At 38.0% G+C, this 72,089-nt stretch overlaps 1 protein-coding gene across 1 annotated transcript; it reads left to right on the forward strand.

Moving 5' to 3' along the window:
• The first annotated feature begins 23,451 nt into the window (after positions 1-23,451).
• On the forward strand, positions 23,452-39,037 carry INHBA (inhibin subunit beta A). Its single transcript, XM_016213245.2, has 2 exons — positions 23,452-24,109; positions 33,601-39,037. The coding sequence occupies exons 1-2, from the start codon at positions 23,722-23,724 to the stop codon at positions 34,491-34,493; spliced, it is 1,281 nt and encodes a 426-aa protein (XP_016068731.2). The 5' UTR covers positions 23,452-23,721; the 3' UTR covers positions 34,494-39,037.
• Positions 39,038-72,089: the final 33,052 nt, after the last annotated feature.

The raw sequence follows: 72,089 nt of genomic DNA on the forward strand, positions 1-72,089 counted from the left end.
AGGCTCCAGAGACCATTATCACCCAACTCCAACTAAAGATTTAACAGTAAGATTTCAGTGGTGTTCGGTGAAGTAAAAGGGAAGACAAACAAGCACTCATCTACTATTTGGGAGCAAGTAGAAGTTCTGAGTTGCCTTATCCCATTCAAAAGCAAGTTAAAATAATAAAACAGTGATACAGAGCTTATACATAACTTCTGCAAGTAACAAGAAGGAAACAAACAAAAAAATAGTACAGAGAGCTAAAGGGCACACTCCAAAGTTAAAGACTTGTTAAATCAATAATTTACCTACACATTAAAGAAAATTTTAGAAACAAAGGAATTTGACAAAAACTATTGTCAAAAATTAAAAATTTTCTTGAGATGAAGAAAGATCTCTCTATTTCTGGAGGAACATAAACCACAATTTTGTTTCTGGTTTTCTTTGAATGAATAAATTTCAGGGGACCTTTCTTTACTGCTTCTCTTCCTTCCCTCTCTCCCTCCTTTTTGTACCCCTACCCCATGGTGTTTGCATTTTTTAAGTGAACATCTATTATTTTTATAATTATAAAAACCTATTTTAATTAAAAATAAATACTTTTGCCCAGCTGGCTTGGCTCAGTGATTGAGCATTGACCCATGATCCAGGAGATCTAGGTTTGGTTACCTGTCAGGGCACATGCCCTGGATACAGGCTCAATTCCCAGCATGGGGCATGCAGGAGGCAGCCAATCAATGATTCTCTCTCATCGATGTTTCTACCTCTATCTCTCCCTCTCCCTTCCTCTCTCTGAAATCAATAATAAAAAAAATACTTTTTTGCCCTAGGCTGGCTGGCTCAGTGATTAGGAGGTCAGGTTTGATTCTGGTCAAGGGCACGAAACTTGGTTGCAGGCTCGATCCCCCAGCCCCGGCCTCATGCAGGACACCACCAATCAATGTGTCTCTCTCACATTGATGTTTCTCTCTCTCTCTCTCACCCTCCTACTCTCTCACAAAAGCAATGGAAAAAATATCCTTAGGTGAAGATTAAAAGATAATAAATAAATAAATACTTTTGAATAATATGCTATATTAAATGACAAACTTTGAGTAACTACAGGTAGAGAAACGTAGGATTACTTACAGTTATCCTAAAGCCCTGACACAATGAAATGATATTTTAATCAAGATAACTACTGGGTATGGACTTGAGTCAAATACATTAAAGGACCAGGGATACGATGGAACTACAGTTATTTTTTTAAATTATTGACTCTATTTCAGATGTCCTCTATTTCTCCAGTCCTTTGCCTCTCTCCACCCTGCCCGGACCCCTCCTAGGCTTTGACCATATACTATTGTCTGTGTCCATGGGCTATGTATATATGCATATATATTCTTTGGTTGATCTCTTCCAGTTCTGTTCACCATCTTCCCCTCTGAGATCTGTCAGTTTGTTCCATTTTTCCATGTCACTGGTCCTCTTTTGTTCATCAGTCTGTTGGTTCTTTAGATTCCACATACAAGTAAGATTATGTGATTTTTGTGTTTCTCTTACTGGCTTATTTCGCTTGACATAATAGTCTCCAGGTCAATCCATACTTTCTCAAAGGGTAAGAGTTCCTTCTTTTTTTATAGCCTCATAGTATTCCATTGTGTAAATGTACCACAGCTTTTTTACCCATTCATCTACTGATGGGCATTTGGGCCATTTTCAGATCTTGATTATTGTAAATAATGCTGCTATAAAATAGGGGTGCATATGTTCTTTCTGATTTTGGGGGGAGATTCTCAGAAGTGGGATCATTGGGTCAAAAGGCAGTTCCATTTTTAATATTTTGAGAAAACGCCATACTGTTTTCTAAGTGGCTGCACCAGTCTGCATTCCCACCAATAGTGCACTAAGGTTTCCCTTTTCTCCAAGTCCTTGCCAGCACTTGTAGTTTGTTGACTTATTGATAGTTGCCATTCTGATCAGTATGAGGTGATACCTCATTGTATATTTAATTTGCATCTCTCTGATGATTAGTGACCTTGAGCATTTTTTCATATGTCTATTGGCTATCTGTATGTCCTCTTTAGAGAGGTGACTATTCAGGTCCTTTTCCCATTTTTTTATAAGATTGTTTGTCTTCCTGGTGTTGTGTTGTATAAATTCTTTATATATTTTGGAGATTAACCCTTATCTGATGAATCATTGGAGAATATATTCTCCCATATGGTGGATTTCCTTTTCATTTTGTTGATGGGTTCTTTTGCTGTGCAGAAGCTTTTTAGTCTGATGTAGTCCTATTTGTTTATTTTTTTCCTGTGTTTCTCTTTCCTTTGGAGACATATCGGCAAACATATTGCTCCAAGAGATGTCTGAGATTTTGCTGCCTGTTTTCTTTGAGAATTTTTATGGTTTTGAGACTTACATTTAAGTCGTTTATCCGTTTTGAGTTTATTCTTGTGTATGGTGTAAGTTGGTGATCTAGTTGCACTTTTTTGCATGTTTCTGTCCAATTTTACCAAGATCATTCATTGAAGAGACTATTTTTACTGTGTTGTACCTTGTGGACCAGCTATTTAGAGCCAGAACTTGCTGATGGGGTCAGCTACTTTTCTGCACTTGAATACTCGTGACCAGTCAGCAAGGTGTTTAAAATTATTTAAATTAATGTAAGTGCAGACACGAGTTAACTCTTGACTGGTGAGCAAGGTTAATTGATCATAAAGGTGTGGATTGATTTCTGGGCTCTCTGTTATATTCCACTGTTGTATACGCTTGTTGTATACCAGTACCAGGATGTTTTGATTCCAATGCCTTTGTAGCATAGTTTGATATCCAGTGTTGTGACCCCTCCAACTTTGTTCTTCTTTCTCAAGATTGCTAAGGCTATTCATTATCTTTTTTGGTTCCATAAAATTTTTTGGAATATTTGTTCTAGATCTGTAAAATATGCCATTGGTATTTTAATAGGGATTGCGTTGAATCTATAGATTGCTTTGGGTAATATGGACATTTTAGTGTATTAATTCTTCTAATCCAGGAACACAGTATATGCTTCCACTGTTTGTGTCTTCCTTTATTTCTTTTTACAGTGACCTATAGATTTGTGAGTTATAGGTCTTTTACCTCTTTGGTTAAGTTTATTCCTAGGTACCATATTTGTTGTTGTTGCAATGGTAAATGGGATTGTTTTCTGGTTTCTATTTCTGAGAGTTTATTATTGTATAAAAATGCCACCAATTTCTGGATATTGATTTTGTATCCTGTTTATTTGCCAAATTCATTTATTAAGTATAGTTCTTTTTTGGTGGATTACTTATGATTCCCTTTTTTTAACTTTTTTTTAACTTTATTTTTTTTCTCCATCCCCTTTTATCCCCTCTATGCCCTCATCCACTCCACTTATCCCCCTCCACCCCTGCAGGGACAACCACACTGTTGTCCATGTCCATAGTTCTCTCTCTTTGTTTTCTCTTTTTGCTCAATCCCTCCATGCCCCTTCATCTCTCCCCTCCAGAGCTGTTTGCCTACTCTTTATAAGATCTAAATAGACACTTCTCCAAAGAGGATTTACAGATAGCCAACAGATATATGAAAAGATGCTCACTGTCACTAATCATCAGAGAAATGCAAATTAAACCACAATGTGATACCACCTCACACCTGTCATAATGGCTATCATCAATAAATCAACAAACAACAAGTGTTGGCCAGGATGTGAAGAAAAGGGAACCCTTTTCACTGTTGGTGGGAATACAGATTGGTGGAAAGCAGTATGGAGTTATCTTAAAAAAATTAAGAATGGAACTGCCTTATGACCTAGTGATTTCTCTTCTGGGAATATATCTGAAGAAACCCAAAAGACTAATTTGAAAGACAGTATGTATGTCGGTTCATTGCAGCATTATTTACAATAGCCAAGATCTGGAAATAACCCAAGTGTCCATCAGTAGATGAGTGGATAAAAAAGATGTGGCATAGTTACACAATGGAATACTATGCAGCTGTAAAAAAGAAGGAAATCTTACCCTTTGAGACAGCATGGAGGGACCTGGAGAGTATTATGCTAAACAAAATAAGCCATTCAGAGAAAGACAAGTATCACATGATCACATGTTCATTATTTAATGAACAAAATAAACTGATGAACAAAATAACTTCAGAGATATTGAAGAATGCAACAGACTGATGAATTTGAGAGAAAGGGGGGGGGGAGGAGATTAACCAAAAAATTTATATAATTATATATATAACCCATGGACATACAATGATGCATTGAAGGCCTGGGGATAATGTGTAAGAGTGGTGGAGGGGGTCAATGGGGAAAAAAGGGGGATGTCTGTAATACTTTCAACAATAAAGATAAATTAAAAATCATAAATAAATAAATAAATTGTTTTCCTAAAGACACACAAAAAAACTGTGGTATGTTTACACAATGGACTACTACTCTGGGGTAAAAAAGAAGAAAATTTGCCCTTCGCAATAGCATGGATGGGCCTGGATAATATTATTCTAAATGAAATAAACCCAGTCATAGAAAGATAAGTACCATATGATTCCACTCATATGTGGAATTAATTGAACTACCAAGCAAAGTAAGGTTTTCTATATACATTATTATATCATCTTCGAATAATAACAGTTTTACTTCCTCCTTTCTAATTTGGATGCTTTTTATTTCTTCTTCTTGTCTAATTACTGTGACTAGGATTTCCAGTACTATGTTGAATAAGAGTGGTGAAAGTGGACATCCCTATCTTATTCGTGATCTTAAGGGAAAAGCTTTTAGTTTTTGCCCTTTGATTATGATATTGGCTGTAGGTTTGTCATATATGGCTTTTATTATGTTGAGGTATGATCCTTCTATTCCCATTTTGCTGAGAGTTTTTATAAAAAATAGACGCTGGATTTTGTTGAATGCTTTTTCTGAATCTATTGATATAATCATGTGACTTTTATCCTTCATTTTGTTTATGTGATGTATCACATTTATTGATTTGTGAATATTGTACCAATCTTGCATCCCTGGAATAAATCTCACTTGGTCCTGGTATATGATATTTTTAATGTATTGCTGAATCCAATTTGCAAATATTTTTTTGAGGATTGTAGCATGTGTGTTCATCAGGGATATTGGTCTATAACTTTATTTTTGAGTAGTGTCTTTGTAAAGTTAAAAATTTAACAATATATTAAAAGGATCATGTACCATGATCAAGTGGTATTTATTCCAGGAATGCAAAAATGATTCAACATCTGTGATTCAATCAATGAGATACACCACAATAACAGAATGGAGGATGAAAATCATATGCTCATTTCAATAGATATAGAAAAATATTTGACACAATTTAACATGCATTCATAATACAAACTCTCAACACACTGGGTATGGAGGGAACACACCTCAACATAATAAAGGCCATATATGACAAGCCGACATCTAATACAATACTCAGGTGAAAAGCTAAAAGATTTTCCTCTAAAATCTAGAACAAGACAAAGATGCCCACTGTCTCCACTTTTATTTGATATAATGGAAGTTCTAGGTAGAGCAGTCAAGATAAAGAAAATAGGCATCCAAATTGAAAGGAAGAAGTAAAATGGTCTCTACTGGCAGATAACATTATAATATACAGGGTGGGGCAAATGTAGGTTTAGAGTTGTTCATATGGCAAATGATACAATGATTAATAAATAATAATCCAAGAATAAACTGTTTCACATACTCACATCTGTAAACCTACTTTTGCCACATCCTGTAAATTTGCAGGATATAAAATCAATACATAAAAATCAGTTGCATTTCTATACACTAATAAAAAACTTTCAGAAGGAGAAAGTAAAACCCCAATTTTTATAATTGCATTAAAAGAATAAAACACCTAGGGATAAATTTAAAGAATGAGCTGAAAGATACTGCACTGATGCTGTAAGAGATTAATGAAAAATTTTGACAACACAAATAAGTACTCATGGATTAGAAGAATTAATACTGTTAAGGTGTTCATACTATCCAAAGCAACCTACAGATTTGATGCAATCTGTATCTAAAATCCAATGGAATTTTTCACAGAAATAAATAAAACAACCCTAAAATTTGTATGAAATTACAAAAGACCTAAAGAGCCAAAGCAATAATGAGAAAAAAGATCAAAGTTGGAAGAATCAAACTTACTGATTTCAAACTATATTACAAAGCTATAGTAATCAAACCAGTATGGTGTTAGCTCAAAAAAGAGATACATAGATCAATGGAAACAGAACAGAAAGCTCAGAAATAAACCCACACATATATGGTAAATTAACTTATGACAAAGGAACCAAGAAATACAGTGGAAAAGAACAGTCTTTTTTTGTTTAGTTTTTTTGTTTGTTTTTGTTTTTTTATACTGCAAACTAATATAGTGTTTTATTTTTTTAATTTATCTTTTTGTTAAAATTATTACAGATGTCTCCCTTTTTCCCCCTTGATCTTCTCCACCCCACACCCACCCCTCCAAGCCTACTGCACTATTGTATGTGGCCTATGCATATATGCATATAAGTTCTTTGGTTAATCCCCCCCCCCCACACACACACACATTTCCCTCTGAGATTCCTCAGTTTGAATAATAGTCTTTTAAATAAATAGTATTGGAAAAAGTGGACAGCCACATGCAAAAAATGAAACTGAACTCCTATCTTACACCATAAACAAAAATCAATACAAAATGGATTAAAGATTTAACATAACACCAGAATCTGTAAAACTCCTAGAAGAAAATAGGGGATAAGCTCCTTGGCAAAGATTTTTTTGATTTGACAGTAAAAGCAAAGGCAACAAAAACAAAAATTTACAAGTGGGACTATATCAAACTAAAATGTTCTTAAAAAATGGGAAAAATATTTGCAAATCACATATCTGATGAGGGATTATAATATTCATAATATGTAATAAACTCATACAATTCAATAACAATAAAAGTTTAATTAAAAATGGACAGAGGAACTGAATAAACATTTTCCCAAAGAAGACATACAGATAGCCAACAGGTACATGAAAAGGTGTTAAACATCACTAATTATCAGGGAAATGTAAATAAAAAACAACGATTGAGGTAGATACGCAGAAAGGGGTTGCTGTGTCACATGGTAACTCTATTCTTAATTTTTTTGAGGAACTGCCATACTGTTTTCTATAGTGGCTGTATCAGTTTATATTCCTACCAGCAGTGAATGAGGGTTCTTTTTTCTCCACAACCTCTCCAACACTTTTTATTGTCTTTTTGTTAATAGCCGTTCTAACAGGTGTGAGGTGGTATCTCATTGTAGTTTTTATTTGCATTTCCCTTATAGTTAGTGAAGTTGAGCATCTTTTCATGTATCTGTCATTTGATTGTCTTCTTGGGAGGAGTGTCTTCTTGGGAGGAGTGTCTGCCCACTTTTTAATTGAATTATTTGTTTGTTTGGTGATGAGTTGTATGAGTTCTTTATATATTTTGGATATTAACCCATAATATGGTTTGCCAATTCCTTCTTTCATTTGGTTGGTTGCTTTTTTTATCTGTTGGTTTCTTTGCTGTGCAGGTTTTTAGCTTGATATAGTCCCAATAATTTATTTTTGCCTTTTTTCCCTTGCTTTTGGGCTCAAATTCAGAAAATCCTCTCTAAGACCAAAGTCTATAAGTTTAGTACCTTACCTATATTTTCTTTACTAAGTGTCTTTCAATAGATGATTAGATAAAGAACATATACACAAGGACTATTAGTCATAAGAAAAGATAAAATACTGTCATTTGCAACAACATGGATGGATCTTGGAAGCATTATGCTAAGCAAAATAATTCAGATAGATAAAGTCAAGAACCATATGATTTCACTCATATGTGGGATATAAAACTGAGAGCAATAAATGAACAAACTAGAGAAACAAACAAAAACTCATAGACACAGGCAATTGTATGGTGGTTGCAAGAGAGAAGAGGGTGGGGGCAGTAAAAGGTACAGAGGGTCAAATATATGGCGATGGAAGAAAACTTGACTTTACTGATGGGCACACAATATGATATACAGATGATGTATCATAGAATTGTAAACTTGAAACCTATATTATTTATTTACTTATTTATTTAAATTTATCTTAATTGTTGAAAGTATTACAGATGTCCCCTTTTCCCCTCCTTGGTCACCTACTGGCCACAGCCTTATACTCCCCAGGGCTTCACAGCATTATTGTCTGTGTACATGGGTTTTGCATATAGGCATATTAATTCTTTGGTTAATCTCTTCCTGAAACTTATATCATTTAATTGGCTAATGTCACCCCAATAAATTTAATTTTTTCAAAAACCACAATGAGATATCTCCTCACACTTGTTAGAACGGCTATTCTAAAAAAAAAAAAAGTAAAAAAGATATAATAGATATTGTCAAGAATGTGAAGAAAAGGGAACACTTGTGCACTGTTAATGGGAATATGAACTGGTATACCACTATGAAAAATAGTATGGGAGTTTCTCAAAAAATTAAAAATAAAACTACCATTTAATCCAGCAATTCCACTTCTGGGTATATATTTAAAAGAAACAAAAATCACTAACTCAAAAAGACATCTACATCACCATGCTCATTGCAACATTATTTACAATAATTAAGATATGGAAACAACAGAAATGTCTGTTGATGGATGAATGTATAAAAAATGTGTTGTGCCCAGCCAGCATGGCTCAGTGGTTGAACATCAACCTCTGATCCAAGAGATTACTGGTTCGATTCCTGGTCAGGGCACATGCCCAGGTTGCAGGCTCAATCCCCAGTAGGGAGTGTGCAAGAGGCAACCAACCTCTGTCTCTCTCATCAGTGATGTTTTTGTTTCTCTCTCTCCCTCTCCCTTCCTCTCTAAAATCAATAAAGATAACAGTTTTTAAAAATGTGTTGTATATACACAATGGAATAATACTCAGACATAAAAAAGGAACTTCTGCCATTTGCAACAACATAAATAGAACTTAAGGTCATTATGCTAAGTGAAATATCAGACAGAGTAAGACAAAAACTGTACGATCTCACGTACCTATAAAATCTAATAAATCAAAAACCCCAACTTATTGATACTAAGAACAAGTTGGTTGTTTGGCAGAGGCAGGGAATAGGGGCAGGTTTACTGAGCGAAGGTGGTTGAAAGGTGCAAACTTCCAGTTATAAGTTCTAGGAATACAGAGCATAAATTTTAAAAATATTTATGCTCTATATCCAAAAATTTATGCTCTATATCCCAGAACTTAATAACTGGAAGTTTGTATCCCAGAAATTGACCCACGCCATTATGGTCAATTAATATTTGACAAAGAAGGCAAGAGCATACACTGGAGGAAAGACAGTCTCTTCAATAAATGGTACTGGAAAAATTGGTCAGATACATGCAAAAAAATAAAACTAGACCACTAACACCATACACAAGAATAAATTCAAAATGGATAAAATACTTAAATGTAAGTGGTGAAACAACAAAAATCCTAGAAGAAAACATAGGCAGTAAAATCACAGACATCTCCTGTAGTGAAATTTTCCCTGATACATCTCCTAGGGTAAGAGAAACAAACAAAAAAATAAATGGGACTGCATCAAACTAAAAAGCTTCTGCACAGCAAAAGAAACCATCCTCAGAATCCAAAGAGAACTCAAGGTTTGGGGGAACATATTTGCCAATGATACATCTGATAAGGGGTTAATTTCCAAAATATACAAAGAACTCATACAACTCAACAAGGGGAAGATAAAGAATCCAATTAAAAATGGTCAAAGGACCTGGATAGACACTTCTCCAAATAGGACATACAGATAGCCAACAGACAAATGAAAAAATGCTCAACCTCGCTACTAATCAGAAAGGTGCAAATTAAAACCACAATGAGGTACCACTTCACACCTGTCAGAATGGCTGCCATCAACAAATCAACAAACAACAAGTACTGGTGAGTCTATGGAGAAAAGAGAACCCTAGTACACTGTTGGTGGGAATGCAGACTGGTGCAGCCACTGTGGAAAACAGTACGGAGGTTCCTTAAAAAATTAAAAATGAAACTGCCACTTGACCCAGTGATTCCACTTCTAGGAATATATCCTAAGAATCCTGAAACACTAATCAGAAAGAACATATGCACACCTATGTTCACAGGAGCATTATTTATAATAGCTAAAATCTGGAAACAGCCCAAGTGCCCATAATAGATGAGTGGATAAAAAAAGCTGTGGTACATTTACACTATGGAATACTATGCAGCTGTAAAAATGAAGGACCTCTTACCCTTTGGGACATCATGGAGGGGACTGGAGAGTACTATGCTAAGCGAAATAAGCCAGTCAGAGAAAGACAAATATCATGATTCTCACTTATATGTGGAATCTAAGGAAAAAAATAAATTGACATACATGGTAGTACCATGGTCATGGAAGGATGAAATAGACTTCAGAGGGAAGGCGGGAAGGAGGGTAGGAAGAGATTGATCAAAGAACTTATAAGCATATACGCAAAGCCCATGGACTCAGACAATAGACAGGTGAAGACCTGGAGTGGGGTGGGAGGTGGGTGGAGGGGAGTAAAGGGGCGAAAATAGGGAACATCTATAATACTCTCAACAATATAATAAATTTGAGAATTTTTTAAAGTAACAATATTAAAATTTGGGGGAAAAAAATGAATGAAATAGAATAGAAAGCTCAGCAACAGATTACAGGTTAATGAAATGAAGTACAATGCTTATCTTTGTACTTATTCAATCAATGATAAAAAATGGCATTCCAAAAGGGGAAATCAATAAATGATGCTAATTAAATCCATTAAAAAGCTTTTAAAGTCATAGTTCTTCCTTGTTCTGTATGCCCAAATATATTACAGATATTTTGGAATAAAGAATAACATGCCAGGGACTTCCACTTAAGATGGTGGCATAGGTAAACTCAGTACTTGCGTTCTCCAACAACCATATCAAAATTACAACTAAACTACAGAACAACCATCATTCATAATTACCTGAAATCTAGCTGAATGGAAGTCCTACAACTAGGGATTTAAAGAAGAAGCCACATGGAGACTGGTAGGAAGGGCAGAGACACACCCACATATGTCAGATAAAAATTGGGAGGGATATCTCAGCCCTGGAGGTCTCCCCTGAGGAGCAAGGGGTGCCAATCACATACCAGTTCCTGAAACCCAGGGTTCCAGCACTGTCGAGGGAAGTTCCCATTACTTCTGGCTGTAAAAATAAGTGGGAATTAAGGCTGATGTGATGGAGGCTGCTGGAGTTCCAGGCAGTTCTTCTTAAAGGGTGCACACATGGACTTACTTGGACTCACTCTGAGCTCCAGCACTGGGACAGCAGCTTGAACGGTGCCAGGACATATGGGGAGGAACTGAATTGCCTGGCTTCAGGGCAAGAGCTGAGGGGACAGCTTTCTCCCAGACAAAAGTGCTGGTAGAGGCCACTGTTCCTTTGATGAGCCCTTCTGGAGCAGAGCTGGCAGGCAGGCACCATATCTGAGTCTCCATCAACCTGGCTAACAGACAGCAGGGCCCTGGTTATTCCCTGAGACCCTGCCCATTAAACTTGTGGGTCCACCCAAGCCGTTTTCAGTGGCTTTTCTATACAAATGGCCTGTCTTGGTTCATGCTTTACTTTCGTAAAACCTCTCAAACAAGTGGCATCTGGCTTCAGCGTGCCCTATACCTCTTGATATGTGGCCCATAAATATAAATTCTTGTGAAAAATATCATAATAAAAAGTTATATTTATGGTCTGATTTCAATTTTGTTTGACACATACTCATCATATATATACTGTACTAAAATTTTAATAATGCCTATTTCTGGGAGAGATGATTATATATGATTTACAATTTTTGGAAATAACTGCTTTATTTTCTAATTTGCAATTTGCAACAATACTGTACAAGTCAAAATTACAATCTTTTCAAAATAAATTCATCCTATTGCCAATTTTTATTTATAAATAAAAATAGCCATTTTTATTTAGAAAATCCTTTTTTTCTTATATATATTTTTAATTAAATTTATTGGAGTGACATTGGCCAATTAAATTACATAGGTTTTTCAGTGACACATCATCTGTATATTGTATTTTGTGTCCACCACCCAAAGTCAAATCTTCTCCTGTCACCATATATTTGACTCCCTTTACCTTTTACTACCTCCCACCTCCCTTCCCTCTGATAACCACCATACTACTGTCTGTGTCTATGAGGTTTTTTGTTTTGTTTTTCTTATTTGTTCACTTGTTGCTTTCAGTTTTATATCCCACATGAGTGAAATCATATGGTTTTTTACTTTTTCTGTCTGACTTATTTTGCTTAGTATAGTATTCTCAAGATCCATCCATGTTGTTGCAAATGGCAGTATTTTACCTTTTTATGGGTGAGTAGTATTCCACTGTATATATGTACCACATCTTCTTTATTCAATCATCTATCAAAGCACATTTTAGTTTACCACCATGAATAATGCTGCAGTTAACATAGTGGTGCATATATCTGTGAATAAATGTTTTCAAATTTTTCCTGTAGATGACCAGAAGACAGGTTGCTTGATCATATGTTAACTATATTATTAATTTTTTGAGAAGCTTTCATACTGTTTTCCATAGTGGCTATACCAGTTTACTATTCATTTATACTTTCCACATTTCATTCACAGACTGTGTGTTACTTTTAAAATTAGGATGGATGCCATTTAGAAAGCGACAATTTTGGTAGGGGGAGAAGGTGCCCCTTATTGCTATCTTAATAAGCTTTCTTTCTGTACTGATGCACCAGAACAAAGCTTCAGCCTCTTCCTACTTGCATAATAGCTTGTTCACCTAGGTTACAGATGCTACATAAGTCAATAAGATTCTAACTTGAGGTGTCTCACTTTCTCTAGTGGTCATATTACTTTTCTGAGTCTCCCAGAAATTTGTATAGAAGTAGGATATGTAGTTTTAAATGCCCAAGTATGGATTTCCCTTGGTCACATTCTTAACAAACACCTAGTGCTTGGTGATTCCTTTGCCTTGGTTTTACCCAGGCAGCTGCTAGATATCAGGACTCATCCTTCACTGGAGAATAGTGGGGCAAAACATCACTCAATTTAATAGCTTGGCTTTATTGGCCACAAACAGGTTGATGGAAGTGGTCAAATTTATACCTACAACCTAACACAGCCACCAACTCTATCTGAACCCCTACTTTGCTTCTTTAAAGTACATGCTATTCTTCATGGCATCAGTTAGGGGGCAGCAGATATCCTGGCATCTTTATAAGCTTCCAGCTTGGAGATCCTGAAGTTACTATGTATTGTACTAATATTTTACTTACCATGCGACATAGTCTGGCAGTTCCTTCCTGCACTGGCTGATCATTTTGGGGAGCCAAGCCACTCACCTACTAGAGTGCTTATAATTCAATAATGAGCAAAAGTGAACCCAAGTAATAAACTATCCTGTGTAATTACTGCATTGCACCTTAGCTGAGCCAGTTTCATTGCTATCTAAATATTACAAAGTCCAGCCTTCTCTTTTGGTCTGCCATTCAGTCTCCTACACATGCCCAAGTAAGCTTTATTTTGACTCCTTAAAATACCCTCACGATGGGACTGCCCATAAAAGGATGAGTGAAGACATCTATAAAATTGCTTTTGCAAGGGTTGCAAGATAGTAATTTAAGAGGATGAAGGATAGCTTGGCCTGTCAGGTGAAAACATTTTTTTTCCCCTGATACATATACATTATGGAGATGCTATTTTTTCAGCTGTTTATCAGATAAAGAAAAGTGGTAAATGCTGAATTTGAACCTAAGCAGCCTAACTGCAGAACCACATGGTTAACCACTACCTTTAAGCACATCTTCAAATGGACTTCTTCACATTTCAGACCCCTGTGGTGCAGAGCCTTCACCCTTGGTAACCATGAGGCCATAGGTAGCTGTGTCCATCCATATTATTTGGGTTGTCTTCACGATGGATTGTCCTCTTCAGTTAGATGCCACCAGGACCAGAGTAAACCAGGAGTCATTTGGGATGATATAGTTCTAAAGACTATGTCCATCTTAAGTCCAGGAAGAAGGTGTTCTGCAGAGGACCTGCCTTCTTGGGACAAGAACCCTTGGTGAAATTTGGCCTTTGTATACCTCCATCTGAAAACTTAGCTTCTCTATGAGAATTTGGATTGAAGGCTAGAGATGATTGCTCAGCGGGGGAAAGTGTGAAATGGTAATCGCTTTCATATGACACTTGAGAAATGTAATAATAAAGCTGAGTAAATTGGAGCATGAGTTAGCCAGTCCTTTGCCTAATGATGTCACCCACTTTCTGCTTCCTCCAGTCTATGATTAATGAAAGAGGGATTATTACAGTAACTCACTCCAAGTGGGTAGTAGTGACATCAGCAGCAGCTGAGCAAACTGACTACATTTAGTCGTGCATGTGTATGTGGGTTTTTTGTTTTTTTTTTCCTGTGACTAACATGATGCTAACAGCATCTAATGAAACAAAAACTCCTTGAAATTTTGGGAACTTATTGGCTGGACTTTTTTCTACAGGGAGCACTATTTTAATTATTCTCATTTTATAGTTAAATGATACTAGAATTGGACAAAATTACATGATTGGCTTTCTGCCCTTCTCCATTTAGTCATTACAAATTAACTCCTGATCTTTGGGAAAGAGGTTTTCTGAAACTTTTTCTTTCTAATAGAATGGCTCTTCCTTCATTCATCATTCTATCTCATTTTTATAAGGGAATCAATGTGTATTAAGAAAAGGGACTGTGGCCATAAGTGGGTTTTTATGAAAGTTCAAGACTAGTTGTAGAATCCAGAACTTAGAGTTAAACGCTTAGAATATTGTGCTTAATTTACTTTTCAAGCTGATAAAAATGAACAGAAGTCCTGCTTGCTATTTTACCTTTGCAAACTTGACCTTCCTAAAATTAGAGTGGGGCAATTGGAAATATTTACTAACTGAGTTGAGCCACTGCCAGAGCACACTGTCATTGTACATGAAAGTACACAGAGCCCTCCATGGTACAGGCCTGGGCATGCCTCAGAGGTGCTTCGACACAGGGCAGAACCTTTGGACTCTTTCTATCAGCTCACAAGGGAGACAGCAATTCACTGATTAAAACAAAAAACAAAAAAACTACATAGATACTGTCCCCGGACTATTTTGTCTTCTCTGAAGCTACAATTTGGGAATAGGTTGTGGGATATTTTTGTGGATAGGAAAAACTGGATTTCTGCTCTTATCTAAGTCCAATGAAATCTAGATGTTAAAAGTATATGTCCTCAAGTGAGCAACATGGAACTTCTTACCCAAGAGGATCCAGGTGAGAAAAATGCTTGCAAAAGCTGTTATATGTTCTTTTGTGAGTACCTTTCATAACCTTCTGGGACAATAGGAAGATCAACTGTTGTGGCAGGTGTTTTCTGATTGGATCAGAATTGAGCTGTGATAATCAATTTTGAGATGTATGTTGGTCAGAAAAAACTTTGAGGACATATAGCTATCCATTTGAGTTAGAGTTTGCATTGTTTATTTTTTCAATATATGTTCTTTTATAGAGGTTATTAGTGATTATTTCTCTCTACATATTGAGTTTTTCACAAGTACCAAATAGTTTTTGGGAAGAAATCCAGGTGTTTCTGAATCATTTGGAAGTCGATTGAGGTGTTTGATTCCAAAATGACCACTTACCTGAGGAGACTGATTCATATGTTAGAGTTAATGAGATGACGTTGGAGTGTCTAATACATTTCCCTCATGGCTCTTTTCATCTTGTAACAGTCTCTGACTGACCCGCTCCTTTTGGATAATCCAAGTCACTCAGGGACTGAGTGATGAGTCAGGGATGCATGGCCTAATCATGTAGGGGATGGCATTTCACATCTAAGCTAGTCTGATCCAGAAAAATTCCCTTTTGTGTGTTTCATCAACCTTTTTTGATTATTAATATTATTTCCCATGATATGGGATCCTTCAAAATAGTTTCCCCAGTACTCACAGGAGAGCAACACCTGAAAGGGCATGACCTTCCTTCAACAGTCATACCACTTTCTTTTAAAGAGGAAGTTTGGAGAATATAATTTTGCTTAGAAGATGCATTAGGATTTAGCAAAGCATTCTGCTTTATTTCTTTGGATATTGTGTGTCATTCCCCTAATGTATTAAACAAATAAAATCAAGCTACATCATATTTATTTGCTCTGGGAGAAAGGCATGGTAATCTCACTTCTGTAAATTTTACTTTTGGGGATTCTCTGTTGCATGGATTTATCTGCTACTGAATTTCTAAAATGAATAGCTCAATTCCTCATTCACTTACTGTTTTTCATAAGCCCGTTGCTTCCTAACAACTCGGGTGTTGGCCAGCTTATAGATTTTGTTGTTGGTCACCAAGATTCTTCTTTCCTAAGAACACAAAGGCAGCAAGAAATGTACCGAGGCCATGCTGGAAAGTTGGTTGGGAAAACAACAATGTTGCCAAAGAGGTACTCTTAAAGCGTCAGTATCTGCTTTGTGGTGTGGTCTTCCTTAATCAGGAAGCACAAGACACAGGAGGAGGCAGAATTACTTGAATTATTATTTTTCATAGTTGCCAAAGCCCTTCGGGGCATGGATGGGAAAGGAATTATATGAAACTTTAAAATTATAACTCTAAATCACAGTTGTTTAACTCTGGGACACACAACATTTAGCCAGATAATTTCTCTGTTATGCAGGCTGTTCTGTGCACTGTAGAATATTTAGTAGCATCCCTGGTATCTGCCCACTAGATGCCAGGAGCACCTCCTCATCCTGTTATGCCAAGTAAAAATGTCTTCAGACATTGTCAAATGTCTCCTGGGTAGCAAAATCACCCCCATTGAGAACCGCTACTCTAGACTGAAGGATAACAGTTTATATGTTTTTCTTTCCCTAATCATTTTAGTTCTAGCATCTGGGTTCCCTCTGTTCAGATAAGGCACTTCCAAGTACTCTGAGCACAGAGCACTCATACATAGCACAAGACCTTATGGACTATCCCAGGGATTCTCAGAGATAAGTGAGGTTAGGAAGACAATTTTGGATTAACTATTTCTCTTCCTCTCTCCCTCTCTCCCTCCCTCTCAATCTCTCTCTCTCTCTCTCTCTCTCTCTCTCTCTTCATTCACTGATTTAACTTAAAAGCAAACAGCTTCCCAGTTCAATTAAAATATATATATATATACATATATACATATATATATATGTATATATATATATATAAAATCTTCATTGATCTTGGACAGAGAAAGGGAGAAGGAGAGAGAGAGACAGAAACACCAATGATGAGAGAGTCCTCATTGATCGGCTGCCTCCCACATGCCCCCGACAGGGGATGGAGCCCGCAACCCGGGCATGTGCCCCGGCCAGGAATTGAACTGCAATCTCCTGGATTCTTGGTCGATGCTCAACCTTTGAGCCATGCCTAGCCAGGCCTGGTTCAATTTTGAATGTGAGATACTGACCCTTCTTTGTCCCAAATCTCTCTACATACAGCCAGCTGTCCAGAAAACAGGCAGGGTTTTCCAATCCCATATTCAACCTAAACAATTTGATGAAACTCCCAAAATCTCCCTGCAGCATATATCACTTTGATTCTGCCCACGTTTTCGGAATTCTTAGCTTCCCCTTGAGGAGTCACGGCTCCCCACCTAGGCAAGGTTTCCCTTCCTTGACAAAATAACATGCCAACCTGGAGCAGTTTTGATTTCTCTCCATAGTCATGTATCATGTTCTGTCTCCCAGAAAAAATGAACCAGAAATCATGCTTTTTTGGAAACAGATTTTTCATAGGAAGGAACTAAAACACCCTGCGTTGCCGGCAGCCAAGTCCATGCTCTGAAACCCCAGCCTCATGCTATTTCAGCAGAATCAGAGGACAACTTTTCAGTCACCTGCTAGGGATGTTCACATCTCCTGGAATATATTTTTCACTGAATAACAGCAATGCGTGTGCTGCAGCTAAAATAACAGAGCCATAAAAAACAGCCTCCCCCCCCCCCCAGGGCTGTTTCCTTGTTCCAGAAGTAGCGAGCAAAGAGACCAATTATTAGCATGGATGGAAGCTGAAAGAGATAAGGTTTGCTTGAAAAGAAAAATGATCATTCTTGCTTCTTGCTCTTTGATAACTTCACTGGGGAGAGCGCTAACACAGGTAAACACCACTACAGGTTAGCTGTACCCTAAGGTATGTGTCACCACAGGCCACAGGGAGAGACACTGGTCTCTCCCCTGGTTGCACCATTGAGCTCTTATCCTTAAAAGAACTTTGTTTTTGACCAGCTCTCTAATTGTGATTGAAAACACCAACTCCCTAGCAAGGCACAAGCCCTAGGAGTTAGCAGCAGCAAGACAAGCCCTAATTGCTCCATTTACATAAAAGTAGAAACATACAACTTCTAAATATAAATCTCTGGCACAGGGTGCCTTTTGCAATTACAGTAAAAATAAGGTACCACAGTTTCCCTCCCAGCTCCTTGCAGCAAGCTGCTCAGCCGGATTCTCCAGGGGCAGCTCCTTTAGGCCAGAACAGAGCCTTGCAAATGCTCCAGGGAGGAGTTGGGCGCTTTGTGAAGTGGCCAGTCAGGCCGACTGCACTAGGTGGGAACCGCAGTGGCAGCGGTCCACAATCTAGCACAGTAGCTGGTAGGGCCCAACTCCACAGGAGGCTTCGAAGCTCCTGGCGCGCCTCTCCCTTCCCAGCAGCTAGCCCTCAGGTCCCCGGTCCGCATCCTGGTCCCCAACACTGGCTGTGCTTTCGGCCCTGGCACTGAGGATTGGTTCAGAGATCCCCGCTGCACTCATGAACAGTTATCTCCCCCCCGCCCCCCCGAATTCTTCAGCTGCCAAAAGGGGGCAAAAATCAAGAGCTGCTCTGAAAAGAACTTGCCCTTGCTGGTCTCTGGGTAAAAATAGCGGCAGCTGCTCCGCAGGGCTCGGCGGTCGTGTTCCGGCGTGATCCCCGGGAGCTGCCAGCAGGTGTTGCTCAAGGTACGGTAGCAGCGCAGCCGCCGGCCGGCCGGGCGGGGAGCTGCTGGGGGATGGGCCGGAAGTGAAAGAGAAACCGAACCGAGCCCGGCGGAGGAGATGCTGAGCGGAAGCCGGGCTGACCAGCTTACTTTGGACCCTGGAGTCTGGAAGGAAAAGATCACTCCCAGTCCAGAATATTCGAGAGAAGTTATTTTAACCTGCTTGCTTCCTCTACCACCCCCACCTTAATTCCCACTGAGTGAGGAGGCATTTCCAGCATGTCTCAGCTCTGAGGTCGGGACTCAGGTAGAGAATGATGTCACAGCTGGTGGGCTGCCCTGGCAGGTGGGCATCTGACAGCATACCCAGTGTGAGTCACGCATGTAGGGTGGCTCCTCTAGTCAGGGGGCTGTAGGTTCTGTGACACAAGTTTAGAAAGGCATCTCAGGAATGGATCCCACTTTAAGGATGAGAACACTAAGGCCTGAGTCACATGGTCAGTATGCAGAGGGAACTGGGTCTCATCCAGGTTGGTTGCGCACCCCCAAACTCATAAATACAGATTATTTCCGGGACCAGAAGGTTCATACATGGGGAGGGTGTGAGTTCAGATGCCTTGCAGGCCATTGCTCCCCCTGAGGGCTCAACAAGTCGTGTAGGGAAAGTTCCTTTCTTAAGAGTTTGAGTCCATCCCATTCTGAACATGGTCAGGTGTGGGGTTAGCCAACACTGGAGCTGTTCCTGTCTTTGCTTCTCAGATACCCTCTGTTCCTTTTCAACCTAGCGACTTAATTTCCTGCTTTGTTTATGCAGATGCAGTTCTTAGAGTACTCCCCACCCCACATACAGTTCAGCATCTGCACTTGCTCTGTGTTTCGCCAAGGCAGACCCTCTCACACAGAAAACTTATGGTGTCCGAAAGAAACCCATTAGGAGGCCAGAGCCTCTAGAGTTTGCTGTGGGCACAGTGAAAAGTTTATTTTATGCATGTTAAATCCTGCATACAAAACAACATATCTGGTCATATGGCTTTCATTAGCTCCCAGTTTTGTACAATTTATTTGACTTGTGATGAGGACCCAGCTTATGCTTCAGCTATACTATAAACTATCCGTCTCCACCATCCTTGTCTGAAGGTTCCTTTCTCTTAAGTTATTTCCAACTTGCTAACACTCTTCCTCCCAAAGAAAATTCCGACCAACTTAACCCCTGTTTGAAGGGATGGTCACTTGTTTTTATTAATCTTATGGTATGTTTGTAACAATTTATAAATCATAGGACTTCAAGATCTGATAAAGAAGAATGATGTATGAGATTTTTGGGGGGGGGGAGATTCTAAATATCTGGGAAGGATACTTACAACATTTACTTACAGAGAATGACTATTTCCAGAGTTCTTGGTGATAAATGATTTATGACACAGGCATTCAATTTTAAGATGTAAAATAATAGTGTAAGTCAGGGAGGGGAGACCATCATCATATAGGTATTCATATTTTCTTATTTTTTCCTCAATGGAATATCTTATTTAAAAAAGTAAAATTAGAATTCTTATAAAGAATACTGTGAATTTTCTTGCCTGTAAGAAACAATAAAATACTTTGTAAATAGATGCAACTTCATGAAGTAACAGATGTTTTATGGGAAGACATAAAACTGAACCTGAATATAATGAGAAGTTTGTGTGTGCAAATAGTAAAAGAAAAGGTGGAAGCTGACACTCAATGAGATATAGCTGTTTGATTCCAGTAGTTTTCTTTAAGGTAGTCTAGTCAGCTAGAGGTTTATTGGCTCAGTGATTACCCAGTAGTGTCAAAGCAGCTAAGAAAGACTTTCCACTAGATAATGATTATGAAATATGTCTCACACTGGAAAAACTAGTCATCTGCTGATGTCATGCTGATTCTAACCAATCCTAAACAAAGCCCCAGCCTGCCTGTTTGAGTGGTACCAATGTATGAGTGTACAAGTAAGTAGTACAGTATAAAAGTTCACAGAGCTAATACCATGAAGAGGAACTCAGACAGCTCTAACCACATGATACAAGAGGCTGCTGGTGAAAGAGAGAGCACCGGAAAGGTAATGCTTTTTAACTCTTACTTATGAGCTATTTACACATTCATAGTCAGAATGATTAGAAGGAATTTTACAAATGATTGGCACTTCATGCACATTATGATTTGTACCTTGTTATATTATTCAGGCAGGTTGATACAGCTTTTAATAGTACAGCATGCAAATAGATTATGTGTTTATACAAGCTATTCAGCACGTATATACAAATACACATGCAAAAGAGAAAGCTATTTGTTAAGAGTTACATTCACAAACAGCAAATTTAGGGAATACATACATACTCACCGAGAGAATCCACATGTTGATAAATTGCACTTATCTAAATGCTACTATTAGGACTCTTGAGTTGTTTAGAGTCATTAAACTTTTAGTTCTATTTTAGACTCTTGTAAAACTTAATTGGACTACAAAAAGCTTTGGATACTGTATCTGTGACACCAAATAGCTAAATCGTATTATTAGATTTCAAAGATGTTTTATTAAACAATTATAATGCAAATGCCCCCTTCCCAATTTTTCACCACCCCCACTAAAAATTAGACTTTTTAGAGAATTTTGACAAAGTCTTAACAGTATTAGCAGAGGAACTGATGTTCTTGGAGGTGAAACTCCAAAGGTGATAAATGGCTTGTAACACAGAAAGTCTTGCAAGTAGTTGTTTTGGGAAAGGGGAACAGTGTATCCAATTCAGGAAAACATTGTTACCTGTGCAAACTGCAATTTTAACTAAGTGCCACAACTTTCTCACCACCACCCCCCTCAAATCTTATGCCTGTAGTAATGACATTTATTAACTTTCTCCCCCCCTTCTCAAATTGTCATGTTTGACTATAATGCTCTGAACATACTAGGTGTCAGATATAAGCTGACTGTATCTAGAGAAACTGAGAGGGCTTATGTGTGGGAAAGAAACCCAGAGGGAAGGAAAGCTTTAACAGATGGACCTCTTAAAGATACTTCTGCAAGATAAAAGCATTAAGAAAGAAAATGAAAAAAAGGGCTGGGGCGGGGGCAGGGAGGAGAATTAAAAAAAAAAAAAAAAAAACACGCACAAAAAACCTCGGAGAAGCATTGTTTAAAAATTCATATTTTTCTTTTACTGTGAACAGTGAAATCCATTATTTCATCTGTGATCTTCCTTTGAGAGAAAAATAAGCCTTCAAGGGGCCTGTACATGAATACACTGGCCCAGGATGGGTTAGGCTGCAAAAAATACCACATGACAGAAAATAATATGCCAATGTATTTTAGATATTTTTCCCCCATAGGACCAGTAATTCAAGTTGTAAGAGAACACTATTTGTATAAATTTATGTGGGAAAGGCCAAGTGAATTTTACATTTTACCCATGAAGTCAGGGCAAGTGGCAGTAGGCTGTAATTTGTGTGTGTGTGTGTGTGTGTGTGTGTGTGTGTGTGTGTGTGTGTGTGTGTGCAGGGCAAAACAGGATGGCTGCTATGGAGCGGGGAATGTGCTTCATATGACAGGAGCATGTAAAATGCTGCCTGCCTGCCTGTGGATCTTTCAGTGCCGGGCGGCATTTTGCAGTTGGGAAAAGTAGAATGTATTATATGATCTTAAACAAAAGTTCTGTTGCGCTCCTGTCAGATCGCCAGCCCGTGTGGACTATCCTGAACATTTAAATATGAATGAGTGGGGGAAAGGGTAGATCTCTGGGATTCCCTCAAGCAAGAACAATTGACTGGCCCCTGCATCCCGTAGTCCCTGCCCCTCTTCCCGATCTTCCCCACCTGTTCCCTGACCTTGGGCACCCTGAGCCCACTCTACAGGCCAGTGGGCTTTGAGTCATCTAAGGCTGTGGCTAGGAGAGTGGAGGGGCAGTGGGGGCAGACTGTTCAATGAAGTCCTCTCTTCTGATTGAGACAGTGCATTTACTTGGGGTATTTTTTCCTCTCCAAAAGAGGAAGAAAGTGAAGCAAGGGGACTGGGCAAAGAAAAAAAACCACGAAGTTAAACAAAATTAGAATTTCTTTCAGAAGGGAAAGTAGAACTCCCGAGAATGGTGATATTTGAAGAGAGGTGTGTGTGAGGGAGCAGTGAGCAGAAGGAAAGCAGCCTGTCAGAAAACGGGCTTTCCCTCCCCTTCCTAATCACAGCCCTTACTCACAAACTCCCTCCCTCTCCCATTCACTCACTCACTTAGGGCCAATCGTTCTCCCTTTCCCTCTCTCCCTCTCCTTCTCTCTCTCCCTCCTTTCCTCCCTCCCTCTCTTCCCTTTCCCCCTTCTCTCCCTCTCTCTTCTGTCCCCCTCTCTCCGCTCTCCCTGTCTCTCCCTCCCATCCTCTCTGTCTCTGTCTCCCCCCCCCCGTCTCTCCCTCCCTCCCTCCCTCTCTCTCTCCCTCCCTCCCTCCCTCCCTCCCTCTCTCTCTCCCTCCCTCCCTCCCTCCCTCCCTTCTTCTCTTACTCGGAGACAGTCAGAACTCTCCTTCCTGACAGCCACAAACCTACAGCACTGACTGCATTCAGAGAGGGAACCTGCAAAGAAAACTTCACAGAAAACTTTTTGTTCTCGTTCCAGAGAATTTGCTGAGGAGGAGAAGGGAAAGACCAAACCAAACCAAACCAAGAAAAAACCTGTGCGTGAGGGGGGAGGAGAAGCAGGGCCTTTAAAAAGGCAACCACAACAACTTTTGCTGCCAGGATGCCCTTGCTTTGGCTGCGAGGATTTTTGTTGGCGAGTTGCTGGATTATAGTGAGGAGTTCCCCCACCCCGGGATCCGAGGGGCACAGTGCGGACCCTGCCTGCCCGTCCTGTGCACTGACCACCCTTCCCAAGGATGTACCCAGCGCTCAGCCGGAGATGGTGGAGGCCGTCAAAAAGCACATTTTAAACATGCTGCACTTAAAGAAGAGACCTGAGGTCACCCAGCCGGTGCCCAAGGCGGCGCTTCTGAATGCGATCAGAAAGCTCCATGTGGGCAAAGTGGGGGAGAACGGGTACGTGGAAATAGAGGATGACATCGGAAGGAGGGCAGAAATGAATGAACTGATGGAGCAGACATCGGAGATCATCACGTTTGCGGAATCAGGTGGGTGCTGGCACTGGGGTTGGGGGGGTGGGGGATGTATTTCCCTCATAGTCCTAGGAGCAACTTCTTTTCCCTCCAGCTGTAAATTGCCACAGAGGGTTATTAGTTATTTTGTGATGGTAGCAGGCAGGCAGAGAGGAGGTCTGGAGGGGAGAGCACTTCGCAGAAATGGAATCCAAGCCCTGGCTGGTGATGGCTAGCTTACACTTGCTTTACTCCTCTGGTCACCCGGAGAAAGCTCTAGAGCCAATCTGGAGCTTAAAGCTGGTCTGTGAGAGGGAAACCAGGTCTGAGCAGCCTTATGAAAGCTGGGGCATATTAGGATGCTGGGGGAATCCAGGAGGCTTCCAGACCCCATCCAAAGTTTTTGTTGGGGCAGAAGTGGGGTGGCGAGTGTAGGATTGGGGTGGTATGGCACAGATGAAATCATTGTCTTAAAACAAATCCCTTTAAAAGTCCCATCAGGGGCCACATCAGAGAAGCAGGACAAATCCATTAGTGACATTTCTTTTCAGCTTTAGAAAGTCTGTCTATATGAGCACAGGCATCTCATTTTAGGCAGTAGAGAACAACTTCAGGAGACAGTTGACAATGACCCAGCAGTCACTTTTAAAAGATTGACTTTTGCTTTCTGAGCTGAGAAAGAAAAAAAAGTTTTGTTCTTTTTAAAGTTACTAAGAGCTCTCTGCCAAGGAATGCAACCTTGACAAAGTGCTCTCAGATACTACACTGAACTCTCACTCAATCCTTAAGAGGAAGAACTTTAATAATACATTCTAATCTTTGGCTCAGGACCACACTACCTGTTGCTGAGTAGAAAATACCTGTCAAAAGTGGAGGTAGAGATCTGGAGCCCAGTTACTTTTAGTTATGTGACACAGATCCTTTTGCATGCCTATAAGCACATGCACGCCCTGGCACACAGATATGTTAATAGCATGTTACATTCATGGTAATGCCAGGCTAAGGAATCATCCCTTGGCAAATCTATTTGAAAGGAATGCTATTGTTTTGTTTGGTAGAGCATATGGCCAGTAAAGTATGTGCAGGGGCTACCAGCATTTCTGTTTTAAAGTTTGCTACAGCAGTATAAACATTAAAGGCAACACTCAGAATTTCCAGTCCTGAAAACCTGTTGACTCAGATGTTCTGTTTTTAAGAAAACCTTCCAAGATCCGGGCATCCTTTTGGGGGAGCAGATACCCTGTTCGCTTCCTGGCTTCCCCCTGTTGGTGAAGCCCTGGTGTCCTGAAAGCTTCCTGGCAGGGCAGTTTAGCTCTCTCACCAGAGCAAAATTCTTTTAAAGAAGCTTACTTTCTTTCCCTAAAACTCTTTCTTGATAGAGCCCCAAAGGACATGATGATTAGGACTTTATTTTTTTAAGCTTTTTGAGGAAAAAAGTCAGATGGGGTTTTCAAGTTGCCACCCAATTTTTCTCAACCTTTCCTTGTGGCAAGGTAGGAAAGAAAATGTTTAATGACTTTGGGTCCATTGCAAGGAATGAATTCCAGCAGTCTAGAGGTCTGCTCCCTGTCCTGACACAAAAGGACACTGTATGTTTTTATATACCAGTTGCGAGACATGATGGCCTTAACTGCAGCTCCTCCTCAATTGGCTTTACCACAGCATGATTAAGTATACCTATGCCTTTTACCACTTTTAATATGCACCTGATGCTAGCAATGTGTCCTGCTTTCTGACTTATCTGACTTGTATAGCAAACTACTCTCTTGGAACTGGGAGATGTTTCAGTGAAAGAATTTGACCTTCTACATTTTATTTTATTGACTTCATCTCAGTGCCAATCTTTTTCAAAGTTATATGAAATCTTGTCATTTGTTAAAACTTTTCTTTCATAAATGTTTTTAAATTGATTTTAGAGAGAGGGGAACAGAGCTAGAGAGAAACATTGCTCTGTTGCCTCCCATATGCACCCCGCAACCTGGGTGTGTGCCCTGACTGAGAATCAAACCGGTGACCTTTTGGTGCACAGGACAAAGCTCAAACAGCTGAGCCACAATGGCCAGGGCTTAAAACTTGTCTGTTAGGGTTTTAGTTTGAAAGAAATTGAGCTACTTTTTAAAAAGGTGATTCATTTGATTCACATGTTGACTGACATTTAAGGTTTGTAATGGAAAACTACTCCTGGTTGAGTTTATAACTCACCTTTGGGTGAGCTGCTGTATTCTTAGACAAGGTTTATTGTACTTGCTTATTTTTCTCATCTGAGAAGTTTCACACACCAACTTCAAGTTGTATTAGTATGATTTCAAAGATTTAATGATTGCTACATGAACAATCTATTTTCCAAGTAGAGTACCATGTGAGTATTTTGCTGCTATTTTCCTGAGGAAGCCATTTATCATCTGAATGATTGTGGTAATATATGAAAATGTCTTATTGCCTTCAGAATAATTCAACTGTAATAAAATTCAAACTATGTCAAATGTCAAGATTTTTGGAGAATATCAAAAGGCATTCATTTTTCTTTCCCTTATAAACTGTTTTGTACAGCATAGACCCCAGTCAATAAGGGTCACTTGCATGCATGCCTCAGATGAATACCCATAGATGTACCTTTCAAATTCAAGATTCCTCATATTTAATTTTTGCTTCTAGTCTCCTTGATGGCTGAATAAAGCCAAAACATGGCCAAAGCAGTTGAAGAACTGCAAAAGTTTAAGTGCTTAGAACTCTTTTAACTGAATGTGTCCCATTGTGCCTGGTTGGAAAGTACCCCATTTTTGTAAAACTGATATGAGTTGTTATTGAGTAAGCGGCTAGGAATCACTCTCAAGCTCTCTGAAATTTATTCCCCCAACAAAAAATATTTTATTTTTATTTATGTCACTCAAGATTGCTCACCAGAGTTATTACATTCTTTGCATGGCTGGCACAGAATCCTCTCTGTAAGACATTAAAGGAAGGGAAGAAGGGATGGGCAGAGTCAAGCCAATATTCACTATGATTGTCATTGACGCCAAAGTCAGTGGCCTTCTTGACTGCTATATCTTATTTTATATTTTGATTTGTGACAATAGCTGGTCAGTCAATGTACAATGACAATATATTGCTGAATCTCCATATGCTGCCAAATTTATAGGCTGATTCTGGTAATTAAGTTGGCAATTGATAGCATTTGTTGAAGAAAGACAAATGAAACATTAAGAATTGGAAAATGCTTACATAGTCAGGTGTTGTTGAAAGCAACACTAATTCTCCCCTTTTGGAGAGTCTAATTGCAGAAGTTAGAAATGTACACTTGCCAAACAGGGTCTAAGAAGGCTTGCTTGGATGACTACTTCCACCACCCCAAGAAATCTATCTTAAGGTGGGGTTGACTTCCACCACTCTATTCCAGTCTTCTAAATTTTTCTTCGAAAAACCTTTGCTGAAGTGTGTTTTACACACTTTCTTCTCTGAATGATGGGAAATGATGGGCCACAAGAGGGCGCATTCCAAAGACTTTTGCTTCTTACCAGTTAATCTTTTAGGGAAACAAAATTTCACCTACTGGAAGGCCCAGTCTGTTCTGTAGCACCCTAATCTTAGTGATTATCAGTTACTGCCTTCTTCCTCTCATCCAGGAAAAGTTAGGATTTTATGGGAAGGAAAGAACACAACTACCTATAATACATTAAATGAGACAGAAGGAAAGTAAATAGGAATTCCAGTGGTATATGTGAACTTTCCCAAGCTCTATGGAAAACAGAGGAATGATAAATTTCAGAAGCAAACAGAACAGTGCGTGGAGAAATGTGACCATGAATCATCAGCCATACTGATTTGCTCACACATCTCCCCATAATAGAGCTGCCTGGACTTTTACAAAAACATCTTCCATCTCCCCTGATTTTGTTGCCTCATTTGCCTGTCTTATCAATGCTTTTCACAAGTTACAAATGACAAGTGAATGCGAACAAGGATAAAAAAAGGCTATTTATTTAACACCTTGTGGGAACATAGTGTACAGATTCAGAGGATGTGTGTTTTTAAACTGAGAGTGTGGAGAGAAATGGTGGAGAAAAGATGTGACAGAAAAGAATAGTGGTTGGGGCCTGTGAAATAGGTGTATTGGAGTAGGGGTGGGGATGTCAGGGTAGAAACTCAGTTTTAACATTTGGAGAATTAGAGTAATGCCTTCTCAGGCACTTTTCACAAAAACACATATTTATCTTGGCCCTTTTTGCTAAAATATACTTGAACATGCTCTCTGAGTTGTAGTCCAGAATTCTTTATATTTGACTGGTTCCTAGATCTCAAATCAAAAGTGTAAAAATTCTCAGGAACTTTGGAAGGAGTTCCTGAAAGGCTGTGAGTTGAACCTTAAGAATTTTTTCTCCTTCTTTTAGAAACCTAAAACCCCTTTCTCTCTAAATATTTAACCATTTCCTGCCCCCCCCCCCCATTTAAATTAAAGTGCAGAAATGTGGCTGATCATTTACAATTCAAAAGCAGGTCCTAAGCAAAGATATTAAGGCTAAAAAAATCAATCAAGATAATTTATGACCAAACTTGCTGTTCTGCTACAGGCAAGACCCTCTACTGTAGGTGAAAGGAGGCATAACCTTTATGTCCTCACTTGTGTCCTCAATTGCTGTCTTATGCAGAAACCCCTGGAAGCAATCCAAATGCAAAGTTTATGCTTCAGAAAACACACATGCTGTAACTGGTATCTCTGTATGCTCCCACCAGTGACTATACCATATCTAGGCACAGTGAAACCTTGTGAAGAATGGGAAATTAAAGTTAGAGCCATATTTTTATGGTGAGGCTCTTTCACCCAAGGTGAGTTTAAATTCTCTATGAACAACAAGGCTTTCCACATTAACATTAGCGATATTATCCATATATAGAAGGCATTATACTTTATGCAGGACCCTGGTGAGGAAAACAAAACAAAAAATGAAACACTGAGTGTATTGCTTATTTCATTGGAAATGTTTATATGCTCATCCACGCCACAAATTTGAGGGGGATGAGCAGCATCCTGGTGTGGGGGAAGGGAACAATGAGGGGCTTGGCAGCTTAACCCTTGGCAGCCTACTTTTGTGATTGAGGTACTACAAACATTTTAAAAATTCTGAAAGCAGAGGACAATCTGTTTTCAGGTGTTTTTACTTCCAGCTTCCACAGCCTTTTTCTAATCCCTCCCACCAGCAACATTTCAAAGGTGTTCCCTGTAAGATGCAAAATTTATCCTTCCTACCCATTTTTATGCACTTTTTTATTTCCCTTTGGTATATGTCCACTGAGGTTTAAGTGATGAAATATTATCACCCACATGGCTTTGCGTGGGACTTTCTCAGTGAATTACTCAGGCAGAGCTGGCTGTGATACAAGACTTGCTCACAAGCCTCAGGAAGGAAAAAAAGAATAGCACAGAGAATGGAAAGAACATTATCAGAGTAGGTAATGAAAGGCTAGCAAAGCCACTAGCTATATCTTATTAAATAGGTAATAGTGTAGGAACCCAGTGTGCACCTGTAGAAACTATAATGCTGTACCTACTCACATAGCATCATGGGAAGGCTTCCATTTCAGGATTTTACAACAGGAGCTATTTAAGTCAAACCTGAAACTGATTAGTAATTGATCCTAAACACCTAAGCCTTAAGCAACCTCCTTCCATTTTTCAAATTGTTATACATACAGATTTGAAGAATGAACCATTGTGAACACATCACTGCAGTGTAGCAAGCTCTCTCAGGTAATATACAAATAAAGGAAATATAATCAAGAGGCTAGTTATATTTTTCATACCTAAGAAATTTGAGGGTTGTAATATTTTTCTGAAACCTACAGCCTTGATAAATATTAATTTCATCTCAGCTTCTAGCTGTCTCATTCTCCCCACCCCCTTCTGCAATGAAAGCTAAATGTAAAACATATGCACTGTTTAATAAGTCAGAATACAATAGAACTTTTAAAATGTACCTGCATGTAAGGTAGATATTAAGAAGACTTGATCCTCTCTCTTCTCCCTGTTCTCCTGAGCATTATGGCAACAGCATTTTCACGAAATGGGATCTGTTTTATTTTATTCCTGATAAAATATCATGCAACATACAAATAGCAGTTCCAGAAATGGACACCAGAAGAAGGAGGCGACAGGCATATCAATTAGTAAGGGGAAAATCCAAATGTCAGAAATATGGGGGAGAGATACAGCATGCAGGCAATGGATGCGAATACAGGGAAAATTCTTTCAGCTCAGATAATGAAACCAATGCATAAATCAGTGCCATTTCTCTCCCCAGTACCAGGTGATGCCTTACAGTTAATTACCCGCCAGGACCAGGATGAAAGTCATTTTATGATGACTCTGATCCTAATATAACAGCACCTGACAGATTGAGTCCCCTCTAATGAGTACTCTCTTTGTACAATCCTCTCTCAGGAACACTAAATCATTTGCTTCTAAGTACAGCTGCCTGTGAAGAAGGGGTGGGGCTATCTCATGCATTAGAAACCTGCTCTTATGAAATGAGGGGCTGTCCTCTAGGCTGTTGCTGGAAGTAAGCCTGGATGGTCCTACAAATCAATTCACATGTGCTGTCACTGTTTCATATCCAAGAGCCCTCCCTTGTCCCCTCTCCCCCCACCCGCCAGCATCTGTAAACATCTCTGGACTTTATTCATGGAAAGTCCAGTGTGTGAGGTCCACAATGCCCCCTTGTTCCTCTCTTACCTGAGGACCATCTACCTTTACCCTCAGCCCCTCCTGTCAAGCATGGGTCAGAGCACAGTAGACCCTGTGGGAACGCTTTACCTGAGCTCTTGCATCCTGGGGACAGGTTAGATTATCCAGTTTCACACTTGTTCCTAGAAAAACAAACAAATAAAAAAACACAGAAAAGAAAACCGAAACACAGCCTTGTGCCCTCTGGCTTCTCTAATTTAGCAGCTACTATCTCTCTGTCTTTAGAGTGGCACCCTACACAGTTTAGGGTTTGAGAAGCTCATCTGCTTAGAGGCAGAAGGGAGAGCAGTAGGGAGCTTGTTAACATTCTCCACTGGCAGGATGTTTGTGTCCTCAGTGTGGGGAGCCTGCACACTCCCCCAGGCTGGCCTACAGAGAGCTGGGAGGTGTTGGCAGCCTTTACCTTTGGTCTTGGGAGGACTCTATCTACCACCCTAAAATCAGCTGCTGATTGTCTTCTTAAATTTAAATGATTAAGCTCTCCTTCCTGGAATCTTCTTTTTGCTTTCTTAAAACAACAACAAAAACAACAACAACAATAAAAACCAAAAAACCCCACCAATTTTTATCAAAGGGGAATACTGGATTTGCTTTAAAAATAAAGTCATCATGCTTCCTAAAAAAAGACAGTTCCACCCTCTAACTGCTCCTCGCTCTGGCGATCTAATCATAAACTCAGCTTTATTATTCATTTCAACTTCTGCCAGAGACACGAGGTCAAAGGAATGCCCCTCATCAAGGCCAGGGTCCTAGCAAGTTTATACAAAGATGCCAGAGAACCTTTCATATGCAGCCCTCCTTGGCCCTGACCTCAGTGAATTTACCACTATCATAATCACTGTGTGCAGAGTGTGTTAAATTAAGAACAGAATCTGCAGTGCACAATGCAGAGAAAAGCTTGCCTTCTGCTGCAGAGAACTTGAAACTGTGCCTAGAATTTATAGTACCGTAAACATCTCAGGGTGGAGAGTGATAAGTATGGCTGGATTTCCTTTAGCTGTAGGAATCCAGACAGGAAGAGCCTCCTAGGGAATTGTACGTTCTAAGATGAACTTTTTTGAAACTGTTCTCAGATTTGTAGTTGGGATGCATGTATGCCAGACAGTTATAAGCAGGTACATGCAGGAGGTGGTCATGAAAAGAGGGCATCTTTCATATATTACCAAGTGGTAAAAGTGGAAGTGAGGAAAAATATTTTATCAATCAAAGAATTATAGGCTGAACACCTGCACCTCACAGTACTAGTTGTCCATGAATAAATATATAGGTGCTAGTGGAAAGAGAAGAAAGTAGATGACTTTTTCATTTTAAAGTTAGTCAAGAACTGAGTGGTTGCAGAATCCAATCACTACACTGATGGAGGGATTTTCCCTCTATTAGCAGCAGTTATAACTGGTGCTCATTAAGCTGCATTAAAGAAAGGAGACAAAAATGGGGGATTCAAAGGTAGGAGGTAGATCTCTTAATGTAAAATACTCAATGGTAAAGATACCACCATTTGTTAAAAGAAATCAAGTAATTGCTTACTTTCTGCTAAACACTGGCCAGTGACTTCACACAAGATAGATAGGACCTCACACCTGGGCATCCTAGTCTAGACTGGCAGGAGAGTGGGGGCACAGATGTTAGAGAAGTCTTCTAGAGTAAGTGGTGTCATCCCATCTGCAATCTGAAACCTTATTAATAGCAGCCACTGAGGATCATGTGTTGGGAGCAGGAGTATTATAGGCAGAAAGAACAGCAGGTGTGTCTCTTGCCTGGAGGTAAGAGAGTGCATGGGATGCTCACCACTTCAAACAAACACCGTGTGGCTGGATCACAGAGTATGGGACACAGGGAGAGAGCTGAGGATGAAGGTAGAAGCAGTTGGGGCAGAGCCCAGAGTCCTGGGCAGTTTCTGTTTTAAACTGAGGGCAATAGAAACTCAGAAAAGGACTGTAAATCAGATTAACCTTTGGAAAAGATTCCTTTCCCATTTCATGGAGAAATGATTGCAGAAAGGCTTGGTTCTTTGCTGGAGAGGCAAAATAAAGAGAAAGCTGATGCTGTGACCAGGAAAGAAGAGATGGGGAGTGAAGCAGGTTGTGACCAGGGAGGAGGAGGCTACATGCCACAGGGACTTCTGGGGTGGGGGTGGGGGTGGGGGTGGGGGGCTCTTTGCATGTTTGTGTGGGAATAATATATGCACAGCTTGCTAGAGCTTACAGTGTGCTTTTTCCATTTGATCCTCCCAAACCCTATCAGATAATGGGTCAAATGTCATTATGCCATTCCCACTTGATAGAAGATGAAACTGAGATTAAATAATTAATCAACAAATGCAGACCCCTTAAGCCCCCAGACATACTCAGATCTTGTCCATGTTCTTTCCAGAGCAAGAGTTGACCAACTTTTCCTGTAAAGGGCCAGATAATAAATATTTTAGCTTTGTGGGCCAGTCTCTGTTGTAGCTACTGAACTACATATTAATGTGCAAAAGTAGCTACAGACAAACCTATAAAGAAATAAGCATAGCCGTGGTCCAATAAAACTTTATTTGTTGGCACTAAAGTTTAAATTTCATATAATTTTCACCTGTCACAAAATACAATTTTTCTTGGACCATTTAAAAATGTCAAAACCATTCTTATGGCCCGTGGGCCTTAATTTGCCTGTAGGCCAAAATTTGTTGATCCTTGTTCCAGATGCCTGTAGCAGAGGCCCCGTGGTTGCCTGAAATTAGTGAGTAGCCACAAACACAGGAACTAACAAGTGCTACCCCCCCCCCCATGCTGTGTTTCATTTTCAGGGACTACCAGGAAGATGCTGCACTTTGAGATTTCCAAAGAAGGCAGTGATCTGTCAGTGGTGGAGCGTGCAGAAGTCTGGCTCTTCTTAAAAGTCCCCAAGGCCAACAGGAATAGGACCAAAGTCACCATCCATCTCTTTCAGCAGCAGAAGCACCTGCAGGGCAGCTTGGATACAGGGGATGAGGCAGAGGCAGTTGGCTTAATGGAGGAGAGGAGTGAACTGTTGATATCAGAAAAGGCAGTGGATGCTCGAAAGAGCACCTGGCACATCTTTCCTGTCTCCAGCAGTATCCAGCGGTTACTGGACCAGGGCAAAAGCTCCCTTGACATTCGGATTGCCTGTGAGCAGTGCCATGAGACTGGTGCCAGTGTTGTGCTCCTGGGCAAGAAGAAGAAGAAAGAAGAGGAGGGGGAAGGAAAGAAAAAGGCTGGAGGAGAAGGAGGGGTGGGAGGAGATGAGGAGAAGGAGCAGTCCCACAGACCTTTTCTCATGCTGCAGGCCCGGCAATCTGAAGACCACCCTCATCGGAGACGGCGACGGGGCTTGGAGTGTGATGGCAAGGTCAACATCTGCTGTAAGAAACAGTTCTTTGTTAGTTTCAAGGATATTGGCTGGAATGACTGGATCATTGCTCCCTCTGGCTATCATGCCAACTACTGCGAGGGTGAGTGCCCCAGCCATATAGCAGGCACATCAGGGTCATCGCTCTCCTTTCACTCAACCGTCATCAACCACTACCGCATGCGGGGTTATAGCCCCTTTGCCAACCTCAAGTCATGCTGTGTGCCCACCAAACTGAGACCCATGTCCATGTTGTACTATGATGATGGGCAAAACATCATCAAGAAGGACATTCAGAACATGATAGTGGAAGAGTGTGGGTGCTCGTAGAGTGTCCAGCCCAAGGGGAATGGGAACAAGAGTTGTCCAGAGAGGACAGTGGCAAAATGAAGAAATGTTTAAGGTTTCTGAGTTAAACAACCAGAAAAGTAGAAATTAAAAAAATAGTAAACTAAAAACAAAACCTGAAACAGATAAAGGAAGATGTGGAAAAATTCCCTACCTGGGGCTCAGAAATGAAGCAGTGAAGGAGGTGGGAATTGAGAAGGAAAGGGAACGGAGCATCCTTTATTTCTTCTGATATCAAAGGGATGATATCAGTTGCTTGAACAGGAGTATTGTTGTCTCCTCTTCAGTTCCCTTTCAGGGTGAGCCTGGAAGTCAACTTGTCTATTCTGCAATAATGTGGGGTAGCATGACCCAAATAGCATCTAGAAAGCTATGAGTTTGAAAGGGCCAGTTACAGGCACTTTCCACCCAGTTACCCAGGTCGTAAGGTATGTCTGTGTGACCCTCTCTCTGTGTATATCAGTGTGCATACACACACACTATCCCCCCCCCACACATATGCACATATGCCACAGACCCCGCACACTCAGACACCCTCCCTACATACACACACACACACACACCACACATAGAGGCATTTCTACACACCCACATACATACATGTATTGGTAAAAGAACATAATGTGCAGGTGGTCACACTTCCTTTTTCTGCAACAAAACAAAACAAAAGCCAACATAAAAAAATTGAGAAACAGAAGAGAATAGTAAAGGATCAAGGAAAAAAGAATACCAAGTTATATTTCGTTAAGGTGCTTATGATCTTAGAACTATGCAACCTAAATAGGTTTGAAACTGTTTACCTGAGAGAGAACAAAACGAGAGACTTTTTGGTATTGGAAGTAACCTGATTAATTTTTATTTTCTTCAAGGAGAGATACTTGAAAGGAATATGTTTGTCCATGTGTTGGATCCAAACATTTCTATATTTTGTAAATGTGTTTTTTTTTTTGTTGTTTTCTTTTTATCGTTTACTATTTGCACTACAATGGTGTTTGACCTGTCCAATCCTTATTTAACAAGTATTTTCTTTGGGTGGGGGTGGGAGGGTTAAAAGCTGCATTTAATGTGAGCTATAAAAGAACTGCTACAGCACACAAAATAGCTATTTTTATTATTATAATTATTATTATTATTTTGTACCTTAAAAATAGACACATACACCAAAGACATTTGTGTGAGCCTTTAAACAGTCTGTTTGTGGTTGGTGTTATTCACCATCAATGAGTCAGGGGTTGGGATTCAAGGTTGAGTAAATGGTTTGTGTTCAGGCTTAAAAGACCTGAGAAGTTTGATTTTTTTACTCCTTTTATATCCATGAAACAGGACATTTCATACTGGATGTACAGTAGTTGTACACTGTTGGAAAGCAAGTTTAATCAAATTCATGACATGCTACATGCTTGTATATGTATATATACATTGCTTGTGCATATGCATATCTGTGTGTATATATGCATGTATTACATCATGTCCATACACATTTTAAGCACTTCCAGCTGTCATTTTTAAATGTTTTTAAAGAAATGAATGTTTGTGTGCAAAACACAGTATTTTTAAGAAGAGGTTATAGTTTTTGCTTTTACTCTGAACTAGGTGGGCACATTTCAAAAAATTTGATTGGAAAAAGCCTGGAAATTCCAGTGGATAATTTAGCAAGGCCCTCTTTCAATGTTCAGAGATCCAGGTCCCTCCTCTTCCTTGCCCCCACGCCCACTCTACAAGTTATTCCCTGCTGGAAAAACAGGAAACTCATGTACATCAAAGCTCTAGACTGGTTTTTTGGTGTGTTTTTTTTTGTTTTGTTTTGTTTTTTGCAGCTTAATTTATTATCTATTGGAATCAATCTTAAATCAGAAGCTTTTTCAGAAAAAATAGTAACTTTTAGTCCAGAATAGAAGAGATAAGTGCAATTTTTTTATTTTTTTTTAATGCTTAAGGCCTGGTTCTGAGAAATATTACCTGCACAACTGGGCTAAATAATGTTTCTGTCACTAGTTAAAAGATAAATAATTTGGGGGAGGGTGTTAAGAGAGTAGAATTAAGGAAGAGAATAGTTAAGAGGAGGCAGGAATGGGGGCAGGACTAAAAATCCCTAGTATTTTAATTTACAGCTCAAATTCTTGATATATAAGTTGGTATGTATTGATTCAGATGCAAAATGAGAGGGGGGAGAGGCTATTTTGTTTTATAAATATCAAAGTACATGCTTAAAGCTAAATTTTTACTCAGTTTATTTCACAGTATTTAGCTTGTCTAGAACAGCTGTAAGTTAAGCATTTATGTGTTTTTTTTAAAATACAGAGCCTTCTTTTTACTGACTTTTTTGAAGTTTGCAAAAATTAAAAAATTCTAATAATTGGGGAAAATTACATTCATCAATGTTTTGTAAAATATTGAAACTTCAGCCCTATGTCAATTCAGAGATTTAAAAAAATAATTAATTGTAGGAAAATAAAATATTAGTAAGAAACCAAATGTCACAAAAGGTGGTTTAGCTGTTGTACTAAATCAGTGTATAATAACATTAGGCTGTTTGTAAGCAATGTCATTACCTGGCAGATATACTTACTACACTGTAGACATTCACCATTTCTTATGCAGGAAACACAACATGTACTGCATGAGAGTGGATTTTCTAATTATGAGAGGGAGAGCATGCAAAATTGGTACTTGCTTTCTCCTTTTTAACCACTCACCAGGAAATCAGTCTGGCAGGGAAGGTGGGTGTGGTGAGGAAAGTTTTAAGGAGAGGAGTAGATATTGATTTTCATATTTTACAAATTTTCTTGAAAAATGTTGAGAGCTATTTGAACCGCCTCTTATATGGTACTGGACCAAAAATAGAGAGGGGAACCAAATCCTAGTTCACTATGCAATGGCAGAGATGGCCAAGGCCATGGAAAAAGCAAGAGGTTACAAAGACAGTTCACAAATATGTTATATCAAATATAGATGCCATCTTTTAAAGCCCTTTAAGTTCTCAACATATTGGGGGTGAGATGGGGTTTGATTAGTGGCTGCAGTAATTATAAGCAGAGCAAACTGAAATTCCATATAAGAATATTTTAATGGGATGATTCATTTTAAATTAATTTGGTTATCACACATAAACTTTAACCTATTTCATTATGTTTATATGGCCTTAAAATAGAATTATAAATTGCTATTATCTTTAATAATCTTGGAAGATGTGCAGTCCTGTGAAACAACCATACTTTTTATGTAGCAGCATATGACCAAAAGAAAAAGCTTTTAAATTCTACCATATTGTGTTCTTCATACTATGTTTTCTTTTATCTAATCTTAGCATCTCTCTACTCTTTCTCTAGAGTTAATTTCTAGGCTCTTAAAAATCTTCCCACACCTACTTTAAAAGCTCTAAAAAGCATTTGTCACCAAATATCTTTGAAGAATGGTAACTATTTTGTAGATTGTATTGAAACTTTTATTATTTCGCTAAAAAGTAAGACAAGTTTCAGCACACTGACTTGGAATTTTCTTGTCCCTGAAGACCAATCAATTTCTTAATTATTTAAGATTGATTCCACACTCTGTTCTCAAGGAGAGTGCCTGCATTCTCCTCTTATGTAGAGCAAGGGAATTTTTTTCACCCCCATGGGACTGGACCTTGAGGTGACTAAAAAAATGAGAACACAAATGCCTCAGTTTTATTGACCTTAGATTCAAATTAGAATGTTCTGTTGAAAAAATTATTTCTTGTGGGCCTTTTGGCAACTTCCCTTTTCAATGTAAAGAAAAACTTAGTCACCCTGAAAACCTACACACTAAATGAAACTTGTAGATGTGGGCAGAAGGTTTGGGGGTGGACATTGTATGTGTTTAAATTAAACCCTTTGTCACTGAGAAGCTGTCGTATGGGTCAGAGAAAATGAATGCTTAGAAGCTGTTCACATCTTCACGAACAGAAACAAACCACATGTCTCAGCTATATTATTTATTTTTTATGCATAGAGTAAATAATTTCTTCTGTATTAATTTCCAATGGGTTTTACCCTCTATTTAAATGTTTTGAAAAAAGAGTGCATTGACAATGAGTTGATATTTTTCTTTAAAAGAAAAATATAATTATGAAAGCCAAGATAATCTGAAGCCTGTTTTGTTTTAAAAGTTTTTATGTTCTGTGGTTGATGTTGTTTGTTTGTTTGTTTTTATTTTGTTTATTTTTTTGACATACTACATGCAGTTCTTTAACCAATGTCTTTTTGGCTAATGTAATTAAAGTTGTTAATTTATATGAGTGCATTTCAACTATGTCAATGGTTTCTTAATATTTATTGTGTAGAAGTACTGGTAATTTTTTATTTACAATATGTTTAAAGAGATAACAGTTTGATATGTTTTCATGTGTTTATAGCAGAAGTTATTTATTTCTATGGCATTCCAGCGGATATTTTGGTGTTTGCAAGGCATGCAGTCAATATTTTGTACAGTTAGTGGACAGTATTCAGCAACGCCTGATAGCTTCTTTGGCCTTATGTTAAATAAAAAGATCTGTTTGGGATTTATTTTTTATTTTATGTCTTACTGGTTTTCCAAAATCAACTTTGCACACATATTGCTACATCCTTTTCTAGGTGATAATTTTGTTACTACTGTAATTATATGGAAAGAGTATGAGAAACAGATTGAATGGGAGAGAAAGGACAAAAGCTGGAATGAGAGCTCAAATAGAAAAGAATATATATTGCTGTGCAGAGATTTGTAATGGGCTACAGATGCTTGTGGCAGCAATATTTATATTCATTTTGTTAATTTCCCACTTCTCAAACTGTAGTGGCAAGTAACATGAAATAAAGAGACGCTCCCTCCCTCCTCCTTCTCTCCTCTTTCTCCTTCCTTCTTCCTTCCTTCTCTTAATTCTTCCTTGTTTCCTTTCTGGCCAGGAATCTGGACTTACACAACAGAGCAAATAAAGCTAGAGAACTAGATACATAAGGGGGAAAAAAAGTACTAGGGCCAACAGGACCAATTTGAAATCACAGAAGTACATCCAATAATGAATTGATTGGTCAACTTTTCTTTCTATAGGTTTTTCTCTAGGATCTGTGCCTATCCCAGAGTTTTTTGAGAAACTAAATTTTGTAAATGCTCATATGAACCAAGCTGTGCCCATTTTTTTTTCTTTTATATATCACTGTTTTAACTACCCTGAACAGTAGATATTGTTATCCCAGCTTTTACTGATGAATCTGAGGCATAAAGTAAAATTAATTGGAACTAATATTCCAAGCCAAATCTATATTCAAATCTAAAGTTAATTTTCTTTTTGTCTTTTCATACTTCTATTTTATGTTAATTTTCTTTTGTTCTGAGAAAAAAAGGAGAGGTGGGGGAGAGGGGTTGAGTGTTGAAGACATCGATAACATTTTAACACAGTTTATACTCACCAGATAGTTCACTTGTACTTATCTCCAAGTGAAATGCCAAATTCATGTAAATTTGTACTAAACCCTTTTTATTTGTTTTAGGTAGAAAAGTTGCAAATTTAAAAAAAAAATAGAAAATGAAGTTGTTATAGTTTTGCTTTATATTTATTAGTCTTATTTTTCTGTTCTTTTATTTTGCTAGAGGAAATCTTTTGTCCAAAATATTTTACTTTATGGGTCCACTGATTTTGTGTGTGTGTGCATATGTGTGTGTGTGCTGCATGAGCACATGAATTAACCTTAATTTCCTGCCAAGTTTAAAAATTAATGCATTATAAGAACTAAGTAAAAATTCCACTGAATCACAAATGCATAATACTATTAGGAAATTTATATGGATGTTATTGTAATTAAGGCAAAAGTAACAAAGAAAACAGTTGAGGTCAGGTATAGAAAAATTTATTAATATCTATATATAATACATAATATGTATATATATTGCATGCCTAACATATATGATAGAATGACTATGTCATCATTTAAAGGAAAATCTAAATCCAGTTCATATAGAGGTTTAATCCTTTCCCAGAAAATATTTGTCTGAGGATGTGTCCTAACAAAAGGACTAGAGCAGTAAAAATATTCCTCCTTGCATAAATCAAGCACCATCTTTTTAAAAGAATTCTGGTGTTTCTTTATTGATCCCATTTTGATTCTTCTCTTTGGTCCATGAAAAGGCAGAATTCATTAGAAATTCTTCATTACACCCTTTCAGGCTTTAAATGTCATCTAATTAGTGCCTACAGTAATTAAAATAAGGAAGGCAAATTGTTTATCCACCAAGAGCTGTTTCAAGACTTCTTAGAACTAGACAATCTGCTTCACTTGACTATGCCCACTTTCAAGAAGATCCTGTAATCCTAGGAGTTCCACCATAACTTTGATTCACTACAGGGACAACAGAATAATACTTTTCTTGCAGAAAACTTGACAGTTAAAATCTGAAAGTGGTTCTGGAGAATATTAGACCAACTAAATAAAAATGATGAATCTTTTAAAAACTGATTTCTGCTGGGGAAGAAGTCAGAGGGAATGTACAGAGAAGGGCCAATCCTGTCAGAAAAGAGCATTGAAAAAGCTACCCAGGGTAAGAGTTGGTTTGTTGCTCTAATTCTTACTGCCATGGTGGTGAGAGTGCCTGCATCACTGTCATGTGGAGGGACATAGTGCTCTAAGACAAATACTATAATGTGACAACAAAGACCCAGTCTAATATGTCTTTCATTAATGATGTTGTCCCAACACAGTTCAGTACCACAGCCTAGGCCATTTGAAAGGCTTAGTACTCACATGGGATAAAGGCAGTCATTATGGGGAAATTCTTCTATTGTGAAAGAAAGAAAAAAAGAAAATTGAACACTGCTAATCTATGCCAGAAACAGCAGGCCTAAGGCAGGAGGATGACAAAGCATTGTGCTTCAAAGTGTTTATTGTGCTAGAGCTTCCAAGCACTTTGAAGACAATCATCAAACCCTTCTAAATTGAACCAGGGAGCCTTCTCACCATTGATCTCAGCAACAAATGTTTGTGTTTCATGGTCAATTTATTTATTCTTCAAAGATTCTAAGTAAAATTGACAGTAAATTGGGTATTTTTAAAGATAAAACTAATTTTTCATTTGAGTAATCATATTCCTAAACACAATCAAATTGCTAACTACATGAAATAGCTTGATATGGTATGCAATAATACATTTAGTAGCTATTATGCCTAATATTATGGGGATTGCAATTCTGAAATCAACTAACCTTATCGTCTCAAAATAGTGAATTTGTACTAGTCTCCATAAGATCATAGACTGGCCCATGCTGCCATAAAGTTACAGATTGAAACATGGAGCAAGCAAATATCATCCCTTCTTTTTGGATTTGGGGTAATAAGATATGAATTACATTGAAAACTTTAGCTAATTGGATTTATTTAATCATTCATTTAGCTACTATATGAAAGCAGCCTTGACAGAGGACCCAAAGGAGTTTTCTCCAAGTTCAACACTACCTACTAGGTAGAATAGCCCTGTGACTCCTTGAAAGAGGAATAAACAGCAAATGCTAGATGGCCCCATAAGTGTCCTAGCAAGTCAAATGTCAACAGGTACAGAGAAGTGAGATAAACATGCCTTTTTTTTCCCTAAGAGAGCCAGTTCTCACCCTAGTACCTGGGGCCACCCCAGCTTACTCCTGCAACCAGACATCACAGGATGATGGTGAACAGCTTTTATCTTTGGATTATAAACATTTCACAAAACAGGAAATGTAATCTTAATCCATTTTATATTGAACAAGTCCCCAGTTATAATTCTGACTAGATCCATTCATCATCTGAAAAACTGATTTTCAAAGTATGTAGTTAGCCCAGAATTGGAAGTTCATGGATTAAACACCAAAATAAAATTATATGGAAAAAGAAATCACAGTAAAAAAAACACCTTTTAGATTATCAAAAATGAGAAAAAAGTAGATGAAACCCAGGCATGGTGAGGGTGAGGTCAGGTGCTTCTCTCCAGGATGTAACCTGATAAATGCGGTATTGACCTCTAGGAATCAAATTGCTAGAAGTTTCTTTTGTTTTTGTAAAGGAAGAGTAGGTGCCTAGGGCAATTAAGATGGGAAAAGCTGAACCCTCCACCTGTCAGAAGGACTTGGATCTATATCGTGGAGAGAAACAGCTATAGGCAGAAATGAAAGAAACTTTTACATCAAGGACTCTGAGTAAAGGGAGGACTCCTTTGATTCTAAAGTAACAAATTGTGATACTATACGGGAGAAAGAACCACTTTCCCCAATTATAAGTTGAAAACAGCATCATGGGTGCTGCATAAAAATGCGTCAACAGTTTTAGGAGCCATGAAAGATAGGACCCTCACCAGATTTTGGCATTTTTAAGGTGATCTCTGTAAACAGTGGCAGTGTAATGGATCCCTGTTGGAGGTTTGGAAGAACCCGAGAGAGGCCTTTAAGAACTGAGGCCAACTAGGCAGTTTATGCGCATATGTGAAAGGCCTGAGGTTTCTCAGGCGCAACTGAATGAAACTTAGGTATGGGCTATAGAGTCTACTATGTTTCACCTTTGAGAAGATGGGGCAAGAGCTAATGAAAGTTGGCTTATTTCATTTAGCATAACCCTCTCTGCTCTTACATATTTGTAAGGGTGGAGGAAACACAATTTACATTAGAATTATATATGGAGACACAGAAAAGTGTCCACAGGAAATATTAGTTGAACCCAAATTCAAACAAGTCACAAAAGTATTTGCCTTACTAATCAAAATCTCTAAAAGCAACTTATTTTTGACAATCTGGGACAGATTTTTAAATAAGAAATGAGGCCTATGAAATAATATCTATGAGTTAGTAGAAGGAAATACTTAGAAAAAGTGAGAGCCAGACTTGGAAACAGTCCTTCCTGTGTGAGGGTGCTTGAGAGAAACTGCCTATAATGTGTGTGAATGGTTTACAACACATTTAGTGAACTCCTAGAAAGGTATTATTTGCTGGGTACTATTCTGAATGCTTTACATCTTATAAGAACTATATGAATTAGAGCTTTTGCTTCCATCTTTTAGAAGATGAACCATAGCCACTATTTCACATGTGAGAAAACTGTGGCACAGGGTAGTTAGATAACTCATCCAAAGTGAGACACCTAGGATGCAAGAGGTAGGGTTCCAACCCAGCAAAGTTCTGCATCAGCCATTGCACCCTTAGCTATATGTTCTACTACCTTTCCACCAAAAACACAACTGCTATTTCCTCATAATTCTGCTGGTATCATACAACTGCCTTCTTCTACTTCTGCATATAAATTGCATATTTACAACTGATATAACCAACTACTTTTCAGCTGGATACCTGCAGAGCAGAGGCATTGTCTGGAAAAGAACTCCAGACCATAAGTCAGGAAATCCAAGCTTTAGCCTGCCTCAGTCACTAAGTAACTTTGTCATATTAAGTAACATTTACACTTTTGGGTTTCATTGTCCCAGTCTGTAAAATGGGATGAGTTAAAATCTCTAAATGCATTTCAGTCTCAATATTCTAAATTCAAACTGGCTAAACGGGTTAGACAAGTATCTTTTGATCAAAGTACCTTCATCTCCCTTTGTAATAGATGTTACCACAAGGACCTACCTAATCATGAGACATACTTTTTAATTGATTGTCATTCTGTTTTTGATGCTCCAATATGTGCTTTTATTATAACAGCAACAACAGTAAAACATGCCTTAATTACTTCTTGTGGAAAAAACAACTGTAAAAAACTCAAATTGGCTAGAAGAATTACTTCAGAATTACTGATGCTGCTTTTAAAAGAAGAGGTCAAACTGAAGAAATGAGTTTTTGCTACATGACATATATTTATATGCATCTCATGTCTTTAGCCTATCTGATTACTTTTTGCTTACATTTCTATATTTTTAATTGTGTTTCACTCTACATATTTTTGGATTTCTACATCTTTTTTTCCTTCCACTCTCTACCAAGAGAGTGTTTTTTGCTTCTGTTTTTATTCTATTATTCTTCATTTCTGTAGAGTATTCTTCTCCTGGCCTTTACTAAAATCAAGAAGGTAATGTCATTAAGAGTAAGATATTTCGGTTGAGAAAGTTACAAATGGTGCTTCATGTCCTCAGCCAGAAATTCTGCAAGGTAAGTGTGCATAATCAGCAAGGAAATTTATAAAAATGCACATTGCCATGCTTCACTCACCAGAAGTTTTTGAGACAATAGGATCTGGGGATTTATATTTTATAAAATTTCTGGAAAAGTGGCATGGTGCTTCCCAAGTTAACAATTATTCAAGTCAATACAGTGAATACAGGGAAAGGTTTCTTAAGGGTGAGAGGTTTTTTTTGTTTGTTTGATTTTGTTTTTGTTTTTGCTTCACAAGTGGATATAGATAGAGAAAATAGAAGAACTGAAACATGCCATACCATATTGGTGACCCTGAATTCTTGGGGAGAAATTAGGTGATGTTTTAGTGCAAATTGGCTAAAATTCATGCCTGCCAAGTGTGGGTTTTTCCTCACTTTATGGTCTTTTCCAGAGCCATGAGTAGGAATGTGAACACGTGGTGTAATAACTGGAGACATAGGCACATTCACCAAATGATTATTAGTAGCCATTATCAAAGAGAGATGGATAAGATATGAAACTGTATATATAAGGCTTAGTGATATATTCTTAAGTCATTATTTTTTCTTTAGATTTAATATTAAGGCAATTTTTGTAATCATATTAACTCACCCCTGAGAAATGTCAACTTGGTTTCACATGAATAGCTAATGTGCAACATTAACTTGGCTGAAAATTGTGTAAGTATGAAGAAACTTAAGGTGAGTTGGTCATGGAGGTAGTACTAATATTTTTGGTCCTAATTGTACTTTTACTTGGTAATGTGACATTGAACTAGATGCTAGATTTATTCTTCTCTATGGTGGAGCCAACAATATCTATTCTACTTATGGCCTTAAGGTGCTGTGAGAGTGAGTTGATATCAAAGTGCTTTAGTAATTAAAGAATCACAATAATGATGCAAATGCTATTTTCACTTTCTTTAATCAATAAATACAATGTCCCAGTTAATTAATTAGTTTCTAACCTTTAATTTTAATTTAGTAATTTAATAGTATACCCAAACCACTTAGTGTACAACTGTGAAATGAGTTAATGATAAAGAAGCACATATGAATGAATGAATGAATGAATGAATGAATGAATGAATGAATTAGTTTTTAAAGAATGATAGTGACCATGCAACAAAAACTAGGTCAAGCTGTATTTTTGATAGTACATTTTTGAACTTTCCTTTTTACTTTATTGTCGACACTATTACAGATGTCCCCATATTCCACCCGTATGCCCACCCCCACTCACTCCTGCATCTCCCTTCTCTGGCTATCACCACTCTGTTGTCTGTGTCCATGGGATATGCATATACAGTATGTTCTTTGGCTAATCATTTACCTTCTTTCATCCAGTCTCCTGTTCCGCCTCTCCTCTGACATCTGTCAGTCTGTTCCAAGTATCCATGCCTCTGTTTCTATTTTGTTTGACAGCTTATTTTGTTCTTTAAATTCCACATATAAATGAGATGATGTGATATTTGTCCTTCTCTGCCTGATTTTATTTAACTTAGCATAATATTCTCCAGGTCCATCCATACTGTCCCAAAGGGCAAGAGATCCTTCTTCTTTACAGCTGCATAGTATTCCATGGTGTAAATGTGCCACAACTTTTTTATCCACTCATCTACTGATGGGCACTCAGGCTGTTTCCAGATCTTACTATTGTAAATTGTGCTGCTATGAACATAGGGGTGCATATATTCGGTTTGATTATTGATTCAGGACTCTTAGGATGTATTCCTAGAAGTGGGATCACTGGGTCAAAAGGTAGTTCCATTTTTAATTTTTTGAGGAAACTCTATAATCTTTCTATAGTGACTGCACCAGCCCGCATTCCCACCAAGAGTATACCAGGGTTTCCCTTTCTCCACATCCTTGCTAGCGCATGTCGTTTGTTGATTTGTTGATGGTAACCATTCTGACAGGTGTGAAGTGATACCTCATTGTGGTTTTAATTTGTATTTCTCTGATGATAAGTGGCGTTGAGCATTTTTTCATATGTCTCTTGGCCATCTGTATGTCCTTTTTGGAGAAGTGTATCTTTAGTTTCTTTGCCCAGTTTTTAATTGGATTGTTTGTTTTCCTTTTGTTAAGTTGTATGAGTTCCTTATATATTTTGGATATTAACCCTTTATCAGATGTATCATTGACAAATATGTTCTCCCACACAGTGAGTACCCTTTTCATTTTGTGGATGGTTTGTTTTGCCATGCAGAAGATTTTTAGTTTGATGTAGTTCCATTTGTTTGTTTTTCCTTTGTTTCCCTTGCCTGATAAGATATATCAAGAAAAATATTGCTACAAGATATGTCTGAGATTTTACTGCCAATGTTTTCTTCTTGGACTTTTATGGTTTTGTGACTTTCAATTAAGTCTTTTATTCATTTTGAATTTATTCTTGTGTATGGTGCAAGTTGGTAGTCTAGTTTCACATTTTTTTGCATGTAACTGTCCAATTTTAAAAGTCTTTTATTGAAGAGACTGCCTTTACTTCACAGTATGCTCTTGCCTCCTTTGTCAAATATTAATTGAGTGTAATGTCTTGCATTGATTTCTGGGCTCCCTGTTCTGTTCCATTGGTCTATATGCCTGTTCTTATGCCAGTACCAGACTGTTTTGATTATAGTGGCGTTGTAGTATAGTTTTTATGTCAGGTTTTGTGATTATCTCCAACTTTGTTCTTATTTCTCAAGATTGCAGAGTCTATTAGGGTCTTTTTTGGTTCCATATAAATTTTGGGAATATTTGTTCTAGATCTGTGAAATATGCCATTGGTATTTTAACAGAAATTGCGTTGAATCTAGGTTGATTTGGGTAGTATGGACATTTTATTTTATTATCATTTTTTTTTTTTTTAAAAGAACATGATTATATTATACACAACTCGGTACAACCAAAAAGTAAAACACCACAGTAATATAACAAAAAACATGTTATTTCATTTGCAATGCATGAGAAATGGTTAACATCTTTAGTCATAAACAAGCCCTTAGAAAGCAGTTAACAAAAACAATATAGGCCAAGAAAACTGGAAAGACAAAATGAAATAATACAAATGATGATTAAGAATTAAACACATATGATGGTTGGATTAAACAGTGACAGAACATTTTAATGATGTTAATTCTTCCAATCCACAAACACCGTATATGCCTCCACTTATTTATATTTTCTTCAGTTTCTTCAATGTCTTATATCTATCAAGTAAAGGTCTTTTACCCCCTTGGTTTAATTTATTCCTAGGTACCTTATTTTTTGTTGTTGTTGCAATAGTAAATGGGATTGTTTTCTTAGTTTCTCTTCCTGATAGTTTATTATTGGTATATGAAAATACCACCCATTTTTCAATATTAATTTTGTGGAATTCATTTATTAGATCTAGTACATTTTGGTGGAGTCTTTAGTGTTTTCTATGTACAGTATCATGTTATCTGCAAGTACTGACAGTTTTACTTCCTCCTTTCTAATTTGAATGCCTTTTATTTCTTCTACTTACCTGATTACTGTGGCTAGGACTTAAAGTACTGTGTTGAATAAGAGTGCTAAAAGCAGACATCCCTGTCTTCTCGATCTTAAGGGGAACACTTTTGATTTTTTCCCTTTGAGTATGATGTTGGCTGTAGGTTTGTCATATATGGACTTTATTACTATGTTCCCTCTATTTCCACTTTGCTGAGAATATTTATCACAAATGGGTGATAAATATCACAAATATTTATCAAATGCTTTTTCTGCATTTATTGATATGATTATGTGTTTTTATCTTTCATTTTGTCTATGTGATGTATCACATTTATTGATTTGTGTATATTGAACCAACCTTACATCCACAGAATAAATTCCATGTGATCATGGGGTATGTTCTTTTTAATGTATTTCTGGATCTGTTTTTCTAATATTTTGTTGAGAATTTTAGCATCTATGTTTATCAGGGATATTGGCCTATAATTTTCTTTCTTTGGAGTATCTTTATCTGATTTTGGAATTAGGATAATGCTAGCCTCATAAAATGAGTTTAGTTTTCCCGTTCTTGAATTTTTTGGAATTGTTTGAGGAAAGGTGTTAATTTTTCTTGGAATGTTTGGTAAAATTGACCTGTGAAGTTTTCTGGCCCAGAATTTTCATTTGTTGGGAGGCTTTTTTAAAATTTTTATTTTATTTTATTACTGCTTCAATCTCACTAGTTGTAATCTGTCTATTCAGATTTCTGATTCTTCCTGATTCAGTTTTGGAAAATTGTATATTTCTAGGAATTTGTTCATTTTCCCCAAGTTGTCCAGTTTGTTGGCATATAGTTGTTCATAGTATTTTCTTAAAATCCTTTGTTTCTTTGGTGTCAGTTAGGTTTCCTCTTTCATTATTGAGTTTATTTTGGGGGTCCTCCCTTTTTTACTTGATGTTCTGGTTAAAGTTTTGTCAATCTTGTGTACCTTTTCAAAGAATGAGCTCTTGGTTTTATCTATTATTTTTTTAGTCTCTATTTGGTTTATTTCTCCTCTGATATTTATTATATTTATTATTTTCATCTTTCTACTGACTTTGGGCTTTATTTTTCCTTTCTTTTTTAAACTTTGAAAGCTATTTTTCCATCAAATTTTCAAGTAGAGCCAGTCTCAGCATCTCTTTTTATTGATGAGGTGCACATTTACCATGTCACTCCAATGTAAGTTTTTGGAAATGCATTTATTGTAAGCTGTCACTACCTAGGAACCCCCAACAGAAAACTTCAATTTGAAAAGACAGAAGGGCCCCTTTGGTCCATCAAGAAGATACATGCTATTAGAACAAGTGAAAGTGAATTTACTGTCAGAGCAGTGTTGGAAGATGTTTTTAATCATTATAGTTATATATCCCCTGTAATATTTGGCTTCCAGGGTTTTTTATGTTTTAAAATTAAAATTTATTTATTTTTATTTTTTAAATTTAAATTTATTTTATTGTTGAGAGTATTACAGATCTCCCATTTTCCCCCTTTGCCTCCCTCCCCCCATCTCCCATCTCTCCCCAAGCCTTCACCTGACTATTGTCTGTGTCCATGGGCTATGACTAATTTGCACTTCTAAATCCCTTCACCTTTTTCACACATCTCCCCAACTCCCCTCCCATCTGGTAACTGTCAAAATGTTCTCTGTATCTATGAGTTTGTTGCTATTCTGGTTGTTCATTTATTTTGATTTTTAGATTCAATTGGTGATAGATATGTATTTATTGCCATTTTATTGTTCATATTCTTTTTTTCTTTCTTTTTATTAAGGAAGATCTTTAACATTTCATGTAATACTGGTTTGGTGGTGATGAAATCCTTTAGCTTTTTCTTGTCTGAGATTCTCTTTATCTGACCTTCAATTTTAAATGATAGCTTTGTGTTGGGAGCCGGTGGCGTGTCTGGAGCGTCTGGACACCAGAGGGCCTTGGAGTCAGGGACTCCACCCTCCCCACAATTGCCCTTGATATTGAGAGCCCGCTACGTGTCTGGACATGGTCCATGTAGCCTGAGGGCCTGGAGCCAGGGACTCAACCCTCACCACAGGTTCCTGTGGGGAGCCCAAATGAAGATAGTTACAAAAGTCTGAGCTCATGCAGGAGGCAGGATGTTTATGCTGAAAGTGTGTTTGTGCAGCCTTGAAAGAACTACTTTGTATCACCCTCACTTCCTTACCAGTTGTTTGTTACTCACTATATAATAAAGGCGTTGAAGCCATTTGAGGCTGCACCTTATTAGAGGGCAGCCCTCCTGATCCCATAACTGTGTTTGTCTCTTTAATTCCCACCACTTGAACTCAGGTTTGTTCGTCTTTCAGGCTGGTTCCTGACAGCTTTGCTGGGTAGAGTAATCTTGGTTGTTGGTCCTTGATATACATAACTTTGAATATTTCTTGCCACTCCCTTCTGGCCTGTAAAGTTTCTGTTGAGAAATCAGCTGACAGTCATATGAGTGCTCCCTTGTAGGTAACTAATTGCTTTTCTCTTGCTGCTTTTAAGACTCTCTTTGTCTTTAACCTTTGGCATTTTAATTATGATGTGTCTTGGTGTGTGCCTTTTTGGGTTCATCTTGCTTGGGACTCTCTCTGTTTCCTGAGCTTGTATGTCTATTACTTTCACCAGGTAAGGGAAGTTTTCTGTCATTATTTTATCAAATAGGCTTTCAATTTCTTGCTCCTCTTTTCTCCTTCTGGCATCCCCATGATGTGAATGTTGCTATGCTTGAAATTGTCCCAGAGGCCCCTTATACTATATTCACATTTTTGGATTCTTTTTTCTTTTTGCTGTTCTGATTAGGGTGTTTTTTGCTTCTTTATATTCCAAATCACTGATTTGATTCTCAGTGTCCTCTTCTCTAATGTTGATTCCCTGTAAATTATTCTTTATTTCAGTTAGTGTATTCTTCATTTCTGATTGTTCCTTTTTTATGTTGTTTGATATTCTCACTAAGATCCTTGAAATTCTCACTGAGTTTCATGAAGTTATCAGTAAATTTCTTAATCCTTATAACCATTGTTTTGAACTCTATATCTGATAGTTTTCTTGCTTCCATTTCATTTAGTTCTTTTCTGGAGATTTCTTCTCTTCTTTCATTTGTGATATGTTTCTTTGTGCATTTTGGTTGCTTTCCTGTAGTCATTTCTATGTATTAGGTTGATCTGCTATGTCTCCTAGGTATGGTAGAGTAGCCTTGTGTAGAAGGTGTCCTGTAGGGCCCAGTGGCTCAGCCTCCCCTTTCACCTGAACTGGGCCCTCCAGGTGCACCCCTGTGTGAGCTGTGTGCACTGCCCTACTGTAGTTGAGCTTTGGTTGATGATTTTATCACCTAGAGGGATTGACCCCCAACCAATTGACTATGAGGAACAGCTGCAACTACACCAAAATAGTTGCTGTGTGAACACTGACCCTATGGAGCAGGACTTGCTTCAGAGGGGCTTTGGTGCTCACCAAATTTGCTCCTTGAGTGCATTGTTCATGGAGGTGGTTGGGTTGTAATCCATCATGGCTGAAGCTGACCAATGGGTGCACTAGCTTTGGTGCTTCTTAGAAGGTGCAAAATCAGCCACTACCTTTACCCTGCCAGGGGCCACCCCGCATGAACTACATAGTAATCTGTAGATGGCTGCCACTTGTATTGGGCTTGGAGGTGCCCAGGAGAGGCCAAACTATGAACTAAGGCCAGCTGCCACTAGCACCATACCTAGGGGCACTTATCAAGAGGTATGGAGTATTCCAAGGCTGCTGTTGCTGCTAGTTTGAGAGATTTTAAGAAAGTCTAAAGCATGTGGTAAAAGAGGCCAGTTGTATGGAAAGTCATTGAAAATGGCTTGGATTAATCTGCAAGTAGGAAGGGGCAGGGTCTCTGGGAATCACCAGGGTGGGGGGAAAAATTTGAGCTAGGTTGATGGCAATTCAGATATGGCATCTTTCTGCTGGCTCTGTGGGGGGAGGGCTTATCAAAGGAGCAATGACCTCTGCAACACTTCTGTCTGATAGAAAGCTACCCTTCCTATTCTTGTCTTGATTCCAGTCAAGTTAGTTCTTTCCCTAAAGTCCCAGATTTATTTCAAGCTGCTGCTCCAGTGCTGGAGCTCAGAGGGAGTGATTCTAAGTAAATATGTGTGCTGGCCCATTAAGTGGAATTTCCTGGGGGCAGTACTCTCCATCTGTGTCACTCAGCCACAAACCCTGCTTGGTTTTACAGCCAGAAGTTGTGGGATATTCTCTTCCTGGAATTGGAACCTTGGGCTGGGGAGCCTGGTGTGGGACTGGGACCCCTCACTCCCCCAGAAACCCTCCACAGCCAAGATATTGCTCCCATTTTAAATCACGTAGGTGTAGGACCAGCCAGTTCAGCTATTACACCCTGCATCTCCACCCCTCCTACTGGTCTCTATGTGCTTCTTCTTTAATTCTATAGTTGTAGGACTTCTGTTCAGCTAGGTGTCAGGTGAATCTGAATGATAGTTGTTCTGTATTTTAATTGTATATATTTTTAAACTTATCTTTATTGGTGAAAGTATAACAAATGTCCTAGTTTTTCTCCCATTGATCCTCTCAACCCTGCAGCCCACCCTCCACCACAATATTGTCTGTGTCCATGGGTCATGCATATGTGCATTAAAAATTCTTAGGTTAATCTCTCCCCACCCACACACCAATCCCCACCTTTGCTCTGAGATTCATCAGTCTGTACATGCTTCTATGTCTTTGGGACATTGGTGTATTTTTTCATTAGATTTCACATAGAAGATCATGTGATACTTGTCTTTCTCTGACTGGCTTATTTTGCTTAATATAATACTCTCCAGATCCCATCACACTGTCTCAAAGGGTAAGGGATACTTCTTTTTTACAACTACATAGAATTCCATGGTGTAAATGTCTGAGAAGATGCTTGATATGACTTCAAACTTCTTGAACTTGTAGAGACTTGTTTTGTGTCCTAACATGTGGTCTATCATTGAGAATGTCCCATGTGCACTTAAGGAGAATGTGTATTCTGCAGCTTTGGAGTGAAATATTCTGTAAATGTCAATTAAGTCCATCTGATCTAGTATGTCATTTAGAGATACTGTTTTCTTGTTGATTTTTTTGTCTGGAAGATCTATCCAGTAAAGTGAGTGAGGTGTTAAAGTTTCCTACTATGACTGTACTGCTGTTAATCTCTCCCTTAAAGTCCTACATGTTTTTGTTTGTTTGTTTGTTTGTTTTTATTCCTGCCTGTGTGAACCTTTTGTCTTGAGGTGGGTCTCTTGTAGATAGCATATATTTGGGTCATGTTTTCTCTTCCATCAAGCTACCCTGTGTCTTTTGATTGGAACATTTAATCCATTTATATTTAAGGTTATTATTGATAGGCACTTATCTAATGACATTTTATTTCTTTATACCTATGTTTCTTTTTCTCTCTCAACTTCTTATTACAGCAGTCCTTTTAACATTTCTTGCAATGCTGGCAGACAGAAACCCCACTGCTTGTTCATAGCCATATGTTATATGGGAACCTTTCTCAGTTCTGGTGCTCTGGGTTGGGGAGCCCAGCTTGGGGTTTAGACCCCAGAGTTCTCAGTGGTAATCCTACACAAATGAGATACCCTTCTGGAACTTCAGCTGCTGTCTGTGGGATCCCAGCCAGCCCTCTTGCACCTCCACAGTTCCTACCAGCCTCTCTGCGGCCTCCGCTTTACGTCCTTGGTTATGAGGGTTCTCTCCGGCTAGTCTTCAGTTGATTATTCAGAATGTTTTTTCTATATTTTAGTTGTAATTCCAGTTTGGTCCTAGGAGAGTGTCAGTGTAGCTTCCACTCAATCTTCCATCATTGTGAAATCTGTCTCTTTAGTTATAATTTTAATGTGGTTGTGGGAGGCAGCAAATACTCCATTTACCTACACTGCCATCTTCTCCAATTATTAACTTAAAATTTATTATTTGAGTTAAATATATAGCCCTGGCATGGTGTCTCAGTTAGTTGCAGAATTGCCCTGTACACCAAAAGGTTGCAGGTTTGATTCCCGGTCAGGACACATACCTATTTTGTGGGTTTGATCCCCAGCGTGGGTGCATAAGAGAGGCAATGGACTGATGTCTCTCTCACTCTCCCTTCCATTCTTCTTTCTCTAAAAAATCAGTAAAAACACATATCCTTGGGTGAGGATTAAACACAAGTAAAAAATAAAAATAAATGAAATATATAATAGTGTTGAAGAGAATAGGATCTAGCTTAGGTAATACAAATTTCGGGTCAGCTACTTAGCAGCACTGTAACATTTGGAAATATTTTTTAAATTCAATGACCATGTTTCTTTCTCTTCTTTAGATTTAGTATAAATGTAATATCTACCTGATAGACCTATTTAGAGATTTTCAAGTGTTAAAAATAAGTAAATGGCAGAGCTCAGTGTCTGACATGGTGGCTTTATCCTTGTCTCCTCTTAGAATTATCTAATTATATTTTTATGGCCTACCCTACAAGAATGATCAGAAATACCTCCTTCAGTCATACTCTTGCCCATGCATTCTAGCACTCTTAAGAATGTTTTGAATATTAGGATGATACCACAGGATGATCTGAGAGTAAATATTGTTTCTTGCTCTTTATAGCAGTCATAAAGGGTTATTGGGTTTTACTTTCTTTAGGAATGCTGTTATAGCTAACATTTTCAGCTTAGTCCAGAATTTGAGGTAACAAATTCTATTCATTTAATGTATAAAGTAGCACTTTTTTTTAAAATTAATAGAAACCAAAATGTTCCAATATAAAGAATATTTTTCTCATAATTAAAGAAGAATTTTTTTAAACACTGAAAAAGAACTTGATGTCTCTTTGGCTATAAGACACAGGGATATGACTGAATATGTTTAAATTACAGGTAAATTTGTTGCTCCTGTAACTTGGAACCAAGTTTTCAGGCACATTGTAATCATGGCACCAGTTCTATTTCTTTATAATTCTTTGGTCATTCTCCTCCTCAGTATTTTGACTTTGCCATCAAGCTCCAATCTTTTCAAGCCCTTAGCAGAAACTGGTGTACTTTTAGCTTTGTTTTCATCAAACACAGATTGTTTTCCATTGTTTTCTTTTCTTTTTTTAAATTTATTTTTATTGTTGAAAGGATTACTGATGTCCCTTTTTTTCCCCATTGACCCCTTCCATCCCACACCCACTCCCTGTCCCTGGCCTTCACCACACTATTGTATCTATGGGTTATGAATATTTGCATATAAATTCTTCAGTTAATCTCTCCCCACCCATCCACCCAACCACACCTTCCCTCTGAGATTTGTCAGTCTGTTCCATGCTTCTATGTCTCTGGATCTATTTTGTTCATTATATTTCACATATGAATTGGATACTGTGATACTTGTCTTTCTCTGACTGGCCTATTTTGCTAAGCATAATGCTCTCCAGGTCCATCCATGCTGTCCCAAAGGATAAGAGATCCTTCTTTTTTAGAGCTGCATAGTATTCCATGGTGTAATTGTCCCACAACTTTTTTTATCCACTCACCTATAAATGGACACTTGGGCTATTTCCAGATCTTAGTTATTGTAAATTGTGCTGCTATGAACATAGGTGTGCATAAGTGCTTTTTGGTTGGTGTTATCGGATTTTTAGCCTATATTCTTAGGAGTGGGATCACTGAGTCAAATGGCAGTTCCATATTTAAATTTTTGAGGAAATTCCCTACTGTTTTCTATAGTGGCTATACTAGTCTGCATTCCCACCAGCAGTGTACCAGGGTTCCCATTTCTGCACATCCTCACCAGCACTTGTTGTTTGTTGATTTGTTGATGGTAGCAATTCTGACAGGTTGAGGTGATACCTCATTGTGGTTTTAATTTGCATCTGTCTGATGATTAGTGATTGAGCATTTTTTTATATGTCTCTTGACCATCTGTATGTCCTCTTTGGAGAAGTGTCTATTTAGATCCCTTCCCCAGTTTTTAATTGGATTGTTTGTTTTACTTTTGTTAAGTTGTATGAGTTCCTTATATTTTTTGGATATCAGCCCTTTATCAGATGCATCATTGACAAATATGTTCTTCCATACAGTGGGCTCCCTTTTCATTTTGTTAATGGTTTCTTTTGCTGTGCAGAAGATTTCATTTGGATGTAGTCCCATTTTAAAAATTTTTCCTTTGTTTTCCTTGTTTTAAGAGATGTATGTGCGAACATATTGCTATGAGAGATGTCTGAGATTTTGCTGCTTAGGTTTTTGTCTAGGATTTTTATAGATTCACATCCTACATTTAAATCTTTTATCCATTTTGAGTTTATCATTGTGTATGGTGTAAGTTGGTGATCTAGTTTCATGTTTTTGCACGTACCTGTCTAATTTTCCCAACAGCATTTATTGAAGAGACTGTCTTTACTTCATTGTATGTTCTTGCCTCCTATGTCAAATTTAATTGACTGTAATGGCTTGGGTAAATTTCTGGTTTCTCTGTTCTGTTCCACTGATCTAGATGTCTGTTCTTGTTCGAGTATCAGGCTGTTTTGATTACAGTGGCTTTGTAGTATAACTAGATATATGATATTGTGATCCTTCCAACTTTGTTCTTTTTTCTCAAGATTTCCATGGATATTTGGGGTCTTTTTCAGTTCTATATAAATTTCTGAAAAGTTTATTCTAGATCTGTGAAATATGCCATTGGTTTTTAATAAGGATTGCATTGAATTTATAGATTGCTTTAGGTAGTATGGGCATTTTAATGATGTTAACTCTACCAATCCATGAACATGGTATATTCTTCCACTTGTTTATATTTTCCTCTACCTTTTTTTGGAACATCCTGTAGTTTTCTGAGTCGAGGTCTTTTACTTCCTTTGTTGAATTCATTCCTAAGTACCTTAATTTTTTTTTGTTGCAATGGTAAATGGGGCCTTTTTATTGGTTTCTCTTTGAGTATTCATTATTAGTGTACAAAAACACAATCAACTTCTTGGTGTTAATTTTGTATCATGCTACCTTTCTGAATTCATTCATTAAATCTAGTAGTTTTTTTGGTCATCTTTAGGATTTTCTATGTACAATATCATGTTATCTGCAAATAATGACAGTTTTACTTCCTCCTTTCCAATTTGGATGCCTGTTATGCTGTGTTCTTGTGTGATCACTATGGCTCAGACATCCAGTACTATGTTGAATAAGAGTGGTGAAAGTGGATACCCCTTCCTTGTTCCTGTTCTTAGGAGAAATGCTTTTAGTTTTGCCTATCGAGTATGATGTTAGCTTTAGGTTTGTTGTATATGGCTTTTATTATATTGAAGTATGATCCCCATATTCCCACTTTGCTGAGAGTTTTTATCAAAAATGGGTGTTGGAGATGGTGGTGGACTGAGTGGAAGTTACACTGACATTCTCCTAGGACTAATCTGGATTTACAACTAAAACACTGAAAAAACATCCTGAAAACCATCCTGAAAACCAACTGAAGATGAGCTAGAGAGCACCCTCATAACCAAAGAGGAAAACTAGAGACTGCAAAGAGACTGGTGGGAAGTGCTGACGTGAGAGAGCTGGCTGGGCTCCCACAGGCAGAGGCTGAAGGTCCAGAAGGATATCTCAGCTGTGGGGAGTTCTCACTGAGGACTCTGGGGCAAAAACCCCAGGCTGGGATTCCCAGCCCAGAGCACCAGGACTGAGAAAGGTACCCACATAACATCTGGCTGTAAAAAGCAACTGGGCTTCTGTCTGCCAGGGAGAGGCAGCTGGAACTGCAGGCACCTTCTTAAAGAGCCATCATGCAACATTTCGTGTGCAGCTACTCACCTTGGGCTCTGGTGGAGGGGGAGTGGAGTGGACTGGATCTGTGTGGAAAAAGTCTGGAGAGAGTCATTCCCCCAGACTGTAGGGGACATCTTTCTTAGGAGGTGAACTTTTGGCTTTTGCCTGAGGAGGGAAGCAATTGCCCCACCTTGCTGGAGAGTCTATCACCCTGCCCAGAGGAGTTTCTATGGCCTGAGGCTTGTTAAGAGACTGATAACAACCAGCTGCCCCACCTTGTGGAGAAGCTTTTTATTTTGTACCAGGCTGTTTTGATTACAGTGGCTTTGTAGTATAACTTGATATCTGGTATTGTGATCCCTCCAACTTTGTTCTTCTTTCTCAGGATTGCCATGGCTATTCAGGGTGTTTTTTTATTTCATATAAATTTTTGAAGTGCTTTTTCTAGATCTGTGAATTGTGATGTTGGTATTTTAATAAGCATTACATTGAATTTATAGATTACTTTGGGAAATATGAACATTTTGATGATGTTAATTCTTCCAATCCATGAACATGGATATTTTTTCATTTGTTTATATCTTCCTCTATCTCTTTTTTTATTGTCCTGTAGTTTTCTGAGTAAAGGCCTTTTACATCTTTGATTAAGTTTATTTCTAAGTATCTTATTTTTTTAGTAGCAATGATAAGTGGGGTTGTTATTTAGTTTCTGTTTCTGAGAGTTTATTATTGGTGTATAAAAATGCCATTGATTTCTGGGTGTTAATTTTGTATCCTGCTACCTTGCTGAATTAATTTATTAAATCTAGTAGTTTTTTGGTGGAGCCTTTAGGATTCTCTATGTTTAATATCATGTCATCTGCAAATACTGACAGTTTTGTATCCTCCTTTCCAATTTGGATGCCTTTTATGTTCTCATTGAGTCTGATTGCTGTGGCTAGGAGTTCCAGTACTATGTTGAATAAGAGTGGTGAAAGTCGACATTCCTGTCTTGTTCCTGTTCTTAGGGGAAATGGTTTTAGTTTTTGCCCATTGAGTATGATATTGGCTGTAGGTTTGTCATACATGGCCTTTATTATGTTGAGGTATAATCCCTCTATTCCCACTTTGCTGAGAGTTTTTATCAAAAATGGGTGTTGGATTTTATTGAATGCTTTTTCTGCATCTATTGATATGATCATGTGATTTTTATCTTTCAATTTCTTTATGTGATGTATCATGTTTATTGATTTGTGAATATTGTACCAGCCTTGCATCCCTGGAATAAATCGCACTTGGTCATGGTGTATGATCTTTTAAATATATTGCTGGATCCAATTTGCTAATATTTTGTTGAGGATTTTAGCATCTATGTTCATCAAGAATATTGGCTGTAATTCCCTGTCTTTGTAGTGTCTTTATCTGGTTTTGGAATTAGGCTAATGCTGGCCTTATAAAAAGAGTTTGGAAATGTTCCTTTCTCTTGGATTTTTTGAAATAGTTTGAGGAGGATAGCTGTTAATTTTTCTTTGAATGTTTGGTAAAACTCCCCTGTGAAGCCATCCGGGACAGGGCTTTTGTGTGCTTGGAGCCCTTTGATTACTGCTTCAACTTCATCAGGAGTTAATGGCCTATTTAGACTTTCTGACTCTTCCTGATTGAGTTTTGGGAGGTTGAATTTTTCTAGTAATTTATCCATTTCATCCATGTTGTCCAACTTGGTGGCATATAGTTGTTCATAGTATTTTCTTACAATCCTTTGTATTTCTGTTGGGTCAGTTGTTATTTCACCTCTTTATTTCTGATTTTGTTTATTTGGGTCCTCTCCCTTTGTTTCTTGATGAGTCTGGCTAAAGGTTCATCAATCTTGTTTATCTTTTCAAAGTACCAACTCTTGGTTTCGTTGATCTTTTGTATTGTTTTTTTTAGTCTCTATGTCATTTATTTCTGCTCTGACCTTTATTAATTCTTTCCTTCTACTTACTCTGGGCTTTTCTTATTGTTTCCTTTCTAAGTTTTAAAGTTGTAGGGTTAAAGAGTTTATTAGAAGTTGTTCTTGTTTTTTGAGGTAGGCTTGGTGTGCTATGAACTTCCCTCTCAGGATTGCTTTCATTGTGTTCCATAGATTTGTAGTTGTTGTATGTTCATTTTCATTTGTTTCCAGAAAGTTTTTTATTTCTTTCTTAATCTCTTTGGTAACCTATTCATTGTTTTAAAACATGCTTTTCAGTCTCTGTGCATTTAAATGTCTTTTAGTGTGTTTATTGTAGTTGATTTCTAGTTTCATGCCATCGTGATCCGAGAAGATGCATTTTATGATTTCAGTCTTCTTGAACTTATAGAGGCTTGTTTTGTGTCCTAACATGTGGTCTATCTTTGAGAATGTCCAGTGTGCCCTTGAGAAGAATTTATATACTGAATCTTTGGGGTAGAATGTTCTGTAAATGTCAATTAAATCCATCTGATCTAGTGTGCCATGCACGGTCACTGTTTCCTTGCTAATTTTTTGTCTGGAAGACCTCTCCAGTGAAGTCAGTGGGGTGTTAAAGTCCCTGAGTGAGACTGTATCACTGTCGATCTCTCCCTTAAAGTCCTCTAGAAACTTTAATATAAATTTAGGTGCTCGTTTGTTGGGTGCATATATGTTTATCAGGGGTATATTCTCTTGCTGAATTGATCCCTTTAGTATTATGTAATGACTTTTCTCTTCTTTTGTTATGGTTTTCATTTTGAAGTCTATTTTGTTTGATATGAGTATTGCTACCCCAGGTTTTTTTCATTTCCATTTGCATGGAAAATTTTTTTCCATTCTTTCACTCATCCTGTATGAGTCTTTTGTTCTGAGGTGGGGTTTTTGTAGACAACATATATTTGGGTCATGTTTTCTTGTCTATTTAGCCACCCTATATATTTTTATTGGAGCATTTAATCCATTTACATTTAAGGTTATTATTGAAAGATACCTATCCACTGACATTTTGTTTCTTTATAGCTGTTTCTCATTCTCTTTATTTCTACTTCTAATTATGGTAGTCCCTTTAACATTTTTTGTAATGCTGCTTTTGTAGTGATAAAGTCTTTTAACCTTTTTTGTCTCAGAAGCACTTTATTTTGCCATCCAGCTTGATTGATAATCTTGCTGGATAGAGTAGTCTTGGTTTCAGATCCTTCTTTTGCATTACCTTGAATACTTCATGCCATTCCTTTCTGGCTTGTAAAGTTTCTGATGAGAAGTCAGATGACAGCCTTATGGCTCTCCTTTGTAGGTAACAGATTCCATTTCTCTAGCTTCCTTTAAGATTCTCGCTTTGTTCGAGATTTTTTACATTTTAATTATGATGTGTCTGGGCATGGACCTTTTTGGGTTCTTCTTGCTTGGGACTCTCTGCGGCTCCAGAACCTGTGTGCCTTTTCCCTTGACCAGGTTAGGAAAGTTTTCTGCCATTATTTCATCAAACAGGTTCTCTAACCCCTGCTTACTTTCAACTTCCTCTGGCACTCCTATTATATGAATATTGTTACATTTTATGCTGCACCACAGCTCCCTTAGACTGTCCTTCTGTTTTTTAATTGTTTTTTGTTTTTGGGTCTCTAATTGAGTGATTTTTTCTACCCTGTCTTCTAATTCACTGATCCGATCCTCAGCTTCTTCTAATCTACTGTTTATTCCTTCTAACGTATTATTTATTTCTGCAATGTCATTCTTCATAGTCTCCAAATCTTTTTTTCATGCTGTTGAGCATCCTTACAATCAGTATTCTAAACTCTATACCTGAGAGATTGCTTATCTCTGTTTCATTTGGCTTTTTTTCTGGAGACCTCTTTTGTTCTTTCATTTGGGGCTTGTTTTTTGGTCTCCCCATTTTGGCTAAATGTTAGGTAGATCTGCTGCGATTCTCAGCCTTTTTGGAGGGTCTCTGGTACAGGCCAATGTCAGATGCAGTTTGTTACTGGCCCTGAGTACCCTTTTTGGGGCTGTCAACAACCCCAGGCTTGAGGTCTCCACTGTGGGGGCTGGATGCATTTGGACAGGACCAAGATGGAGGCCAAAGTCTGCTTTTCTAAGGCCCAGGTCCCAAAACAGATCAGGCAAAGACTCAAAGCATCCTGAGGTCTGCCTCAGTTTGTAGGCTTGTTAATCTGATTCTCTTAATGAGCCTCAGGCTGTAGAAACTCCACAAGAAGAGACATATTGATCAGTGGAACAGAACAGAGAACCCAGAAATTGATCCATGCCATTATGGTCAATTAATATCTGATAAAGGAGGCAATAGCATACAATGGAGTAAAGGCAGTCTTTTCAATAAACGGTGTTGGAAAAATTGGGCAGAAACATGAAAAAAGATGAAACTGGACTACCAACTTACACCATACACAAAAGTAAATTCAAAATGGATAAAAGACTTAAGTGTAAAGCATGAAACCATAAAAATCCTACAGGAAAACATAGGCAGTAAAATCTCAGATATCTCTCCTAGCAATGTGTTTGCTGGTACATCTCCTAGGGCAAGAAAAACTACCAAGAAAATAAACAAATGGGACTGCATCAAAATAAAAAGCTCTGTACAGCAAAGGGAACCATCAACAAAAACAAAAGTGAGCCCACTGTATGAGAGAACATATTTGCTAATAACACATAGGATAAAGGGTTAATATCCAAAATACAAAAGGAACTTATAAAACTTAACAAAAGGAAGATAAAAAATCTAATTAAAAATTGGGCAATTGATCTAAATATACACTTCTTCATAGAGTACATACAAATGGCTAAGAGACATATGAAAAAATGTTCAAAGTTGTCACTAATTATCAGAGAGATGCAAATTAAAACCACAATGAGGTATCACTTCACATCTGTCAGAATGGCTACCATCATCAAGTCAATGAACTACAAGTGCTGGTGAGGGTGTGGAGAAAAGGGCAACCTAGTATACTGCTAATGGGAAGGCAGACTGGTGCAACCACTATAGAAAGCAGTATGAAGTTTCCTCAAAATTTTACAAATTGACTTTCCACTTCACCCAGGGATCCCAATTCTAGGAATATAGTCTAAGGAATCCCAAACAGCAATCACAAAGAACTTATGCACCCCTATGTTCATAGCAGCACAATTCACAACAGCTAAGATCTGGAAACGGCCCGAGTGCCCATCAGTAGATGAGTGGATAAAAAAGCTGTGGCACATTTACACCATGGAATATTATGCATATATAAAGTAGGACCTTTTAGCCTTTGGCACAGCAGGAGGAAACTAGAGAGTATTATGCTAAGTGAAATAAGCCAGTCAGAGAAAGACAATTACCAAATGATCTCACTTATATGTGGAATATAATAAACAAAATAAATTGATGAACAAAATGGATCCAGAGACATAGAAACTTGGTACAATCTGAAGGATCTCAGAGGGAAAGCAGGGAGGGGGTAATGGTTGGGGAGAGATCAATCAGGGAACTTGTATATTTATGGGCATGGCCCATGGACTCAAACTTTGGTGTGGGGAGGGCCCTGAGGTGGGATGGATGTGGAGTGGAGGGGATAAGTTGGGTTAAAAGGGAGACATCTGTAGTGGTCTCAACAATAAAGATAAAGAAATATTTTAAAAAATGGGTGTTGGATTTTGTTGAATGTTTTTTTTAATCTATTGACATATCAATAGATTTGTCATATCACATATCACATATCATGTGATTTTTGTCTTTCAATATGTTTATGTGATGTATCACATATATTGATTTGCAAATATTTTACCAGCCTTGCATCCCTGGAATAAATCCCACTTGGTCATGATGTATGATCTTTTTAATATATTGCTAATATTTTGTTGAGTATTTTAGCACCTATGTTCATCAGGGATATTGGCCCGTAATTCTCTTTCTTTGTAGTGTCTTTATCTGGTTTTGGATTTAGACTAATGCTGGCTCATAAAAAGAGTTTGGAAGTTTTCCTTCCTCCTGGATTATTTTGGAATAGTTTTAGGAGGGTAGTTGTTAGTTCTTTGAATATTTATTAAAACTTCCCTGTGAAGCCATCTGTGCCAAGGCTTTTTTGTGCTGGGAATTGGTTTGATTACTGCTTCAACTTCATTAGTATTTATTGACGTATTCAGGTTTTCCTACTCTTCCTGTTTGAGTTTTGAAAGGTTGTATTTTTTAGAAATTTGTCCATTTCCTCCAGGTTGTCCTGCTTTGTGACATATAGTTAGTTGTTCATAGCATTTTCTTATAATCCTTTGTATTTTGTTGGGTCCATCGATACTTAACCTCTTTCATTTCTGATTTTGTTTATTTGGGTCCCCCCTCTCTTTTTTTTTTATTGTTCAAAATATTACAAATGTCCCTTTTTCTCCCCATTGACCCATTCCATTCTACCTCCCTCCTCCCCAGTCCCTCACCACACCACTGTCTGTGTCCATGGGTAATGCATATATTCATATAAATTCTTTGGTTAATCTCTCTCCCTCTACACACCTCCTTCCTTCTGAATTTCATCAGTCTGATCCATGCTTCCATGTCATTGAATCTATTCTGTTAATCAGTTTATTAAGTTCTTTAGATTCCACGTAAAAGTGAGATCATGTAATGTTTGTATTTCTCTGCCTGGCTTATTTTGCTTAGCATAATATTCTCCAGGTCCTTCCATACTGTCCCAAAAGGTATGAGATCCTTCTTCTTTATAGTTGCATAATATTCCATGGTATAAATGTCCCACAGGTTTTTTATCCACTTATCTAATGTTGGGCTCTTGGACTGTTTCCAGATCTTAGGTATTATAAATTGTGCTGCTATAAACATAGGTGTGCATATATTCTTTCTAATTAGTGTTTCAGGATTCTTAGAATATATTCTTACAAGTGGGATCACTGGGTGAAAATATAGTTCCATTTTAAATTTTTTGAGGCAACCCCATAGTGTTTTCTGTAGTGGCTGCACCAGACTGCATTCCCATCAGCAGTGTACCAGGGTTCCCTTTTCTCCTCATCCTGGCTAACATGTATCATTTGTTGATATGTTGATGGTACCTCTTTTTGTTTCTTGATGAATCTGGCTAAAAGTTCATCAATCTTGTTTATCTTTTCAAAGAACCAGCTCTTGGTCTCATTGATCTTTTGTATAGTTATTATAGTCTCTATGTCATTTATTTCTGCTCTTATCTTTATTATTTCCTACCTTTTATTTTCTACGGGCTTTTCTGTTGTTCTCTTTCTAAGTCTTTAAGTTGTTGGGTAAGATAGTTAAGTTTTTTTTTTGTTTTTGATGGAGGCCTTTAGTTCAATGTTCTTGTCACACATGATTGCTTTCATTTTGTTCCATAGATATGGTGTTGTTGAGTGTTCATTTTCACCTGTTTCAAGGAAGTTTTTTATTTCTTCTTTGTTTCTTTTAATAACCCATTCATTGTTTAATAACATGCTATTTAGCCTCCATGTGTTTAAATGTTTTTTTAGTGTTTTTGTTGTAGTTGATTGCTAGTTGTCTGACACTGTGATCCAAGAAGATGCCTGATATAATTTCAGTCTTCTTGGGCTTGTAAAGACTTGTTTTGTTTTCTAATATGTGGTCTGTCTTTGAGAATGTCTCATGTGCACTTGAAAAGAATGTATATTCTGTTACTTTGCAGTTGAATATTCTGTAAATGTCAATTAAATCCATCTGATCTAGTGTGTCATTTACAGTCACTGTTTCCTTGCTGATTTTTTGTCTGGTAGAACTATCCAGTGTAGTCAGTGGGGTGTTAAGGTACCCTATTATGACTATATTGCTGTCCACCTCTCCCTTAAAGTTTTCCATTAGTTTTTAAAATAAATTTAGGTGCTTCTATATTGGTTGCATATATGTTTATCAGGGCTACGTCCTCTTGTTGAATTGACCTCTTTAGTATTATGTAGTAACTTTTCTTGTCTCTCATTATGGTCTTCATTTTGAAGTCTATTTTGTCCAATATAAGTATTGTTACCTTATCTTTTTTAAAATTTCCATTTGCATGGAAAATTTTTTTCCATCTCTTCACTCTTCCTGTGTGTCTTTTGTTCTGAGGTGGGTCTCTTGTAGACCATATATTTCCATTATGTTTTCTTTTTCACTGAGCTACCTTATGGCTTTTGATGGGAGCATTTAATCCATTTACGTTTAAGGTTATTCTTAATAGGTACTTATCTATAGCCATTTTATTTCTTTATGCCTATGTTTCTTTTTCTCTCTCTTTCAACTTCTTATTACAGCAGTCCTTTAGCATTTCTTGCAATGCTGGTTTGGTGCTGATAAACCCCTTTAGCCTTTTTTTTTTTTTTTTTTTGTCTGAGAAGCTTTTTATTTCACCATCTATTTTGAATGATAGCCTTGGTAGATAGAGTAGTCTTGGTTTTAGATTTTTTTTTAATGTTACTTTGAATATTTCATGTCATTTCCTTCTTGATTGTAGAGTTTCTGATGAGAAGTCAGCTGACAGCCTTATGGGTGCTCCTTTGTATTTAATAAGTTGCCTTTCTCTTTCTTCTTTTAAGATTCTCTTTTTGTCTTGAATTTTTGGCATTTTGGGCCTCCTTGGGTTCTTCTTGCTTGAGACTCTCTGTGTCTCTTTAACTTGTGTGACTTTTTTCTTTACCAGGTTAGGTAATCTTTCTGCCATTTTTTCTTCATATGGAATCTCTAACTCTTGCTTAGTTTTTACATCTTCTGACACTGCTATGTTGCAAATATGGTTAAATTTAATGTTGTCCTACAGCTCCCTTAAACTGTCCTCCTATTCCTTAATTGTTTTTTTTCTTTTATCTTCTCTGATTGAATGATTTTTTCTACCCTGTCTTTTATTTGGCTGATCTCATCCTCAGCTTCCTCTAATCTGCTGTTTATTCCTGCCAATGTATTCTTTATTTCTGCGATGTCATCCTTCATAGTTTCCTTATACTTTCCCATGCTGTTGAGCATCTTTACAATCAGTATTCTAAACTTTATATCTGAAAGCTTGGTTATCTCTATTTCATTTTGCTCTTCTTCTTGAGACTTCTTTGTATTTTCATTTGGGGTTTGGTATTTTGTCTCCCAATTTTGGCTGCCTATTTGGGTTTTTGTCTATGTATTAAGTATATCTGATAGGACTCCCAGTCTTTTTGGAGGGTCTCTGGTGCAGGCCAATGTCACATGCTCTTTGTTACTGGCCTTGAGTACCCTGTTTGGAGCTATGAACAACCCATGGCTTTTGGTTCCCTCTGCTGGGCTGGCTTGTTATTCCTTCTACTGTGGCTGTGTGTATTTGGACAGGACCAAGATGCATACCATAGCCTGCCTTTCCAAGGCTCAAGTCCAGAAACAGAGCAGGGAAAGGCTCAAGACTCCCAGAGTTCCACCTCTGCTTACAGGCTGATTGATCTTAGTCTCTTAATGAGCCTCAGGCTGTAGACCACAGCACTGCATAAACTCCACAGGGGGGGTGAGAGGTGTTCTAGTGGATGGGGCAATCACCTCCCCCCAGGCAAAAAATTCCTTTCTGGCAAAGGTCTGCCTGAGAAAGATGTTGTCTGCAGTATGGGGGAATGACTCATCCCTGGAATCCAGGTGTCTGCCCTCTGAGCTCCATTTCCAGAGCCTGAAACACCAGATTTTTCTCACGTTCTCTCCTTCTATCTGAGGCCAAGATGAGTGGCTGCACACAAAACTTTGTGTATTTGCCCTTTAAGCCAGCACCTGCATTTTCAGCCATCTCTCCCTAGCAGACAGAAACCCTGCTGCTTTTTGCATCTTGATGTTATGTGGGAACCTTTCTCAGTTTTGGTCCTCTGGACATGGAAGCTCAGCTTGGAGTTTGGGCCCCAGAGTTCTCAGTGAGAACCCCTCACAACTGAGATATCCCTCTGGACATTCACCTGCTACCTGTGGGATCCCAGCCAGCCCTCTTGTGCCTCTGCATTTCCTACCAGTCTTTATGTGGTCTTTGCTTTAGATCCTTGGTTAAGGGGTTGCTCTCAAGCTAGTCTTCATTTGATTATTCAGGATGTTTTTCTATATTATAGTTGTAATTCCAGTTTGGTCCTGTGAGAGTGTCAGTGTATCTTCCACTCAATCCACCACCATCTTGGAATCCCCAGTGGGAGGAAGTTTTGAGATTATAGGAGTAATAATGCTAAATCCTTATTGAAAGTAGCAAGACAATGACTAAAGTTAGTCCAAACTCATCAAAATGTATATTGTTTAGTACTTAGAATAACTACTCAAAAAATAAACACTAAAGTATTAAAAAGCACTTACCTTTGGAAAGTGTGTGTGTTACAGTAAGGGGCAGGCTACATATAAGATACTGTGGTTTGCATTATGCTCTTATTACTTCCTATTTTTTAAAGTGGTGCAATTTTACTCTTATAAATATTAATCTATTAACAAGGAACATCTACCAGTGATTTTGTTAGTATGGCAGCCAGTCTCCAGCATAGCCCTCAATGAACCTTGCTTCCTGGTATTCACTCTTGTGCAATCCTCTCTCCCATTCCACATTGTATCAGCACTGATCTGGTTGGCCAATAGAATACTACTGAGGTGATAGTATGTCACTTATGAGATAAGTTATAAAAAACTCTTTGGCCTCTCTCTCTCTCTCTCTCTCTGTCTCTCTCATGCTTGGCTCTTGAGGAAGCCAGCTGCTATCATAAAAAGCACATAAAAGTTGAGGCACTAGAGTCTCTTTTAAGTCTTATTCCTTATTTATAACTTTTAGATAGTAATACCTTTCTTGCAAGTTATTGTGGAGTTTAGATATAAAACATATAATGTTCAAGACAAGAAATAGTCCTCAATCATAGCTGATTTCATTATTGTTATCAGTATATTCATTAAACTTGCCAGAATAATTCAGCTTATATGTGGCACAGAGAGGATTCCAAAACAGATCTGTCTATATATTAAACCCATTGATGGTTCATTGTCCGGTAGTGTAAACAGATGCCCATAGAAAATTTGGGTAAATTTTTCTTCTATACATTTGAGTGGAATATAGGAATCTCTGTAATTCTCCTCCAGTGACCTCTGCAAGGAAAGAATCCCCAGCTGGGCCAAATGGATGCATTACAGCATAAGACAGAGTACCAAAGGACGAGGCAAGCTCTATGGAATTGCATACTTAGAGAGGGGAAGAGAAATATGGTGCATATCAACTCAGAGTGAAATGAATGGAGAAAATGCCGTGCTAGAAAGGCTATTCAATAAAGAAGAGGATAGAGTGATATGAAGCAGGAAGATGGTTGTAAGAAGAGAGAAGCCATATGTTTTGGCATGAATGAGTGGTTCTGATTAGCAATATGGGTAAAGACTGTAATGTATATCACTAGGAGAGAAACCAATGAGGGACTTTTTGTGGATTTGAACCCAGAGTCTGGGAGGTTACCAGGTTTGTAGGGAGGTAAGTTAGGGCTAGGAAAGTTGTTAAAATTGAGCCAAAACACATTATAGGGTTTGGAAGAAAGTTTTAAGGACTCATCTTGAATGAGAGGTGGAAATTAAGTAAGGCATAAGACAGGCAGTGACCCCAGTAATCAGATATTAGAGAAAAGGCTGAAAGAAGTGGAGGTATTAGGATGACATGGAGAGCCTAAGAGGAGCTGCTAGATGATTACTTGACTTTGTGTGCTGAGTTTCAGAAGACTGGTTGTTTATTTCAGGTTTTTTAAAAAACATCCCCTAAAATGTGATAAAAGCTGTGAACTTAAACTATTGGATGGGCTGGATGGGATGACATACTCCTCAAGACTTGGGGCAGAGACATCTGATGTCAGAGGTACAGAATTTGGGAGAGGAACATTTTCCTCCCTTGTACAGGGTTAGCAACCAAGGTTCACTCTGCAATCCCAAGGGTGAGAGGACATCCCACAGTAGAGGATAGCTGTAACTGGAAGGGATGGTTCTCTCTGGGAGAGCCTGGCATGGAGGCACCTTAATGAGGTATCAAGGAAGAAGAAGGAGAGCAAACACTTTTATAAGCCCAAATGAGAAGTAGAAATGGCATGCAATAAGTGCTGTGTTCCCTCCAGAGTATGATTGTTCTGAAGGCAGGGGCTCTGTTTAGCTGCTTTAGAGCACTGGCCCTAACACCAAAGAGTGACACAAAAAAACCAGTATATATACTCCAGTAAATGAATGAATAAGTGAATTCATAAATGGCACAGCTTAGGAAGATGTCCAATATAGAGTTGGATATGTGAATCTGAACCTACATTGGTCCTGGACCAATGTAGAAGTGGGAGTAATTAAATCAACGGTTTGAATACAATTCCAAGGAAAAGCAGAGATAAGGAACCTGAAAATTGAAGGAATGAGCAGAAAAGGAGAGGATATGAAAGCTAAACGTGCAGCTATTGATGTGGGAATAATGCTGGTAAATAAGGTTAGAGAAATCATGAAAAGAAAGTATATAGAAAGGAGTGCTCAAAAGTGGCAAATGCCACAAAAATAAAAAGCCCAAGGAAGATATTTACTGAGAAATACCTTTGGGATTTAGCTGGAAGGAGATCATTTGTAAATTTTGGGACAGCCATTTCATTGGAGTAGTAGAAGCAGAAATCAGACTATCCTGATTTAAGAAGATAATGAAAAATGAAGAGAAGACTATAGAGGGTGTATTGTTTCAATGAGCTTGATTATAAAGGGAAGGAAAAGGCAGTCATAAAAGCAGAGCAGAAAATGAGGAATAGCTTTTGAAATGGGACATTTTAGCAATTTGAAGTTTTAGCCCAGATTTCAGCTTGGACTTCCCTGCCTCTTGAGATCAAAATGCAATAAACTTCAAGACTGTTTCCAGGTTATTGTGGCAATTACTTTGGGGAGTGTGGGGTGTTGGTCACATATTCCATGGTCTCCTCTGACTCTGATCTCATTCTTTCTCCACTTTCTTGGTTATCACTGAATTGACCAGACTGGAAGCTCAGCCCATTTGAGTTTGTTAAAAATCTGTACACATTGGCAATTTGGGAAAATTTGAGGGGTATTGCTGAATGTAAGTTATTGTCCATTTTATATTTCCAATATCAGCTTAAGTTCTACTTTCTAAGAGCCTCTCTCTTTGGCTGTTTCTTGGTTCTGCACATTAGAGAGAGGTTTTTGTTCAGTCACCTTTGGGAATCTTCTTCCAGTTGTCCCTTGAAAATTGGTTTCTCAGGAGTCTGCCCATGATTGCCTTCTCTGTTACACAACCTACCAGAGACTTGTAAACCATCACCCAATGTGTCATATCCAGGTAACACACAAACTTTATCTTGACCTGCAGATTATTTTTTCATTTAAAGTTTTAAATTTGAGACATTTGGAGATTCACGTGCTGTTTTAAGAAATAATACAAAATTCTCATGCACCCTTTACCCAGATTCTCCCAAGAGTATTGAAAAATGATGTGCAATATCACAATGATGATATGGATATGTATATAGATATAGTCAAGATAGAGAACATTTCTATTACAAGATTCTTCTTGTTGCTTTTTTATAGTGAAATTCACTTCTTTTCAATTCATACCCCTCCTTATTCTGACAACCATTACTCTTCTCCATTTCTATAGTTTTGTCATGGCAAGAATGTTATAGGAATGAAATTGTGTGTATAATCACAGGGCATATGTAACATTTTGGGATTGTTTTTGTGTGTGTGTTTTAACTCAGCCCTATACTCTGGTGATTTATCCAGGTTATTGTGTAGATCAACAGTTCATTCATTTTTATTTCTGAAGACTGTTCCATTGTATAGATGTACCACAGTGTTTTACTAGTTTTTTGTTGTTGTGATTAAAGCTGTTATAAATGTTCATGTACAGGATTTTGTGAGAAGATAAATATCTGGAATAAATGCCCAAGAAAGCAATTGTTGTATGATTGTCGTATGTTTAGTTTTATAAGAAACTGCCAAACTGTTTTCCCAAAGTTTCTATACCATTTTACATTATTACTAACAATATATGAGTGGCTTAAGTTCTCTGCATCTCTGCAAGCATTTGTTATCATTATATTTATTACAGCCATTCTGATAGGTTTGTAGTAGTATCTCACTGTAATTTTAATTTGCATTTTTCTGATGGCTAATTTTTCTGATGGCTAACGATGTTGAACATCTTTCACTGTGTATATCAATATGTATATCTGCTCCAACAAAATTTCTCTTTATGTATCTTGTCCATGTTCTAATTGTATGGTTAGCTTTTTTACTTTTGAGTTTTTAGGGTCCTTTGCCAGATATGTGGCTTGTAAATATTTTCTCCCACATTGTAGCTTGTCTTTTCATCTTCTTAACAGGATCTTTCACAGAACAAAATATTTTAATTTTGGTAAAGCCCAATATATCAA

The sequence above is a fragment of the Miniopterus natalensis genome, chromosome 10 (assembly GCF_054644295.1).
Source record: "Miniopterus natalensis isolate mMinNat1 chromosome 10, mMinNat1.hap1, whole genome shotgun sequence".
In the NCBI taxonomy this organism is placed as follows: domain Eukaryota; kingdom Metazoa; phylum Chordata; class Mammalia; order Chiroptera; family Miniopteridae; genus Miniopterus; species Miniopterus natalensis.

Coding starts and splice junctions, on each gene's coding strand:
- INHBA (XM_016213245.2), top strand. CDS start 23,722: ATGCCCTTGCTTTGGCTGCGAGGATTTTTGTTGGCGAGTTGCTGGATT. Junction 24,110..33,600: donor CATCACGTTTGCGGAATCAG/GTGGGTGCTGGC, acceptor TTTCATTTTCAG/GGACTACCAGGAAGATGCTG.